The sequence below is a fragment of the Tetrao urogallus genome, assembly GCF_951394365.1.
Source record: "Tetrao urogallus genome assembly, chromosome: 14".
NCBI classification, from domain to species: domain Eukaryota; kingdom Metazoa; phylum Chordata; class Aves; order Galliformes; family Phasianidae; genus Tetrao; species Tetrao urogallus.
In genome coordinates this window covers 17,468,297-17,538,085 of record NC_136827.1, presented here as the reverse complement: position 1 = coordinate 17,538,085, position 69,789 = coordinate 17,468,297, and the positions used below count along the sequence as shown (strand labels likewise).

The 69,789-nt window shown below is 47.5% G+C and overlaps 3 protein-coding genes across 5 annotated transcripts in view; 2 read left to right on the top strand and 1 right to left on the bottom strand.

The window, feature by feature from the left end:
* Nucleotides 1–13,747, top strand: part of JAKMIP2 (janus kinase and microtubule interacting protein 2) — a gene marked incomplete at both ends in the record, with an annotated part of 20,732 nt that extends 6,985 nt beyond the window's left edge. Inside the window, 15 exons of one of the 2 annotated variants that reach the window (XM_079542471.1) lie at nucleotides 791–931; nucleotides 1,874–1,930; nucleotides 2,139–2,258; nucleotides 2,706–2,834; nucleotides 3,646–3,729; nucleotides 4,017–4,079; nucleotides 5,977–6,075; nucleotides 7,278–7,376; nucleotides 7,684–7,737; nucleotides 8,546–8,611; nucleotides 8,970–9,038; nucleotides 10,010–10,087; nucleotides 10,967–11,170; nucleotides 12,141–12,206; nucleotides 13,697–13,747. In XM_079542471.1, the coding sequence (XP_079398597.1) occupies nucleotides 791–931; nucleotides 1,874–1,930; nucleotides 2,139–2,258; nucleotides 2,706–2,834; nucleotides 3,646–3,729; nucleotides 4,017–4,079; nucleotides 5,977–6,075; nucleotides 7,278–7,376; nucleotides 7,684–7,737; nucleotides 8,546–8,611; nucleotides 8,970–9,038; nucleotides 10,010–10,087; nucleotides 10,967–11,170; nucleotides 12,141–12,206; nucleotides 13,697–13,747 (1,380 nt within the window). The remainder of the gene's footprint in view (nucleotides 1–790; nucleotides 932–1,873; nucleotides 1,931–2,138; nucleotides 2,259–2,705; nucleotides 2,835–3,645; nucleotides 3,730–4,016; nucleotides 4,080–5,976; nucleotides 6,076–7,277; nucleotides 7,377–7,683; nucleotides 7,738–8,545; nucleotides 8,612–8,969; nucleotides 9,039–10,009; nucleotides 10,088–10,966; nucleotides 11,171–12,140; nucleotides 12,207–13,696) is intronic. The other variant, XM_079542472.1, reaches the window with a different exon arrangement.
* Nucleotides 13,748–37,725: 23,978 nt separating this feature from the next.
* DPYSL3 (dihydropyrimidinase like 3) lies at nucleotides 37,726–67,044 on the top strand (the record flags this gene model as incomplete). 2 transcript variants are annotated; one of them, XM_079542469.1, is made up of 14 exons in its annotated part: nucleotides 37,726–38,016; nucleotides 53,001–53,089; nucleotides 55,212–55,396; nucleotides 57,449–57,613; nucleotides 57,907–57,968; nucleotides 58,430–58,510; nucleotides 59,976–60,044; nucleotides 62,225–62,345; nucleotides 62,846–63,002; nucleotides 64,729–64,870; nucleotides 65,130–65,300; nucleotides 65,728–65,907; nucleotides 66,518–66,680; nucleotides 66,956–67,044. In XM_079542469.1, 14 exons carry the CDS (start codon nucleotides 37,726–37,728, stop codon nucleotides 67,042–67,044), a joined length of 1,965 nt encoding a protein of 654 aa, XP_079398595.1. The 2 variants fall into 2 exon arrangements, with proteins under 2 accessions (XP_079398595.1, XP_079398596.1); XM_079542470.1 differs by lacking the exon at nucleotides 37,726–38,016 and adding an exon at nucleotides 46,877–46,915.
* A 2,590-nt stretch (nucleotides 67,045–69,634) lies between these two features.
* STK32A (serine/threonine kinase 32A) overlaps nucleotides 69,635–69,789 on the bottom strand; it is a gene marked incomplete at both ends in the record, with an annotated part of 17,234 nt that continues 17,079 nt past the window's right edge. Inside the window, one exon of the mRNA XM_079542159.1 lies at nucleotides 69,635–69,725. Coding sequence (XP_079398285.1) covers nucleotides 69,635–69,725 — 91 coding nt within the window. The remainder of the gene's footprint in view (nucleotides 69,726–69,789) is intronic.

Here is a 69,789-nt window from a genome sequence, read left to right as displayed (position 1 = left end):
TCCATGGCAGTTGTGGATGGCAAATCACAGCCCCTTGGCCTCTCTCATAGCAAGCAGGAGAGACTTTAGTGATCATGCATTAGACATCAGGGGACAGCACCACCAGTGCATATGGGTGCACATGGCAACTTAGCTCCACTATCAAGAGTTGCCATCTGTTTTTAGTAGTGTAGATGCACAAATTATGCAAGTTAGCAGGCTGTGGGTGGCTGGAATAATATTCTTGGGCTATAGGTGTTTCCTCTTCCACACGTGCTCAGATCAGGCAGCACACAGTGTTCTAGTTAAAATAGTTATGGTGCCTCATTATTTCCCCTTCCTCTTCTTTTGGCAGGATACGAGTTTTTCACAAAGCTGAAATGTCCAGTTGCTCACTGTATATGGTCAGTTGAGGGGTATCAGCAAATGCGTGGGGACATGGAGCAGATACTACTGGGATGTCCCCTGGACAGGGGATAAATGTATTTGCCATGCGGTGGGCCTCTGAATGCATGTGACTTTTAAGGGGTAGAAGCTAGATTACCACAAAATAAATAGATGTAAGTCCGTATTGTTCTTCAAGCAGAACTCAGCCCTTCTGTGCTGCTTTGTTGTTAAGAACTGCTTGTGGGTTATAAAACTTGTATAGCTGATACTATGAATTATAAAATTACAAGTTATACAAATTATTTAGCAGAAGCATATTAATATGATGGTACATTCTAAATGAAAAGCTCCACTTAATTTATAACTGAATGTTTGTTTTTCTTGTTTAATTGCTGGATCTTATTTTATCTGTGTCTTACCACAGAGAGAAAAAATGACATCGCATCCTCCACTAAAGAAACTAAAATCTCTCAATGACCTGGATCAGGCTAATGAAGAACAAGAAACAGAATTTTTAAAGCTTCAGGTCATAGAACAACAGAACATAATTGATGAGTTAACAAGGGTATGTCCAGAACACCAGGAAATTAGCAGCAATTCCTGTACAAAGTTAACTGCCACTAGTATTTCATATTATGAATAGAGTTCTGAGGTTTCATATCTTCCTTGCTCTTAACACCTATGTAGCTTTAGATGTCAGAGTATGTTGGTGTGGCTTAGCTGCTTTTTTAATGGGATGTTGTCTCTGCAACTTGAAAATGTGACATTTATGTGTGAACTGAGCTGTAGAAATGAACAGACTGAACAGTGGAGCTCAGGAACATACACACACATTTGCAAGGCAGGGCTGTGACAAGCTGGCGTATGAGGTAACCATGCTGCTATTAAAATCTTCTTGGAGAAGAAAAATGCATGCACACAACGCAGTGCCCTTTTTGTGTTGGGAAAGAGCATGGTGCTAGTGGATCTCTAGTTCTTATGTCTTAACACTGACAATCCCTTTTTCAGATAACTTTGCATTTTGTTGAGGGGAAGGAGAAAGATACTCCAAAACAGGCTGTTTCTTCTCCTAAGGCACCATTGCTAGAAGTGGTGAAACCAACATGTGTATCTCTTAATAACTCTGAGACAGAGGAAGCACCACCTTTGCAGTGAAGGCAGTTTGCTTCCCATTATGAACCCAAATGGGTGCCCTGTGAAAGCCTCCTGGTGACTTTCACAGGAAATTGATCAGTGTCTGTTGTTTGACAGCCGCCTGCCAAGGCGGCAACACAACAGCAGGGGCTGCTTTTCTGCTATTCCCTCTTCATCAAGTGATTTTCAGCTGGCAGACAGATTTAGGTATGAATCTTCCCTTCTACCTGGAATCATATTGCTTCTGAAAAATATAGCAGTCAGTGGAAAAGCAGTGACTTATCTCATCTGTAGGTGTAACGTTCTGGGGCTGCAAACAAAAGATGATAGAGGTAAAAATTGAGTCCAATAACTTTTCAATCTCACTTTCCAGGACAGGGAAAAACTCATTCGTCGCAGAAGGAGTAAAAGGAGTTCAAAGCCAATTAAGGTAAGAGGAAAAATTATGAATTAAAAAAAATATGTAAAAGTTGATTGGCATCTTCTGTTCTCGTGGCTTTTTTTTTTGTTGTTGTTGTTGTTGTTGGATTCAGATTCCTTCTACTGGTAATAGGGCTTGAAACTAATCCTTCTCCAAATTAGAAACCCATACTGGCCATTTCCAGGCAGTTTCAGAAACCATGTTTTTCCTTCTTTAGAGACACGTGATAGACACAGTTTTGGGGTATGATGATGATTCCATGGACTCTGAAACATCCTCAGTGGCCTCATACAGAACAGACAGAACACCAGCAACTCCGGATGATGATCTGGATGAGGTAAGATCTGACTCAATTTCCATAGGCAAGGACAAATCTTCAAATGATTCTGACTTCCAAAGCAAGTGACCTGGGTTTTATTGCTGCATATTGGATGGCAAGTTCTTCATTAAATTCGGCCTCATTTTCATATACTCAAATACTGGGAAGTTCTCTCAAAGTCTAGTCCATGGACTCTACAGCTATGACTTCATTGTAGTCTGAGGTGACTTCTTCCCTCTCATCTCCCAAGAAAATGAACTTGTCACACTTCTTTTTAGCTTAAAGACACATAATTCAATTAATTCTACATCCTTATCACTTCTCATTACAGCAGGATCACCATAAAAGCTGTTCTAAATCAAGATCTGTAAACCAACTAATGTGTTTAATACCTTACACTTGCGTTCTTTGCTTTGGCAGTGCTGTGCTGTCTAGTGCTTAGGCGTGTCCTTTCTCTTTCCTCAGAGTTTAGCTGCAGAAGAATCAGAGCTGCGGTTTCGACAGTTGACAAAGGAATATCAGGCCCTGCAGAGAGCTTACGCACTACTGCAAGAGCAAACAGGAGGCGTCATAGATGCTGAAAGAGAAGCCAAGGTCAGTAAGGGTCTGAGAGGCAAAGCGTTTCATTACTATCAGAATGTTTTGATTTCTCATAGTGGCATGCAAGGAAAAGGAGATAAATATTCATGGACATCTATCTGTTGCATTTCACTCATTGGCAAGTATATTTCAAGAGAGTGATGACTGAAGATGGACACAATTGCTTTGTTTACAAGGGTCTGTTCTCTGGCTGTTTCAAACCCTTGCGTTTAGACAGATGTGTCGAAGCAGCCGCTTCTGTAGTTTGGCACAGAGTCACAGGAATGGTCTCCTGTTTTGCCCAGGTGTGAAGGGGTTGGATTTGTGTGTGTGAATGGAGGCCTATGTTTTTCCATAAAGGCATAAATTGCACCAACTTTAGAAATACCCACCTGAATGCAGCTTTTTTTCCCTTTTCTTCTTTTCTGTATCTGTGGCTGCTGCGTTTGGGCTTGTCCTCACTTGTTGCAGCTGAAGTCTTTGCCATCGTGCTATTGCTGCTATACTTTCCATTGCATTGTAGTGTTACAGGCTCTTACTAGGGTCTTTGAGTAGAGCCTCACGCTGAATATCTGGCCTTCCATTGCTCTACTCCAGTTTAAGACATGTTTATTAACAGACTTGAGTGGAACTGCTGCTCTGTCCCCTTTTGCCATCTGTATGCATATGTAAGGTGACACAAATATTACAGACCTAGGATCTTTGTAGTGATTACTCATTACGTACAAATAATGGTGTAGATCCAGACTATTTTGTTTTTCATTTTTTTTATGTCAGTCACATTGCTGTTTTGGTTGTTGCTGAATGCTGTGGTTGACTTCAACAGGCTCAGGAGCAGCTCCAAGCAGAAGTCCAGAGATACAAAGCCAAAATAGAAGATTTGGAGAAAACTTTAGCACAAAAAGGACAGGTAAGCACCTCTTGTGTATTTTGTTTTTCCTGTTTTGTATCTTCACTCTGTTTAGGATATACCTAGCACAATTTCATTATAGACTTCCCCAAGATGTAATGTCTCTGTGTAATAAGCAGGCAGGTATAGTGTGCTTAGAAGCCTTGCTAAAGCTTGCTAAACTAATATGGTGTTGTTTTGTGATCCATGATTTGTTTATGTAGGATTTTAAAACCTGAGTATTGTGGTTCCAATTTTCAGCCTTGTGAGGTTTTATTATTCTATAACAGAACTGCTTCATTCAACAGGACTCCCATTGGGTGGAAGACAAACAGCTTTTCATTAAGAGGAACCAAGAGCTTTTAGACAAGGTACGTTCCTGAGTTTTGCGTGTCTGGAGAAGAGGAGACTCAGGGGAGGTTATGTTATTGCTCTCTATGGCTACCTGAAGGAAGGTTGCAGTTAGGTTGGGGTCGGCCTCTTCTCCAATGTAGCTAGTGATATAGGTAGAGGGAATGGCCTCAAGCTGTGCCAGGAGAGATTGAGGTTAGGATGTTAGGAAAAGGTACTTCTCCGACAGACTGATCAGGTGCTGCTATGGGCTGTCCAGGGAGTTACTGACTGGGAGTGTTCAAGAAATGTTCAGATGTTGGACTGAGGGACATGGTTTAGTGGGAAATACTGATGATAGGTGGACAGTTGGACTGGATGATCGTGGAGGTCTTATCCAACCTTGGTGATGATTGTGTTCACTCTGTAGGGTAATCTTGATCCTAAAATACCTTTTGGATGTTTACTCTAGTGTTTACAAGAACAGTGTATGGATAGCATAGTGTATTTGAGTATGAACAGGATATACAGATAGAGTGATGTAGATAGATGTGGCCTCTCCAGCACTGATAAGACACTGTTGGTAGTAGTTCTTGATGATCCTAGTCTAAGACTTGGAAGTTTTGCTCAGCATTACAGCTCTGCTGTTAACATTATGCTGTTGCAGCATTGTTTCGAAGAGTTTGCTGATGCTGCCTCAACAGGACAATCAGAGCTGAGCTTCTTGATATGAAATGGCAGCAGAAATGAAGTCATCCTCTAACATCAGGACTCTTGTACTCCTGGTCTCAGTGTAGTCTGTTTGTTTGTTGTTGTTTTGTTTTTTTTTTTTTTTAAGGGCTTGAGTCACCCCTAGGTCCTGTGAACTTGAACTGCTCTTTTACTTGGAGCATTTACGTGTGCATATGTATATCCATATATTTGTATGTGCATTTTTAGTCATGCAATATAAGCCCATGAAGGACCTTAGCATTGCTTGCGTATCACCAACAGTTACAGCAGTGGCTGTACGTATGGCTGCCATCAGCACGAGGCCATTAACACCCAGCAATGGATCTCCTAACTTCTTTCACCTCTCTAGATAGGGCATCCTAGCTGTGTTTCTTCCCTTCCATAAACAAGTCTTATAAGTCTCCAGCCCTGTGTCATACTTCCCCAGCCAGATGAATTGACCCAAGGGGGCTCATTTGGGAGCATGTTGATACAGATCAACTGTCCTGGTATTGGCTCCACTCGGAAAACCTCATTGCAAAATATAGATCCTGGCACACTGGCCAGAGACTTGTGGAAGGGAGCAGGCTATAGGGGATCAGTGGTGGAACTGTCCAGAGCAGTGAAGTTGTATCTAATTGGCCAGTGCATGTTATTCACATCTATTTGCTAATTGACAGAACTGTTCTTGAGGAGTGCTTGAATGAGATAGGATAGCTGCTCAAGTAACTGCATCCAGAGACAGTTGTCCCTGTGTGCCAACTGTGCTACACACTGAGAATCTCTGATCAAGCCCAGGACCTCCTCCAAGGCAGGACCAGGTGTTCCTGATAGGTGCTTATCCAAGCTGTTTGCAGAGTCCTCTAAGTCTGTACAGTTCCCCTCCAAACCATCTATTCCAGTGCTTTACCATGAGAGCAATGCACATTATAGTTAATACAGACTAATCTAATAGCTAGCTTGATGTTTCCATCAGCCTTCCCACTGATGTTCGCTAGGATTGGATTGCTTTAGGAAAACCTTTAATGTGAGCATCTTATGATGTTTAGCAAGGTGAGCAGAAGTTCACCTGTAAATTATAAACTCTTTGAGTTAACGTGGCAGCTAGAGAATCATCTCTAGAGGTTTGGATTTTACACTGCCTATGCTGTCTGAACTGTTACGTGACAAATACTCAGTGTCTCATGTAACAGTCATGCAGATAATGAATTTATGTATATCTATTAGATAGAAAAACTGGAAGCAGAAAACAGCCGTCTGCAACAGGAGCTACAGGATGCCCGGGACCAGAATGAGCTGCTGGAGTTCCGCAACCTGGAGCTGGAGGTAGTGATGTTCTGCTTGCAGTAGAGCTGGTAGCAGATGAAACCAGTTCACTCACACTGGACACCAACTTTGACTGTTTACACCAACACTGTAATGATATGATAGAGAAACTAATCAGTGCAAGCACGTTTATTTGCAGTTTGTGGGAATATGTGGGCTCTAGTGTCCTGGAAACAGTAAGCTCCGTACTTGACTCATTTTGGTCTGAGCCAGATGCCTAGTAAGCAAGGCTAATCTTAGGTGTGGCTGTGCAAAGTTATCACACTTGTAGGTATCTTTTTTCTAATACTTCAGAGCAGTCTGTTGTCAGCATGCTTTGTCCTTATTGCTGGCCTGGAGGATATATGCACAGTGCTGGCCAGAATCTATTAAAATTAACAGAAATGAATTGGATTGAAATGACCCAGTGAACAAGATTTAAACTCCATCCTCATGTACTTTACTTAGGGTTGCATCCTAGTTGGCAGCCAAAATTGCTGCTGATATCCAGTTGTGGTTTTTTGTTTGTGAGCTTATCTGTTTATTTTCTCATGGAAATGAAGAATTGAATTAAATGCTCACAAGCCAGAAGTGTATTTCAAGGTGAAATTTAATCTTGTGTGCTTGCCTGACTAAGAAAAGGAATGTGAAATAACATCTTCAGATTTTTATTTTTCTTTGGCCTTTTAAAATAGGTGTTTGTAGGTTTTAGGCAGTGAAGGTGTATAAACAGCTATGTTTATCAACTTCCTTGAACCTACTGCTTTCCATGAGTAGTAGAACATGTGATGTGAGGATGGGCAAGGATGTAATCCAAGTATCCTTGTAGTCTTAAGTAAAATATTTGCTCGTAAAGGTAGTACTATCAGCAGTGTATAGTTTTTTTTTTTTCAGCACTTTACTGAGCAAATCACTTTAAATGACAGTCTTAGCCGACGACAGACAACTTGCAAACATACATAATTCATCAAATAAATAACGTGCCGTAAAATAATTAATTGGAATTTAGGATCCTATGCTACTCTGCACTCTATTCTTAGCCTAGAGTCCTGCCATTAGATGTTGCCAGCAGTTGTCAAATGCTGATGTAATGCTTTTCTCCTACTGTGAGGAGACGAAGTTTGTGGAGCATGTTATAAACAGTAGCCATGGCATTTGCTGAGTTCTCTACGCATCTCGTTCATGCTAACATGCTCTCTGGTGTCGTCTTCATGAATATTCAGGAAAGAGAGAGACGGTCCCCACCATTTAATCTTCAAATTCACCCATTCTCAGACGGTGTGAGTGCTCTACAGATATACTGCATGAAGGAAGGGGTGAAGGTAAGTCAGTTTCATTGGGCAGGACTCACTACAGGAGTGGCTGATGCTGTCCGTGTAATCGCTTACATTGATCTCTGCAAATAACTCCAGTAAATTTTCAGGTTTAATCAGTCTAATGAAACTTGTTTGACGTATGGAGTTGTAGTTGTAGTTTTCAGTATGATTACAAAACCTGGTGCAAAATCAATTGAAATGAGTGTGTGTTGCATTTCCATGTTTTATCTCAACGTTTTTCATAGGAAGGACAAATAATGCAGACATGATAAAAATGTGCGTGCCTTGCCTTTATCTTATTTTCTGTTTGCAGGATGTCAGCATCCCAGACCTCATAAAACAATTAGACATCCTAGGTGATAATGGGGTAAGTTAAGAGGGAGATATTTTCTCTTTACAAGCTACATTCTGTACAGAGGATAAGTGAAACCTGTAACTGACTGTTTTCTAAGGTATTTGTTAAATCATGTAATATTGGAATTGTTCCTCTAGAGAACATATGCCTTTAACTTTAGCTTTTGTTGGACCTCTATAATCAGAGGATGTGTAACAAAGCAGTAGCTTTAACAGCTGGTTTAGTAGACTGGGAAGAATGCGTGTCCAGAGGCCAAATGACATCTGGAACCAGGCCTGACTGCAATCCAGGCACTCAGCAAAAACTTGTGATGAATTAGTTTGGCAGTATAAGCCCACCACATCTTCATCATGTCTAGGATTTCTCTGAAAAAAGTTTCATAAATAGGCAAGAAATACCAAATGCTGTGTGGCTTTCTAAGCAGACATTGCCCACTTTAATCATCCTTGTGAAAGAGAATATCCTCTATCTGTGATCAACATTAGATATGCCTTAAGAGTGCATAAGAAATAGTAAAAGAAGGATCGTGATTATCTCTGTGTGTACTGAAACAGATGAGCTTTAGCTTAATTGTTTTTCAAGAAGTTATGGAAATTTGGTTTAGAGAAACTAACCCAAAGGCAAATGGGTCTAACTTTAGATTTCTGCTGAGGTGCAGCAGTGTGAAAACATAGTCCATAGCTTGCGAAGAAATAAAGCATTCTTCTTTCTTTTATGTTAGCAGACCCGGGACATTTTGATGTAGACCTAGTGTGTATAGCATGGATAATCTGTATCCATGTAGGAAACTAGGACTAATTTTTATTCCTTCTCTTCACAGAATTTAAGAAATGAGGAGCAAGTGGCTATAATTCAGGCTTCCACTGTGTTGTCTTTGGCAGAAAAGGTAAAATGTGTGCTTGCTTTTCTCAAGTCTTATCTAATGACTCATATAATGCTGTCAATTTTCAGCTCTGTTGTTGGAAATATAATCAAACTTTCTAGTATAGGAGGCAATTTCTTGGAAAAAGAAAACCCTGCTAGCAGTATTTTATATTAGTGTGCATCAACTAGAGATTTTGCAAGGATAGGAATACCTTAATGTAAATGTAATCACAGTCTCAAACACCTTGCTAAAGTGGCAGAGATGTCAGATTTACCAGACACGAGCAATGTGGTCAGAATAGCTGGAAATACAAAGTAAAATAAAACATTACTTGCCTAGAAAACACAGCAGGTTACAGCTCTCATTCTTTTGCCTGCAGTGGATTCAGCAGATTGAGGGAGCTGAGGCTGCTCTGCACCAGAAGATGATGGAACTGGAGAGCGATATGGTAGGCAGACTTTCTTTGAATGACTTCTTAGAAATATGTCACACTTGACGTGCCACAAGCTATTAAAAACTGGTCTTTTGGCAAAACACGTATGGAAGCTTTCTGTGATTATTAGTGAATCCATAAAGTTTCTGTTTCATGTGCAACAGCAGAATAAAGGAAAGAGAAATAGTTGACATTTGAGAACTTTTTTTATTAAGATAACTGTTTATTAAAAAATACAAAGACTCAGATGCTGCTTGGTGATTTTCAGAGATGTAAGTGACCACACTCTTTGCCTTAATGTTAAACTTAAACAATTAAAGTTTAAAAGTTAGTAGTTGTACTGCATTTTATTCTCTATAGATAAGTGGGAAATAATTTTCATGCTGTTTTATTTCATTGTGCTTTAAACCTATATAATCTTTAAGGTAAAACACTCACAGATAAACTTGCTACAGTACTTTTATACTACTCTTATTTTAGTTAGTGGAAGTCTTTTAAAATTAGCCTACCAGCATGAGTTGGCATGTCCATACTTAAGTTGATTAAGCTTAAGTTGAGGACTTAAATGCAGCATCTTTCTCCAAATAACATGGTCATGAAAATGCCTGTTCAGTTCCTGTTCAGTTGATTGCACTCTCACACTTATTCCAAAATAAGAAGATCAACAGAAGGTGTTGTCCATGCCTCCAGAGCTGCTGTCTGCACAAAAACTGAAATGCTACTACTGAAATGCTAAGCAGCACCACTAAGAAAAGAGATTATAGATTTAGCTTTATGTAGGAGATGTATTATCATGAAAAGCAAACACAGCTGTTTTTGTTCCTACTCTTCTATCTGAGATAGCCAAATACCAATAACCCTGCAGTGTCAGCTGTAGATCAGTCTTCTAGTCCTACCTAAGTCAGATATCCGTTGATTTAATAAAACTTCCCAAAGCATTTTGAGTAACTAACTCATTTTTCTGTCCAAATGATCCTTTGTTGTAGGAGCAATTTTGCAAAATAAAAGGTTATTTGGAGGAAGAACTAGACTACAGGAAGCAAGCTCTTGACCAGGCATACATGGTATGTACAAAGGAAGTGCTACAGCATACATTGGTTCGCACTGTAGTGCGACACAGGCTCCATCTGTATCAAGAAGAGAGGTTTTTGCTTTCCTCTTGGTATCTTTTATCTGACATACTACCCATGCATCTGCAACGCTTCAAAAGGGCGCCTAGGATTTGCTGGCACATCATAACAATGCAGAGCTCCTGAAGTCCAAAACTCTTCTGTCATCTGAAGGCAGATGTTGCTCATTAATGTCAACATGTCCAAATGGAGTCAGTGCAATCAACTAGAACTCAGATCTGGAATCTTAGAGGGCCCATTTTGTGTATGCCATAGCAAGAAGATGATGTGCCACAAAGAGCAAGATTTCCTGCTGTAAAACACTGCTGTACCGAATTCTGATACGTAGGTCTGGTAACCAGCCACACAAGTTCAGCATATTTGGTTTGTCAGTTAATGGCAATACTCATGACTAGCAGGGTTAAGAGCAAAATTAGTCTAGCACTGACTTTCAGTCTGTCTTGTTTTGTTTTAAGACTTATTTCTAGTGCAGTGGGTCAGCTTTAGAGTTGGTGAAATATTAATCTTTTTAATTGCAATTATAAAATACATATAAAAGTTTTGTCCAACTCCTGATCATCACTATAATCACTTAAAAAAAAAAGTCACCAAGAGATGTCAGTGACAGTATTAGAATACCATGCAAATAAAAGAGCGCGCTTTCTTGGTTTAAGCACTGGGCCCTTCTGTAAGTTCTGCTTGTCACACTCCTGCACGTTTGAGCACAGGGACCATCATGCAGGTGCCTCAATCTGCCACAACTCCCTGTCCTCCCTTTTTAAAAAAAAAAAAAAAGTTCTGTCTCTAACTGACTTTTGGTATTGCATCGACCAGAGGATCCAGGAGCTTGAGGCCACCTTGTACAATGCTTTGCAGCAAGAAACGGTGATAAAGTTTGGAGAACTGCTCACTGAAAAACAGCAGGAAGAGCTCAGGACAGCAGTAGAAAAGCTAAGACGCCAGATGCTGAGGAAAAGCAGAGAATATGATTGCCAGATTCTTCAGGAGAGGATGGAGCTGCTCCAGCAGGCTCATCAGGTAAAAAGAAAAAAGCACATGTGTATCTATGCAGTTTTGCAGTGTTAAAGTAAAAACTGAGGCCAAATCTGGGCAGGCTCCAGGTCACAGGCATGCCTGACATCTAGTTTCCTGAGTTATTTTATACTTCATGTCTTTACTGTGCACATAAACCCTTAATATTAGCTCGTGGAGTGGTCTTTAGAAGTATTTTGAGTCTTAAAGTTCTAATCCAAGCAGTTTTCATCCTTAAAAGTGGCTGCCCTAGTTATTGGACTTGTCTCAGGAGGAACTGCATGAATTGTTCTGGTGCATGTCGCATAGGAGAAGTATCTTTTTCCTGCCACTTCTGGGTTTCTCCTGGTTACTGGCCATCTGTCATAGGCTCTGGCTAAGTAGAAAAAAGGCACAAAGACTCAAGGTCTTATTTTCGTAGTCTGTAACTCTGTGGGATCATTCTTCCCATTGTGCTAAACTTCTAAGTTGTATTACGCAGTTTTTGTAGAAGTATCTATCTCTGTTAAAACCACATTGAGTATGAGTTTAGCACACCCAGCTAACCACAGAATTAGTGTTAGCCATAAACATTTAACACTTCACATCTGATAACATTTTAGTCCTTTTTTAATACATCATACTGTGAGAAATCTTAATTTTGATATATTTCTAACAGTATAATCACAACTATACACTTTCCATATCTTTACCACAGGATTAGTAAAATCAATACTATCAAGCATCCACTGTTGATGCTAATTCCCAGTGTTTTGAGGATGCAGTAAAATACACACAACATCATGTTTTGATTGGTCATACGTGAAGTAAAGTCACTGTTAGGCAGGGCTAGTGGCTAGAGTCGTGCTGCTCCATAAGTTCATACCTGCCAGAGAAGTGAACTCGTTAATTTCTGGGCTTTCGTCACTTCAGATGTTTGGTTGCTTTCAGCTGAGCAGAGCTACTGAGTCTAGTTGCTTTCTTTTCTAATTTCCAGAGGATCCGAGATTTAGAAGACAAAACTGACATCCAAAAGAGACAAATTAAGGATCTGGAGGAGAAGGTTGGTTTTGTTTTGTTTCTGAAGCAGGCTTGTTTTGAAAGTAATGACCTAATTCTTTTGAACTACATGGATTTCTTTTTATACCTAAATTGGCTGTACATTTTAGTGCTTTTCTACTATGCCTTTTTTCAGTTTTTGCCTTTAATATATTCTGACTTTAATCTTAGAGTCTCTTCCACAAGAGATTGTTTCATTTTAGGAAATAAATTCTGAACACTTTTTAATTATGGTGAATGATACTGGGCCAAATGTTGAAACCTTTATTTGGTGGTGAGAGGCTGTCTTGGTCTCCAAGCAGTACATCCATTAAGGCAGGGTGATGGTAGTGAGCAGGAAGGAGCAAATGAAGCTCAGTGAAGGTACAGAGACTGTCCTTTGGGAACTCAGGTTCTAATGCTGTCTTGTTTACTGAAGTTTGCAATTGATTATGCAATATGAATGCAGTACCAGAATCTTGCTGCTGGCCGACCCGTCAAGTTGCATATCCACATTCTCCCTATATATACAAAGATACACATAAATATATACAGAGCTCTGCTGCTTTTTTCTTTGTCACATTAACTTGTCTTAATTCTTGATAGGTTAGATAGGATTGCTGAAGAAAGATCAGTGTGGGCACATCATAATCTTACCATTGATGTATTTTCTAGGAATGCTGTACTGATGTAAGATGCATCTCCAGTGAGAGCTTTGCCCATGTAGTCGTATTAGTGAATATCAAAGTACATACGTGAGCTATAACCATGGCTTTATCAGTACAGTGACTGTAGTGCCGATGAGCCCTCCCAGTTTGTATTATGTTCCTTAAGTGAAACAAATGAGTTCAGTGTAAAACTTGATATACGTAATTCCTTCCACTTTTCTGTCAGTATTTTCATGACACAAGAACTCGGTGTCTGTCTTTCTTGAGTATACAACATGGAAATATTTCATAATCTGTAATGAAAATCAAAACAAAAATAAAATCTATGCAGTGGTCATATGGAGACCTTGAGTACGAGACTCTTTAGTGTCAATATTCCACAGAATTTTTTTATTCATAAAAATTCACATTCCAGGAGATCATTCATGATTAAAATGACACATCCAATTTTTTCAAAATATAATGGTTAGGTTTTGATATTGTATAACACTGTGTATACTTACAGTTGCAGGTTATTTCCAGCATAAATGACAGGCACTGTTTTTTTTTAACCTGCTTTAAAATACTACTCATGCTAGTTTTGACGTCCAGCTTTGTGTCTTCCATCATTCCACAGTGGCTTACAGTGACAGCTGTATCTCAGGCTTTCAATATGGTGCAAATTCTAGTTTGCCACCAAAATAAATCACATCTGTTTGTAATGTGGCACTTTGAGATGTAACTAGGGAAATACGGTGTATTCTGAACATAGAATTACTTTACTTGTCCTTCAGAATGCAAAAAGAACTAATCCTGGTGCTTACAATGCCATGACTTCTTATTTTTATGCTGTCTTTTTCTTCTGCAGTTTCTATTTCTATTCTTGTTCTTCTCTCTTGCCTTTATTCTTTGGCCTTGATGTCAATGTGCCTCTTGAAAAGGTAAGACTGTTATTTTTCTCCTCAAATCTGGTACTTCTTGCGCTGTGCTGAGGATCAGACTTCGTGTGTTCTGTGCACGTCCAGAGTCAGGAATCTGGGAAGTCGTTGTCAATTTGTAATAGTTCATTGTGGAGAGTGATCACTGCTGATCTAACAGATGGCGTTGCAGCCAGACCTGTCCAACATTCTTGTAAATGAACTGACAAAGCTTGCTAATTATACTACGCCATTTGTAATTGCAAAAACTAAAGCCAACAGGAATTTCATAATATCAAATAATTAAGAGAACAGCAGGTAAAATTCACTGTGCCGTCGAAGTTTCTGGTTCTTAGAATTACCAAGATGAATACCATTAGGGTGATCTTTGCAAAACTGCTTGACTTCCACTGGATGTATGTTGACTTTATTAACCTTACAAGAGACTTCAAACAGATCTATAATAAAACAACAACAAAAACTTACAGCACCTCCTTGAAATAGACATAAGGAACAATCTGATAATGAGAAAACTTTGGTTTTGTTGGAGCGCTGCTCCAGTTTGTCCTTTAACAGTCTCTCAACTCTTAGAGCAAACTGATACAATTGCAGATGATTCCTTCTGGATTCTTTTTCTGACAGCTCATTGCTGTTCTTTTGAGATTAGGATGGACAAGCATTTGAAACAAGTTCAGAATGTAATGCGTGTGAATGAAGCCGTATGCAGCATATTTAGCATCCAGACCAGAATTCTCTCACTCCTTCTGGGAGTTTACTATCTGCATTTTTTTGGTGCTTGTGTATGTACATTTTCACTTGCGATTGCATAAAGAAGTCTGGTCTGCCTCAGTCTCACACTCAGTGAGTTTTACCATGTGGATTTTAACGCTGAGGAAGCAAAGAAAAACTAAGCTGTTTTCTCCCACACTTAAATCTGAAACCCAGAATTCTTTTCCATATTACAGGAAAGATTTCCTTGAACCAGAAGTAGTCTGCATTTGACTCATTACTGAATCAGCCAAAGTCCTAGATTTGGGGTAAAACCACAAATGTATCACCTGCTGTCATATCTGGTAAATTTTAGGCAACTTTGGTACAAGAGTTACTGACACTGACAGTTTTCCATGGACTGATGTGTAACTATTTGCCTGAGGATACCTGTGGGAACTTCTGTTGACCAGAAGGCTGTACTCTGTAGTGTCCAATAGATGGGGAGCAGAAACAGTCTGCCAAGTTAGCTGGTAATATAAGAAAAAAATCCTTTCACCTTTCTGATAGATTGTTTGTCAGCTGGATAGGTAGACAGCGAACTTATCACTTATCTGATACAGATGTTCTTTTTCTTATACTTTTAGAGCACCCGGCCACACAGATTTGTCCCTAGAAAAGCAAATGCTTCCAACCCCCCAATGAAGAGAACCTTGTTTACATCTGTTTAAGAAAAACAAAAAAAAAAACAAATGAACAACCTGTAGCCAAGACCACAACCACCTTGTATTTTAAAGCCATCACTCAAGATTTATTAACGGACAGTTCCTGTCTAAAGCTATGATATATGCTGCATCTAATGAAGTTCTATATGTTGAAATTACAAAAGGGGAAGAAATATAAACTGTCAACCTACTTTGCTAAAGAAAAACTTAAATGGAATCAGCAAGGATCCGCTTCCAGCTGATTGAGTCAGAGTGTGTCTTGGGCATGGAACCAAAGTTACAACAGAAAAATCTATCCCTGCTGTGCAGGGCAGTTGTTTAAATCTGATATCCCACAAACAGATAAAAAATAAGAGGAAAGAGCAGGAGAAACGCTTAGGCTGTGCAGAGAGATGCTGACCATAAGGTGTTCTGTTCGAACTGTTGGACTTTCTCACTGCAGGGAGACTCTTTCTCTCTCCCTTTGGTGTTCACCTCAGGAACAATGACAGCTGCAATGTGGGGGCAAAAAAAAAAAAGGAGAAATGTATTCTGGCTTATTGCACTGTGGGCAGGACAAACCACCATGTTTTGTATTTGAGGTCATTATAAGGCACCATTGTACATGGCAGAGGAAGGGAAGAATCAGATGTGGGGCATAAGGAATATTTCTGGCGGAGTTGTCTTATCTCTTCATACTCCATGCATGAAGAAAAGCCTGTCCTTTGTCAGATACTTCTCAGACTTCCATATTTGGTTTCATTAAAAGAATAATATGCTGAGGAGCACTGGATTGAACTTACAGTGTGGCTTCTGAGAAGATGTGTTCAAGGGGAAAGGAAAGAAAGCAGTCCCCAGTGTCTATGTTGTATGATCCTCAGAGCATCAGCTTTCAGATATTTTGTTCCAGCCTTGATCCTACTGAGCATAAGAAGCCCTTATAAATATTTTGGTTTGGCTTGTCAAATGGATTTTGTTAGCTGGCTTCTTGACCAAGAATGCGTTTACCAAATAGTGGGGAAAGCCATGTGAAGGCATCTTTACTAGATATGAGAAGTAGTGTCATTAGTCCATTTAGATATTACCATAATAACTAGAAGTCCTTTCCATTTCAAAGCATTATGTATCTCTTTCACGACCAAGTCTGGAACCCAGTCCTGCTGTCTCCCTAAGGCAAGCAGTGCCCTCGCAGCTGCATGTCCCTTTAGTCGGTAAAAAGCAAACCCCAAGGAGAGCTGGCACCTGCAACAAACCCTGCCAAGCTTCTGTGTCTGTTGGATGCACCTTTGCTTCCACCTTTCCTTTCTTCATGGTGTGCTGTATGAGCTAGGCACAGCAGTGCACTTCTCTGCCTCTGTTTTTATTTCCCTGGAAACAGGGTCTTGCCTGTGCAGACTTCAGGTTCCTGTGGCAAAGCTTATTTAGCTGTGTCTTCCACAGCGGCGCCTTAATTTCAGCTGGGGAAAAAAAAAAAATGGATTTCCATGTAACAGTGTAGAAGACAGTCTGTGCGTTACTTAAACCTTCAAAAGAGGGCTCACATGCTCCAAATTTTATGCACACAGACTCTGCATACTAGAAGCTTTAAAAGTGCTTTACAAGGAATCTTGCCTTTGCTTGCTTGTTCATTTTCACAGATGAAGCAACTGAGGCACAAAGCAGTGAAGTAACTTGCACAGCAACTCAGTAGGGCAGAAGCTATTCCTCGGCCGTAGCAGGAATGAAGTTCATCTAGTGCAGAGGATGCCTGCCCCTCAAATGTTTTGGAGCTGGAATAGATTTTACTCATTAATGTCCAACACTGGGTTCTGTTTGTCAGAGACTGAGAAGATCCTCATTTCATGCATGTCTGGAAGTTCTGTTGAGCCCTCCATTAAAGGTTAGCAGCTACCAGCAACTTTCTGCTCCTTAAAATTAATTTAAATTGTGAAATGAATGGAGCTGCGTGAAGCAGTCCGTTTTAGTCAAGGGGTTTACTGAATTCTGCACTAGCTATATGTTGTTTGGCCCCATTTTACTTTATTTTTTTGTAACAGGCTTGTAGGCAGGTATGTTACATGAATGCTGGTATGTTTGCATGCTCTCTGTTGCAGAAGAATCTATGGATAAGGTTGGCCCAAACCTATCACCTGTGCTTTCCAAGGGTGCTGCTGCCAATTCATCATGCAACTTTGGAGTCAGGCCCTTTGAGAGCCTCCTCCCACACTTGTGACACATTGGGATCACTTCACAATTTCTTAAGTGCAAAAAGTTGTTTTTTCCTGTCTGGTTATTCCTTCTTCCCCTTTCCACCATTCTTTCTCCCTTGCTGGAGCGCAAGTTTGTTTCGTACTTGGCTGCAGTAGTATGTGGGAAGTAAATGCAGCCTGGAAACTTTTCCTCAGACGTTATAATGCCAGGCTCATCTTCAAGAAGCAGGAGTACAGCATGTGTTTTCCATGGTGGTACAATAACTTCCATCTCTGCTTTAGTTTAAAAAAAAAATAAATAAAAACTGGAAATGTTTGTTACAGACAATCACAGGGCAGAAGCATAGCAGATAACACTGTCTGGTTTTAGAACATACCTTGCTGAGTTTGTGACAGGCTTCATTATTTAGGTCCTATGACCTGCGCTGCGCACATCTTGTGCTCATTTCTCTTGCCTGATTTCCCCTCCCTTACTCTTTCTTGTTATATGCATGTAGGTGCTGTATTTCCAAGGGCTGAGGGAGGGGTGGGAGGTGGCAGAGCATCCGCAGGGTACTGTGGTGTGACACGTAAAAGGTTGCAAACTTCAGAAAGATTGCTAGAGTCCCTCCAGAGAACTGAACAACAGCTGCTTTATTCTCCTTGCAGCATTACATGAGCCATGCCTAAAACACACTTGCTGGTAAAATACAAGTTTCCTCCTCTCTGCCTGACAAAAATGAGTTTGATACAAAATGTTTGGCTATATATACATATGTATCTATATTATATAGATACATACATATAAGTATATATGCACATCTATCTGTCTGGTCACTATTGTATATAGGAAATCATTGCTATAGGTTATGAAAATGTATTTCCAACCTAGGTATGGGGAATTCAATCTAGACTTGTTTAGCTACAGCAGCTGGTGCGCTCACGGTTTAGTTTTACATCTTATGTGGTACTTCTTTGTGGTTCTGTTTTTCCTTACTTTGCTTTCTCTTTTTTTTCTTTTTCTCTCCACCATTCTTTATCCTGAAGCTGTCATCCAAGGCTTTCTGTTTTTCCCGATATTCTCTGAGACGAGGTGTTGAGAGTCCTCTCAAACGAGTCTCTGCAGCCCCACCCTCAAATCAGCCAGCAAACCCACAGCAATTTATTCAGTCCTTCAGGATGGTAAACATAGCCCTGATTCCTCCTGTTTGTACTAGAGCAGGACCACAGCACTCCACTACTTCCACACCATCACAGCAGAAGATGAGGCACATGATGGAAGTCAGCTGAACAAAAATCAAACTTGCCACTTTTTCTCCCCTTTCTCCACTAAATCAGGAGAGTTCAAAGACACTTCAATTCAAGCACTTCAGACAAAGACATAATTGGTGAGACGAATTTAGGCAGTTTGGTTTGAGAAAGAAATAGGGCTTCTTGCCGTATTACCAGCCTGGCTCACAGCTCTATTCTCACTGGCGTGCCTGCAGACCCATGTAAATTTTATTTTTTGGTTTTTCTTTTTTTTTTTTTTTTTTTTTGGCACACATTCTTCATTTTCCAACTCCTTGCTGCCATCTCAGTGGGGAATACCCTCTGAAACTCCAAAGCTTTCAGTTTCCTGGCATTCCATGAGAACTGGATAGGCCAGGCTTCTTCTCATTAGGGCGAGGTTCAATGAACAGCCGTACAGTGGCTGGTGACTGAAAGTTTTTTTTTGTTTCTGTTTGTTTTTCCCTGCCCTTTTTCACATCAGCACCTGTTTTTAGATATAATTTTGTTCCTTTTTTTTTTTTTTTTTTTTTTTGGTGTTTACTCCAGAACAGAAGTGTTAATGATTTGGCAGAAAGACCCTTTGATAAACCACTGGACACGTATCTGTATTATATGTATTAATGTGTAGAAGAGAATCCTTACTGTATGTAAAGTTTTATGAATGGTTATTTTTTAATTTATGTATTTAATATAGGATTCAATGACCTCTGGTGTTTTAGTTTGTATAAAGAAAAAATAAAACAGCAGCATTTTTTAAAAAAATCTCACTTTACATTCACAGAGATGTTTAGTGTCTGTCCGGAATCTGTTTGGTGGTGCGGGTGGCAGAGCCCCAGCCCAGCTGCTGAGAGGTGGGGAGTCTCCTTCTCTGGAGGAATCCAGACCCTCCCGGACGTGTTCCTGTGCAGCCTGCTGTGTGGGGTTGGGCCAGGGGAGCCCTGGAGGTCCCTTCCAACCGCCGTGGCTCTGTGACTGTGTCGAGGCTGAACAACTAAGACATATGGAACGCACCTTCCTGGCCTGCTCTGCTCTGATTGCTTACAGCCTCCAGGGAGAGTGGAAAGGCCCGGGGGGCCATAGCGCAGCACAGTCGGAGCGCAGGCGCAGGGAGAGCTGCAGAGGCTGTGCTGAGCGGGTTGGTTGGCGGGAGGAGGGCAGGCAGCTCTCCCAGCGTGGGCCCATCTTTGCATTACTGACTTTGTGCTACACCTGTGTACCGAGGGGAAAAAATAAAGAGAAGATGCTGCCTGTTTCGTGTGGCTCAGGTAGATGGGGAGCCCTTATCGGGCTCTGCCTCACTTTGAGAAAAAGACATCAGAATTCATTTTACAAACTCTTCGCACACCAATGCTCTGAGCTGCTGAGAGCTGACTTCCTACAGCAGCCTGTAAAAAAGAATGGGGCTCAGTTAACTGCTGCGGAGAGGCCGCGCGGTACGCAGGTGATGCACAGCCCTGTCGGTCAGCGCGGCAGAGCGCCCTGCGCCGAACGCCGTTCCGTCCTCCGCGTTACCACGGGCTCCCCAGCACCGCGCGAGCGCTGCGCGCGACTCCGCGGGACGCAGAGAGAGCCGCCGGCCGGCAGGTGGCGCTGCCGCCCTCTGCGCCGCCGGCCGCGGCCGCTCCCCGGGCCCGCGATGCGCGCGCCGTGCCGCTTTGGGCGGGACGGGCAGCGCCGCGGCTGTTGGGGCGGGAATGGCGCGAGGTGCGTTTGTACGCGGAGAACTTCGGCACTGAAGTCAGAGAACTGGGGGGGCTCCGTGCAGGTGGACGCAAATAGCGCTGGAAAGCAAGCTGCGATACCGTGCGAACAAACCGCGTGGGAAGAGGACTGAGCTGATTGCGGGTTGAAAAAAATAAAGATGCAACGAAAGTGACGGAGAACAAGTTGTCATTTTGCCAGGCTTCATCTTCCTGAGGTGCCAATGTTCTCCACTGCCATCCTGGTGCACCACATACATTTAACTTTTCAGGTCATGCTTCTTACGAGGCTTTAGCTTGTTCAGAAAGACGCCCAAGTGGCCGCACAGAGCTCAGTGTGACTCCTGCGCGCAGAAGGAAGTTTGTTCCAGTTGTGCCACTCAGCCGAGCCGCGCGTGTTGTGCAGCCTTTATGTAAAACAGCCTTTGGTGAGTGAGGAACCGCGCTGTGCCGCAGCTGCAACTTTGGGCAGCACGGCCGACGCTCACCGCTTCTCTGAGTGCGACTGCGTGCGCATCGAAGGGTCTGTCTTCTCTCTGCACCATTTGGAGAGCAGCGGTTTCCGATTGCGTGGCACTGTCCGAACGTACCGAAACCCTCACGGCTGGAACCGTGTCGTGTGCTCTGCTGAGGGGGGCTCAGTTTCTGAGCATGGCAGAAAAATAGGCTGCAAAGCCCCATCCGTGCTTGGACAGAGGAGCCCGCAGCCTGACGCGAGGTGCCGTGCAGTGCCTGCCGCAGTGTGCGGCCACCGAGTGTCGGACACAAATGGGCCGCTTTGCACAACAAAGAAAATCCTGCAAAAAAACGTTCAAGCCTGAAGCAGGTCTGAGACCAGACATACAGTGATTCCGGTGTGCACAACAGATGGAGACTTCGGAGTATGGAGCCACTAATCTATGGATTACAGAGTCCCTAATTACAGACTGACACTTACCATTTCTGAGTGGAATTGCCAGCCCAGGGAGGAATCTTGCAAATCAGCATTTGACACAGAATGCAGTGTTAGGGATAACTGGGGACGGAATCAGATGTTGTCACCACGTCAACCTTTTACACGTTTGTGCTTCTGAATGCTGCATGGAGTTCTGTGCCACTGCAGATGTTGAAAACAAGGATAGCAGAGCTGGGAAGGGCCCAGAAAAATCTGCATGTGTAATCAAAGGCATGGCCTACAGCTGTACCCAGCCCTCTGTGACAGATACCTCCTCAAGAGTTAGACATAAATCATGCACACATTTCTCAGTATAAACAGGTCAGCGTGTAAGAACAGATAACAAACTGAGTTCTTCATCATCTTCAATTTCTTAACCACCTGATAGTAGCAGGGATTACAAAAAGTTTTAGCACATATGAAATTGAGCAGTGCTTTAAGTCCAGAAGTCCTAACTGAGATGCAGCCACGCATCCTGCCTCTCATTGTATTGAGGTTAACAAAAATTTAGTTGTTTACTTCTGGCCTTATACTACAGCAATCTACATAATAGAATGGAGAAATTACCTGAACATCATAGCCATGACTAAACTGAACTCCTACCCTAGCCTGCACCCTAATGTTATGTGTGTCCTGAATTCCTTGACTGCCTCAGAAAAACACTCACCAGTCAAGTTCTCATCAGTATTCAAGCCACGAGAGCATATGAGGAGCAGGAAATTCAAGCGATTCAACTTTCTGGTACACTGTACTCATACATTTCTATACTCATGGCTTCAGGACATCTGCTATCCACAGGCATAAATGCAAGGCAATTGCAGAGATTAATAATACAAACCTGGGATGTGGAGAGATGCAGTCATCAAATTAGCTTTTCAATGTTTCCAGTCAGAAATGCTGATTTAACAATAAGCCTGACATGATTGCCTATACTGTCTCTAGGCTGGTGGGATGCCAGTCATTGCACTCCAGCCACGTGCTGCGAATCCTGTTCCTGGGTCCTTGCAAAGCTGAACCCTGCCTGTGTTGCATCCCTTGCTCACACAAGCTAAGAGCAGGGCAAGGCCTGCAGTTTCTGTTTGGCCACAGGCACACCTCCAGCACCTCTGGGCTTCCTGCCTCTGTCACAGAGGTCCTTCCGCACCGCAGCTCAGCCCCAGCCATGCTGGCAGTGCTGTGCCTATGGGCACAGGAAGGTTGTGCTCTGATTTGTGTTCTCCACTGCCATTCTGCTTCCCATAGGGTATAACTGTCTTAGCGATATTCTTTCTGGTGTTGGTTCAGCTAAACCTGCACTGAAAAGTTTTCATGGGGTCTGGCCCTCAACACAGAAATGTTTTGGAGCGTGCACTGTCCAGTAAACTTACACTGTGTGGGTAGTGGAACTCTACAGGGGTCCCCCACCACATCCTTATCTCCAAATTGGAGGGATGTGGATTTGATGGGTGAACCACTCGATGAATAAGAAACTGGTTGAAAGGCCACAGACAGAGGGTGGTCATCAATGGCTCTGTGTCCAGGTGGACGCCGTTAAGGAGTGGCATCCCCCAGGTCTCTGTCTTGGGACCGGTGCTATTTAACATCTTCATCAATGGCAGCGATGACGGAATCGAGTGCACCCTCAGCAATTTGCTGATGACACCAAGCTGAGTGGTGCGGTCGACACAGTAGAAGGCAGGGATGCCATTCACAGGGACCTCGAGAGGCTGGAAAGGTGGGCAGGGTGAACCTGATGAGGTTCAACACAGCAAAGTGCAGAGTTTTGCACTTGGGCCGGAGGAATCCCAGGCATCCGTACAGACTGGAAGGAGCGGTGCTTGAGAGCAGCCCTGCGGAGAAGGACCTGGGGGGTCTTGATAGATGAAAAGCTTAACATGAGCCAGCAGTGTGCCCTTGCAACTCGGAAGGCAAATGGTGTCCTGGGCTCCATCAGCAGAGGGGTGGCCAGCAGGGACAGGGAGGTGATTGTCCCCCTCTACTCTGCTCTTGTGAGGCCCCATCTGCAGTACTGTGTCCAGGTCTGGAGCCCCCAGTACAAGACAGGGAGCTGTTGGAGGGGGTGCAGAGGAGCCACAAAGATGAGCAGGGGACTGGAGCACCTCCCCTATGAAGACAGGCTGAGGGAGCTGGGCTTGTTCAGCCTGGAGAAGAGAAGCTGCGGGGTGACCTCATTGCAGCCTTCAGTACCTAAAGGGAGCCTACAGACAGGAGAGGAATCAACTCTTTGAAAGGGCAGATAACAGCAGGACAAGGGGAAATGGTTTTAAGTTGAGGAAGGGGAGATTGAGGTTGGATGTCAGTGGGAAATTCTTTACAGAGAGAGTGGTGAGGTGCTGGAACAGCTGCCCAGAGAGGCCGTGGATGCCCCGTCCCTGGAGGTGCTCAAGGCCAGGCTGGATGGGGCCCTGGGCAGCCTGGGATGGTACTAAGTGGGAAGGTTGGCGGCCCTGCATGTGGCAGGGGGGTGGAGATTCATGATCCTTGAGCTCCCTTCCAACCCTAGCCATTCTGTGATCCTATGAGGGGGTTAAGGTATTTGCTGGAATGCCATAATGAATTTAACAGCAATAATATTGTCAGTAGTTAGCATAATAATTATTATTTTGGAGCAAAAGTGATTCTGAATTGGAAAGAAAATGAACCATTTTCTTTATGGAAAAGAGGTGATTCCTACAAATAAAATTCATTAATGGTTTACTAGGAAAACTATGAACAGTAAAATATTTGGTTTAGATTTAAGGTTAGGAATAATTAAATTGTAATCTTGTTGCTTACATTAATGCAGATCTCATCCTGACTGATAATACACAGAGTTACCATCTGGCCATTGTATGTAGGTACCATCTTCTCCCCTTACTACAGAGGGCAGAATGATTTATAAACATCAGTTCAACTGACAAACACCACTGCATTTCCTGGATGCGTTTCCTGCAGGTGGATGTCTGTGTTGCTCAGTACATCTGTGAGCATCTTCATCAAATAATCCTAACCTGGAACTTGCTTGTTAAACATCTACAGATAATTGAAATTGGACCTGCATAGTAATTACAAATTCTACTACATCTATATCTGTTTGTCTGTGTGTTCCTCTAGATGGGAATGTGCATAGCAAACCACAAGAAGGTTTGTATTTCAAACTGCGTATGCAACTGTTTTGTTTTACTTCACAGTTCACAGATGACAATTCAAGTAGATGTTTTCTCTAAAATGAAAAATAGTTTTAGGTGAAAGTCTTAGGCAATTCAGTATAATTTTCTGGTGTATAATTTTCTGTACTAATACATATCAGTATTAATTAGTTAATATTAATACACATTCTCCTCAATATTTGAGAACGGCAAACACAAAAGAACATGTATGTAAAAAGCAAGACATGAAGTAGGAGGTATATTTAAGTATTAACTTGAATGTATTACAGCACTTGCTTGGCTGTATGAAATGAGCATTTGAGGTCCACTAACTCATCTGCTGAAGTGAAGGTCAGCAGTCATGAGTTCTCTAAGAGTGCAGCTGTAACAGAAATGCTAAGTCAGAGCTTGAAGCAGTGATGGAGCACCTGGTGGGAAGACAGGGCCAACCCAGGGGAGCTCAGCTGTGTGCAATGTTCTGTGTGATGGAAGGGCTGCAGCCAGGATCCATTCCTGCCCAGACCTCATTTAAGGGTTGGCAGTGGAGGAAAGGGTATCTTGCTGGAGGTCCCTGCATATCTGAAGCTTTCTAAAGGTAAGCAGAGTTTCTTCTTATGCTGTTGTGATTGTGGCTGCTGTATTTGGGCTTGTCCTCCTTTGCTGTAGCTGGAGACTTTGTCACCCTGCTATTATTGCTGTGCATTCCATCACATTATAGCATTACAGCAGTATTTGTGGCTTCTGTGGCCCTGTGCCACTGAATAACTGACTGTAGGTTATTGCATGCTGTAACTACTGAAGATGTATCTTGGCAAGCTGGATTAAGCTGGGGCTTTGTAAGTGAATCTCACCCTGCTCCTAAGATGGTGTTTTCTCTCTCTGTAAATGGTACCTGGAGCTCTTGTGAGAAGTCTAAAACAAAAAACCAAGCAAGTATGTGTACTTAATAAATTCTCATCTGCAGAGGACTCGGGGAGAATGAATACTTACAAAATGAGGTGACTTGCAAAAGGAATCTGGAGATTCAAAAGAATTGTGTAGCTTCATCTGGTTTCCTTTAGATGCATAAAACAGAGTTGCTGAATTACTGCATTCTTGCTTGATGCGTAACACGAAATCATATTACTAAGCCCCCAAACACAGCTGTCTGTTCACCACACCCTGAGCAGCGCTTCACCACTGTCCTGGGCAGGAGGACAGACGGCTCACCCAGGGCAGCGGACCTGCAGGCTGTGCACTGAGAGGTCCAGGAGGGTAAGAGAGGGTGGAACGTGGCAGCGAGCAGCAGGCAGAGCGAGGAAGGCTTTCAGCAGGAACTCGAGCAGGAGATAACTGTATTGGCACTTACCAACAGGCGTATGCTGAAATGCTTCCCAGGACAAGTGTATTATCTGGTGATTGAACTCCCCTTAGGCCCATCTGAAGCCAAAAGTGAAATGCCAGCTTGAGTGCTTTGATATTGGGCTTCTGGAAGTGTGCAGACGAGTTATCAATGAGATGGCATTTCAGTCTCGTCTTGGAATTGGTTTCCTAACAATTCTCTATACATAGAGCTCAATTTGTACCATAAAGAAATGTGGCACAGTGAATACTGAAAGTAGTTAAATAAAAGCCTTTCCTGAGCATATAAAGAGTAACTAAAGGGAGCAGTCTCACCATTGAATGGGATGGGCCATGCCTCCAGTTAGGGACACTGGGAGCTCTCCTCGTTTTCACACTCCCCCAGTCTATATGCGTTAGCTTCCATCTGCTACACAGCTGACACTTTGGTCAGACAGCAGTGAAGAGAGTGAGTTCATGGTGGACACAACTCTCCTTCCTGCAGTCAGCCACACACACGATCTAACTGCCACAGAACACCTTTAAACTGCAAACGTGCAGATTGATGTGCACCCACAAAGGACATCTGTTCCAAAGTTGCCTTGTGTGGAGGACTTCAAGTGCTTTGCAGGAGCCAGTGTAGCTCTAATATGATTCAGTTCTGTATCCAGGATCTATTCCCAGCAGAGTGGCTGAGGCCACCCACAATTACTTCTTGCAGGGAAGGATGCTGCTCTCCATTGCTAAAAAGCACAGCAGACTCTGTGTGTTCTGTTGTTACAGTCTTGATTCAGGCACCACAGAAACTGTGCTTGTGTGTCAGCATCTCTTTGGCTGAACTACATCTGCTCCTTCATGGCTCCAGTCTGGGGCAGGCTATTTCCTGTATGAACAAACTGCAGCATACATTCAGCACTAACATTAAAGAAGTGACTCGTTAGTTTTCGGTTTCCTATAATAGCCCTGATTATGTTCTGTGCATTCAGAGATCTGAATGGAGAAGCTTCTGGAGCATAAAGTCTTTTGTACATTCTCTGTGTTTTCCCTGTCCCAGAAGTTGAGTAATGTTAACCTGACACAAAACATACTTTACCAAACAAGATTATTATTATTCTGCTTTGCGAAGTCCAGGGGAAACATAATGAGCTTTGCTTCCTAGAGGCGGATAGGGGAGGTCTGAAAGCAGTGCCTTTCCCTTTCAGTGGGGAATTCCCTGCCCTTCCAGAAGTTCAGCTGGCACTATGCAATGTTTTTCAACAGCAGTTTCCAAGTTAAGGATCTGAACTTTTGTCCAGGCATGATTAAAATACAACTGGATGGGTTTTTTGAATTAAGGGAGAGTATGCACTGAAAAAGGAAAAGGGAAGTTGGCAGATTTGGAAATATTCCATGCGTAGGAATGTGATTGCTTTCATGAGGTATCTAGAAATATATGTATTTTTATGAATGAAACCTGAGGAAATCTTCCATGAGCATTCAGGCAGGTAGCATAGGCTACAGCCTCTGGGACATCTTGCTGCTAAGAACAACAGTATCTACCAAGCATAATAAAAAGACAAGCTACAATAATTTAGATTATTTTGTATATGAAACAGTGACCAGTTTGCCAAGCTTTATTCTTTGTCCTGGGTAAACCAGCCAGAACAGTTAAGGTAGCTTAACTGATGTGGGCTGTAAAAAGAATTTGAGCATTCCAGCTTAGCAAGAAACACAAGCCTTTATTTTTACCTTCACAACAAAGCATGTGGAAACTTTCAGAGTTCACCATGGTAAGTGCTGCTTGGGTTTTTAGCAGTTATCTTAGGCACTGAATGAAGGATTTGAATATTCTGATGTTGACAGCCACTGTGCAAGAACACACCATAGACATAAGCTGCTCAGGCATCTTGCACACACTCAAATAATCACTTCTATGTCAGAGCACACACATCAGAAATAGTAGAAAGGTAGAAGGAAAAAACAGTGAAGTAGAAAGACCATGTGCCAAAGGTGACCTGCCATATTATCCATGTCTTCGACTCAGAAATCTGTAGTAAGAGGAGAAAATAGAGGGGAAAAAGGAAAGAATTTTAACTTCTTGGTTTGCAAGCTCTGAAGCATGGTGTGTTTGGCAGTAACAGAGCTGAAATCCCTAAAATATTTTTGGGATGTTTTGTGGGATGTAAGAAAGCTATGGATGTGGCTCTGGGCAATCTGGTCTGGTGGTTGGCAACCCTGCACATGGCAGGGGATGAAATTAGATGATCGTCGTCCTTTTTAACCCAGGACATCCTGTGATATATTGCAACCAAGGCATTAGTGTGTCTGGGGTGCAGACTGATTGCAAACTCAGACATTCAAAGCTTATCATGAGTGGGTACAATACTCATATGCTTTCCTAGGGAAATAACCAGAATGCTGCTTTCTACAACTTTCCATTTCAAAGCACTTCACTTTATTCATAAAGCTCACAGCCATTTGACATTCATAACTTGTCGGTGCTCTGTAAAGTGCCCCCATCAAAATGCTTCAATCTGGGCCTTGGGCTCTAGCCTCTCAGGCAAGGAAGCATGTGTCTTATCTGATCATCTCTCTCTGCTCTGTATTTTTCATGTTTGCTAAAATTCTTAGAGTGGTGATGCTCAGCACAGTGGTATGCTGTGGAGCACAGGAATGAGCCTGTGGTGTGATGAGTCTGTCTGATTCTTTTCACTGCTGTCTGCCTCTGGTATGTGAAGACGAGACACTGGCTTAGAAGTCGTGGCAACTGAGATGAATGAACCACGCTGGAAATGAGGAAAAGCCCCTTCAGACCTTACAAAAGAGGATTTAAACATATAATATAAAGACAAAACTTTAATATTAATATAGTGTCTGTAATCCTGTAAGGGCATGTAGCACTTTACCTCTATCTAAACTATTCTTCCAGAAGTGTTAGAGGTTTAGTAGCATGACTTTTACTGCCTCACCCTTTCAGGGAGCAGTTATGCTCAGCAGAGGGTGGAATGGAGCACAGTCCTCCACTGCCTGCTCTGCACATCTTTCTGCAGAGGAAAGCAGTGCAGAACCAGGCAGACATTACAGTCTCCTGATTTACCTGCAGCTTCCTCTTCCAGCTTCTGAGACAGGGTCCTGAAATTAAATCCGGATGGCATTCAGGGACAGTTTAGTACTTGAAGTCTCTACTGTCTTCACAGAGAAGGAAAATAGAAGGAAAAAACAGAAGTTACAGCACTCTGGGAGCTTAACCCTGCAAGTACGTCTTGCATGTTTGAAGGTTTGCTGCAGAGCAACCTCCTATCACGGCCCAGCAGAGCAGACCCTTAGCAGCTGTGCACATCACACTTCAGTCAGGAAGAAAATCTATTCGGATAAGAATTTCGCTGGGAAACAGGACTAGTCCACGTGGTCTGAAATTGGACCAACTTGCTCAACTCCCCTCTCTCTGGATGCACCATAAGCCTAAGGCTGAGTGAACGTGGTGGGATTTACTTTGGCCAAGGTCTGCCTTTTTAATTCACTTCTTCCAGGTGCATCCAGTGCAGCTGAGTTTGGGTTCTGGCCTTCTTAAAGAGATGTGGGCTTGATGTGAGGAACTAGAAGTGAGCTCAGGGAACAGCTCATTCCAGGGCCATGTGCAAAGAACTGAAGGTCAGGATATGTGCTGGTGATAGATTTTGGCAATACAGATGAGTTGATTTTGTCATAAGCTGTGCTTACTTTTGTCTTCAGTATAATTAGCAAGCTCCATAAATGGTCATTATCTGTTTTGATCTATTTTAACATTTCTCTTGAAGGGATAGCCTACTAGTCCTTAACAGCTGTAGGATAATTTGGCAGTACTTTCAAAGGGAAATTATGTAGGGCAGTGAAAACAGACTGAGCAAAACTACTCGTAAAATGGAGAGAGGGGAGTGACTTGCTGGTCCCGGATCTGCTGAAAGATTCCTCTTTTTACTGTCTTGCTTTCCTCCTTTATCCATAGGAAAATTTTGCTGCACAGCAATGAGTAGTATCAGCATCAAGGACTTTGTTGAACTGCCTTGAGCATATTTATTTCTTGCCTGCCTCTTCTCAGCGCACCTCAGAGACGTAATTGCTTTGCCTGACCAATGGAGTCAGACATCGTTTGTTTGCCAGCACCATGAAAAAAGAGGAAATGTTTACCTCTGTTACAAAACATAGCAAGCCTGATTGTGATTTCAACTGCACTGGGTTTGCACAAATCTATCTCTATGGAGCCACATTTCTGTTAATCCAGCTTTACTTTTACTTTATTATATATTTTAGTTTCAGCTGGGACGATGTTTTTAAATAAGGATGTGATAAAACCAACTCTCCTAGCCAAGATGAACACAGCAAGATGAAACCATCATCGCTATTTTGGATACATTTAACAGGAACCACTATGAAGTAGAAATGCAAGTAAAGTTTGGATGGGTAAATTTTTCATGCGAATGACATTTGCAAGTCAGTCCCTAAGAGAAATGTCAGCATCCCCTTCCGTCTTGGCTGCACCACAAGAAAAACAGACAACTGCCTAGTGTGGGTCCAGTCACCAACTCGTTTTGTAATGGTGGTGGGGGAAGAATGCTGCAACTATTGGGCTGGATCAGACCTGGTAATTCTCTGGTGTGTATGTCAGGCTGCGATAACAGCTACCTTCACAAGGCTGAGCTTGGATGGCTGCAGTGTCCCTGTGAGCTGGGGCAATCTTGGTGTTTAGGCTCTTTTTCTCTGTTCTTTGCATAAAACCTTCAAGGGGACTGTTTTAGCTTAAATAAAATCTCTAGAACTTATCTTTTCATTTGAATGCTTCTCTCCTGAAGCGACTTCCTTCAACAGAGAGGGATTTCAGCCAGGATTTACTTTGATTCTCAGGCCAACAGGAATAAATCTCTATCTCATGATTTCTCTCCCCGCCTCTGCCTGCAAACAGATGGAAGACAAAACTTCAGTGGTTACCACATGGCTCTGTGGTATGGAGTGGAAAGCAGAAATACTTCCAGACTTCCTCTGGACTGGTGGTATTCTGACCTCTGTGGCTCTGTCCTTGCTCAGCATCTGTCACCTTGGTACAAATCTCTGTAGTAATCTGCTACGACAAGACCTGGATCTCGCTTTTCATTTGCCATGTATTTTGCACTGCTGAGAGGGGGGGTAAACAAAAGGTTATAACACAAACTGTGTGAGCAGAGACCATGGCAAGGATATAGAAAGATGTAAAAGCAGCTGCTATCAACCATCCTGAGCGGGCCAGAGCCCTGGTGAGAGGCAAGCATCTGTACAGGAGAGCTGGAGGCAGAATGGACTTTCCTGCCTCTTGGAAAGCAACAGCAGGGATCTGCCTGTAGGAACAATTGTCTCTGTGTTTCATTGCAGGTGGTTTCAGTGTCTCCCTAGCCTCTCCTCTCCTGTGCTGGGTTTATGAGCCCACTGTGCTGTCTGAGGTGATAAACCAGGCAATGTAACACATTTGCTCTGTGAGGCAACAGTGGTGCTGACAATGCTGGAAACCAAATGCATCGCAAGCTGAGTGGACAACAGTTTTGCCTGCAACTTCCAATGAACCTGAATTTAGCCTCTGGGAGCCCCACACCCCATTCTGAGCATCCAGAACCCACTCCTGTGCTCCACACAGAGCAATGACATTGCTACTGTCAAGCCCTCCTGGGCCAGGGCCTCTTTCTGCTCCTTGCAGGCTGGTTCCTGTCACGCTGACATCAGCAGCCTGCTCAGCCTGCCTGCTGCTCATGCACTGTGTCACTGGCCTGTCATTTCTGTTTCCAGTTACAGTTCATCCCAATAAAGTCATGACTCACTGGGGGAAAAGCAGAGTCTGCAAGCAGTGCTGGAGCCAAGGCTTTGCTCAGCTGTTGCTAATGCTTCACTGGCGGCTGATGCTGAGCCAAGACTGATGCAGGACAGCTGGCAGTGGAATCACCTCTCTTGTCACATTAAGCATCGTGAAATGAGGTTAGCACAATTTTACATGTCCTGAGATAATGATGCTTTCCCAGCCCACTTATTTTCATCTGTATTTGTGAAAATCAGCAAGTAGTCAGGACCACAGCAAGCACAGGTTCCAGATCCTGTGAGGTGGTGCTCACTGCTGTTTAGGGAAGAGGTTTTTGCTTCATTGTGATGGCAAATGCTCTGTGTGGCTGGATGGACAGCCAAGCAGTCTGTGATCTCTCAGTTACAGTCTGGTTCCTGCAGTGTTTATGCAGTTAAGGTGCTTATGTCCTGGGCTGTACCAGTAGGTGTAGGGCAGTGACAGAAAATGTGCACGGGGAAAGTCCTGCCTACTTCTCCAGCCAGGTCAAAATATATTTCCCTGCTTGCATTTTTGCAATCACAAGAAACCATATAAACAAACATTGTACCTTTAAATCCACTGTAATTCTACTCTGTAAACATCTAATTACTAATTATACGCATGTAATCACTGGCATATAATCACTAATTATCTCTAGATACACCACCTGTTTTTGCTGTAGAGCATCAGTATCCTCTCCTGAGGCTAGGAACAAGGCTGTGTGCAGGGAGATTGAAGGGGAGACCACTTCAGGTCTGGAGAAAGAAGCAGAGGCCAGGCTTCCCAAAGGGAAATTTTCTGAACTCCTGTTCCACAATTGTTATTTGCTAACATTTTGACTATCAGCTCATTTCAGGACAAAAATCCAACGTGTAGAGAATTTCCTATAGATTTTGTTCAGCACTGAGCAAATCTGGAAGCAAAAGGCATTGCTCCATTTCAGAAGTATTCTTGGAATAACCCAGCACAGAAGATTATAGATCTGTTCTAACATTAGGTAAGTGTTCTCAGTTAGTGTGGAGACTGAGAGCATGCTGAAGTCAATCTGTATGTGTTGTTAGAAGGAATACACTCTAGGAGTAGAACAGAATTCTGAAACAGATATGAACATTCTATGAACCTGCTTTCCCTTGTGGCTTTAACATGAAATGATGAATAGGCTTTTGACAATCAAATGTTTTTTCTTTGACTTCGCTGAAATATTTCATTAAAATTGCCATCCTACTTTATAGCAGCTTGTCAGATGCTGCCTGTGCCTGTGATGAAATCTTTCACCAGTACCTGATGTAAAGGCTTATTTCCCACCTCGTATCTCTTCCATATTAGATACCCATCCTGCCTTCTTTGCCAGGTTCCAGCAGCACAAAGTATGCCCTTCTAGTCTCACCCATTTACTTATCTCATCCACTGTAGCATATCCAACACAAAGCAGAGCTGACAGGGTCTGTATTGCCTTGTTTAACTACAGGTGTGCAGGGCAGCACAACTGCCAAATCAGATGTGCCCAGATTGGACCCAGTCAAATAAATGGCACGTTCATAGGCTCCCACATAAACTCATATTCTTGGGAACAAAGACATTCCTATGAGTAAACTCTGTTCTGGAAAACTGATTTTAAATCAGCTGAACATCAGCTCCCAGCATGACTCTGTGGCGAAGACAATTATCACCAGTTCTTTGATGTCTCAACAGACATATCAAACGTGACTACATATGGATGTATTTAACATTGCTGTACTATTGCCATGCTGTCATCAATTCTAGCTGCCTGCGTTTCCAAAAACTGCCATCCCTCCAGACACAATCATAGCAGAAAGACTGGAAAACTGTCTGTGGTTTCTTCTCAAGGACAACAACACGACCTTTGTCACGTCAAAGAAAAGGTTACATACAGTTTGATCACAATCTGTAAATGTCAGTATGAACTGGCAGATAAAGCATGATCCACTTGCCTTCCCTGACTGATGATGGTAACAGCCTGCTCTCAACAAGTGTGCCATTTCTTGGGAAATGGGAGAAGCCACTCATCTCTGACCTCTGCCTCTAAATCTAAACAGGACAGCAGACTTTTCTTGTCAAGTTTGGCTCCTCCACTAATTCTGTGCTCAGCCTCAGTTTTCCTGAGGCACAGGAAACGCAGTGCTGGAAGTTGCCCTGACATTGCTGCAAGAATGAATTAGCAAAGAAATCCTGTTTATCTGGCAGTCTTCTGAAACTTGAATAAATAAATAAGGACTGCAGAGTAGCACGAAACAAGATAACTCAGTTAATTCAGATAATCTCATTGTTACTTGTCATGTGTGTAGCAAAGGAATGCAACCTGTAAAATCCTGTGGGAAGCATGTGAGATAGAGAGATTGGTGTTATCTTGCTGAAGGAAGGAAATGTCTTCACTCACGACATGGCTCTCCTTTGCCTGAGCTTGTGAGCATTGGCAACAGAGGGGGCAATTGTCAGCAGAAGTCAACAGTCTATTTTCTTCCAGTAACACAACGTTCCCTGAGTCAAATGAGCATTGTGGTCATATCTACAAAGCCCAAAATGCGCCCCCACCACCAGCAGTTCTTTCTTTAAACAGGCTGAGTAATTCCAGAAAAAAGAAACAAGAATAAAGAGCAAAGCACTAAATATTGTGAAGTTCTATTACTTAGCTCTTGACTCTGCTCCCCTAGCAGTCTAACGCAAAAGTGAGGGCCAATGACCTCCATCATATTAGTGAGACAAGGGAGGCATGAGCCTCTGTGGGCCTCGCCTTCGCCGCATGACCTGAACCTCCCAGTGCATTGAGCAGCTCCCAGGGGCACAGGAATTATGTGAGCAAGAAACCACAACATGGGACATTCCTCACTTCTTTTTAATTCCTTTCTGGTTTTGCTACACACAGAATCACATCATGTAGTGCATCTGGAAACCAGGAATCAGGTGTTCAAATGATTCAGTGGACAATTTAAACTCCCTTTTAAATACTTAGCAGGTAACTCTTGCTATATGGGCAGCCTCACTGAGAAAATGCTGGTGAAAGTTGCATCATGTGTGGTGCCTCTCCCTGGCTGTTCAGCGACTGGGCAGTTGTTATTGAAGCCTGTGATCCCCTGCCCAGGTGCTAGCAGGAAACCCAGCTGGTGCTCTTGCAGCACATGAGTAACAACAAAGGAAATCTGTAAGGAGGCTGGGTGTACAAGGCACACCCCAGGCAGGGCGATTATGTCCCATCGCATTAACTAATCCTTCTGGAGAAGGATTTGGCTAAAGGACGTTTCCAAGAAGGCTGCACTGCTCCCCCATTCATAACTAGTAAGGTTCACCCTGTGCTGTGACTCATTTCCATTTCTGAGCGCTGCTTAACAGAAACAGTTCATCTTCAGCTAGAAAGGGACAGTGTAATTGAACATAAATTTAGAAGTTTGAGCACAAAACATAATTCCCCATAAAATACATGCTGTTCCCCAAATCAGATTATCCTATTTCTTTTATTTCAAGATATGATCATCAACAACCATCAGGAAGGCTCAGTCAGACTCCTGGGAATCTCGTTCTATGTCAGGAAACGAATGCAGTCATGAAGCCAGAGAGATGCGCTGTGGGGCTGATGTCGTGGTTCTGGCAGGTCCTGTGGCAGCACCCAAGGACATGCGTTCAGATGCTGCCATCTGCATCCTCCTGCGCTGGGCGGGGACGGCAGCCTTGTCATGGAATCCCCTCCTTGATCTGTATCTCCTGTCCACTTTGCATAGACAAACAATGGGAGATCAGGTTTGCCAGCAGGATTTGAAGACACTCCACTCATGACTACGTGAAAAGCACTTTGCCAGCTGGCATATAAACATATGATTTGAAGAAATCACGCTTAATTACAGAGGACAAACATTCTGTCATTGTGCAGTTAAGCTTCAAATCTGATCTGCAGACATACAAATAAAGAAATACGCATTCTTCCGGGCTCAAAAGCAACGCCATTGCATTGATACTGAACCCAAGCCTCAGTTTTCATAGTAGTTTTGCACAAATGGTCTTATAACACCTAACAAAAAGATCCTTAATAGTGAATGGCAACTTGATCTAAAGATTCTGCTGTAGAAGGCAGAGAAATAAAAGCAAGAATTGGCTTTTATACAGTGAATAATTTCCATTAACGGTTGGATTTTAAGGCCTCCATTATTTCAAACAGCCTCCATACTCCTTTTCCAGCAAACAAATTCAATGCAGTAATTTCTGCTGCAAAGTACTAGGAAGAATAAACATAAGAACCAAGATTTAAATAAATATTTCTGTTAAAGCACAGTGCAGAAACTTTTGCACATTTCTAGAATCAGACAAAGGCCAGGCCCCGTTCCAAGGAATTTTCCTTCTCCGTACACAGCCATAGGAGGGGTCCCTGCCCAAACAAGGGCTTACACTTCCACTCCTGAGCACGGGGCTGAGAACACACATTCTGTCCCAAGGAAGGGTCATTTCCTCAAGAGCTCTGACCTGGCAGGGGTCTGCCTGCTGTCTGGAGCTGCTCTGCAAGGAGAGAGCAGCAGTTGTGTCACATCCCCCGCTGCTGGGGCAGAAGCTGGCCCAGTTTTCAGCGTGTGCTCAGCAGACCTTGCTTGCAGCACAAAGAAGATAAATTCATGCAGAAACCCACTGAGCAGCCGCTTCCCATGCAGTGGTTTGAGCAGTGCCAGCAGTCTCCCCAGTAAGCAGCTGGCTACGAATGGAAAGCCTGTGCTGTAGTCGAGGAAACTGCAGCAAACTCATTCAGATGTCTGACGGGTGCTTCCTTCTTCTGCTACTCGTTAAAAGTAACTCGTGCAAGTTTACTGACACACAATGGTTATAAATATTTATATCTAGTGGGCCCTTTGTTTTCCTAGCCCTCTGAACCTGAATAATTAGTTAAAAATTTAAGGTCCTGAAAATTGTTCTGCTTAGGTGGGGGAAAAAGGGACAGTCAGTTATTGTGGTATATACCCAGAAACAAATGCAGGCTACTTCCCAGGGCGCAAAAGGAAGGAAACAATCCCAAATCATTTCCCTTCACTTCAGGCCTGTGTCAGCCAGCAGCCACAAACTGCCTCTCCTACCATCACGCGGGGTCATTGTTCTCTGTGATGGGGTCAGGTTCCATGGACACTTTGCTGTGTGAGAACCACCAACCCTTGGAGGACCGGCAGACAACGGTACTGCTTTCTTTCTTGAAAATGTTGGAAAACGACATCTCTTAGTCAACAACAGAACACAAATAGGGGGTGTGAGAAATTACTTTGAACGATATTAAGCCCAGGTATGATGTACAAATGTTCTGTATAACAAAAAATAAGTACTTGGAAAAACAATTTTAAGTCAGAACTCCGGTTTTGCTGCCGTGTAATGAATTTGATAGGCTCAGTTAAACATCAGTTTGCATATTTAAAACTCAGCCTTGCCCCTCTGTCTTTCAGATCTCCCGTGCTTTTGAAATGAAGTTGCAATGGAAATCTCAAAGCTTAAATTAGCCAAAACATGCAGCTTATATGCTGGCTGTGTTTGCACGACAGTTTTTGCAGCAGATATCACTTCGTCTATCTGTAAGGTATGAACGACAACGTGCTCCTGCAGTGACTGCGGACGTGAGCGCAATGCCACACTGCCTCGCGCCTGTGACAGCCCGCCTGCAGGCAGCACCCACTTTTCGTAAAGTCAGAAGCTCACCAAAGCGCCATCTGTGATAGTCGCGCACTCACGCTCGAGCCTATTCGTTGGCAGCGAGCCCTAGCGAACACTGCCAGCAAAACCACAGCGGGATGGGCACCGAACTTCCACCTCGGATTCCCTGTTCCATCGCTGCGCAGAGGCCGGAGATGCGCCCGCGCGCGGACACATCGCAGCGCCGCTCAGCCCCCTGACCGGCGCGGCAGCAGCGGGACCGGACGGTCGGGACGAATCGCCGGGCAGCGCGCCTGCACGCGCCCCGTCAGCCGCCCGCCGCAACGCGGCTTCAGCTTAGCGCCCGCCGCTCGGCAAACGCTCTCTAGGAAAGCCGCACCGGGGCCGCCCGCACCTCCAGCGCGCCGACGGCCTCGACGGCCCCGCTCTCCGCTCCCGTCCCCGCGGGCGGCGGCACCGCGGCCCCGACACGCCGACAGCCGGCCCGCCCAGTCGAGCGGCCCCCGCGCCTGCCCCTGGGGCCGCCCCGCTCCCGCCCGTTCCCCGCCCCGCGGGGAAGCCCCCGCCCCGGTCGCGGCCCAGTCCCCGGCCCCTTCCCCGGCGGCGAGGCGGGCGGGCATGGCGGCTGGCGGGCGGCGCGGCAGCGACGAGCTGCCGGTCTACCTGGCGCGGCCGGGCACGGCGGCCGTACCCCGGCAGAAGCGCGGCGGCCTTTTCTGCAGCGTCGAGGGCGCCTTCGAGAGCAAGACTCTGGACTTCGGCGCGCTGCGCGTCGGGCAGCGCCGTGCCACGCCGTCCGCCGCCCGCCCCGAACCGGACCCCGCCGCCGTCCCGGACCCCGACCCCGGGGAGGTCCGCGCCGCCGCGGACAAGGAGCGGCTGCAGAACCTGTCCCCCGACGACGATAAGGTACGGGCCGGTCGGCGGACGCTTGTCCCGGTGCGGGGCGGGAGCTCTTTTCGGCGGCGGGGCGGCAGAAGGCGCCGCTGCTTTTCTCCGTCCTGGCGGCGGTAACTCGAGGCAAAGTTTGTTACTCAGCTGCTGCTGCGGCTCGGGCTGTTGCTTTCTCTGGTTTACCAGGAGGAGGATCTGCAGTTCCTCCCGGTCTTCCTTAAGGGAAGGAAAGAAGGCTTTGCTGTTATCTTCCAACGTGCAGCGCTCCTCTCTGCGAATTGGGATGTCAGTGATTTTTGGAAATATAATGAAAAGATCCACACCCCGTTACCAAGAATGGTAAAGCTGAGCGTTAGATTTGCTGACTCTTTCTATTACGTTGCTCTTTTTATGCTTTAATGAATGGACATCCTCTTCTCCCACCTCCAAAAAAGACGCTTTAGAGTTACCCTTTGGAGTAACTGCAGCCCAGCCCTGATCTCACTGTGACACAGAAGCCAGAGACCTCACGCTGACCTGGAAGTGGCACCTCTGAAGGGCAGCATTAGGCACAACATTTCTAAACTCGTACTAAATTCATATGAACAAATAAATACGCTTCTATCTTAGCAGCATGGATTCTTCAGATAGAGGTTGCTTTTTTGGCTCTTATTGCGTATACATCAGTGTGAGTTTAGCAGGAGGATTTTTAAGTTAATGGTGTTGAGTAAGCATGTCATTTAGGATTTCAGTGAATCTGGTGCTCACATACAGATGTGAAGCAGTAAGGCTGCAGGCCGGCCTGCTGCTCAGTGAGTTAGGGGGTGAAATTTGTAGTAAACAGTGGTCCTAAGGGCATTGTTTTTCAAGGGTTAACAGGGCAAATAAATAAAGCCCGTTTTTAAAACTGGAAACAAAAATCACTAAACTCAGCAGCAGGAGGGCAGCTTAGCCTGAAGAAGTGATGTGGTGATGCTGGGGTTCTGCAGAAACACCATCTTGTGTCCAGAGCACAACCACTGGTAAAGATCCCTGCTCATCTGGAGTACTGAGCTCAGCTGGAGCCCGGTGGGTGCAGAAGCAGTGGTGTGAATGATTTGGCCTGTATTGGTGTTCGGGAGAAACATCAAGCTGTTCTCAAGGTCCGCTGTGTTCTGTACGAGCTTCTAGCTTGGCAGCTGGATGCTATGAGCTTTCTTCATTGTGCTTTCATTTCTTCAGTCTCTGCTTTCAGGTTTCTTACTGGCATACTGGGTGTTCCTGCTCTTGCAGTTTGCTCCTTGTACAGAGTCAGGAGCGAACTTGATGCTGCTCCTATCAGTGCAAGCCTTGTCGGTATGGTTTGATTAGCAGACCACTGAAATAACATTAAGCTGATGCTTGCTGAAAAAGAAGCAGAAATTTGCTGTAGCCTGTTTGCGGGCTTGTCTCCAAGCTTTTCATTAATTAGCTGTACCAGTATTTGGAGCAGTCTCGTTCCCTTTTAAGGTCTTGTTTAGACCATTCTACCAGAATTTTGTAGTTGATACTTCCCTTCAACAACTCTTTCTGGTGTTTTCTGCTCCCACATTTCTTCTTCTGAAGGCTTCCATTTGATAAGCATCAGAAACCAGGCCCTTTTTATCTACACTTCTTGTCTGAGAGGGTGGGAAGCTTCACATATAAATGTTCTTGTTACTGCATGGCCAGAAAGAATCATATGACTTTTTCCTACAACTTCCAAGTTCAGGAGTGCCCCAGAGCACAGCAGCCCCAGTGGGAAGGGCCTCTCTGGCACACTGACCCCCCGCTATGGCAGGTTAGTGTGTCTGTGCAGTCACAAAGAGTTTGCTTATGTTGAACTCTTTGCAGATTCAGAGCACACAAAGACTCCTTTGTTGAGATAAATTAAACTTTTTTTGAATAATTTCAAGATTAAGAAACAGAAAGAAAGGTTAAGTGATCTACCCTTGACCAAGTAACTGTTTGTTAGAAAAGCTGAGAGTGAAGGACTCGCTTGTGCAGTGGGCAGCAGATGGGGTGTATCAGATAATTTTTCGGTGAACATATTCTTGGAGAAGGAGGGAAGGCGGCAGTGAAATCATTCCACTGATTTACTGCCTGACTGCTTTATCAGTGGGAATCTGAGCTCTGCTAGTTGATGTGGGGACTGTGAGGGTGAGCACTCCTCCAAGCTGGAGATGGCTGAGCCAGGGCAGTGGTGCAGAGGCTGCTGAGCACCTGCATGGCTTTCTGGGCTCGCCTGCTCCCAGTGCAGATGGGTGAGAGCTGTGCCTGGGGCTTTCTCTGCTACGTCAGGAGACCTCCCCCAGATCTGGGACCTGCTGCATCAGGGGTTGTTGTTGCAGAATGCTCAAGTTTTGGAGGAACGGTACATTGTTCTGGAGCATTGGAGGGACCTTAGTTAAGAAGTGGAATTGAGCTCAGTGCAGGTTTCCATCAGTAATACTCTGTGTGGACTCTACCCTTGTGAAGTTCCATGCAGTTTTTCTCAAGTATTGCCACGCTTTTTATCTACGTGTGTGGATTGCGTCATGTATTTTACTATAATGAAGTCAGAGAAAGTTTCTCTGGAACTCATAGACAGCATCCTCTGAATTCCTGTGGTGAGGGCATTCCCTGGGCATGACAGATGACAGATAAATGCACCCTGCACGTCTCTGCTGGGCACCTGCAGGGCAGCACGGCTGTGAGGGATGGTGAACTGAACTTCACAGGCATGGCATCTCCTCAGTGCCTGGTGCCTGGGATGGTAAAGAGCAGCCTGTGGCAGCGCCCTGCATGAGCTGCCCTTCCTGCTGCTCGGCGTACAGGGCTTTTACTCTTCCACCCTTTTGCTCAGTAACATGGGCGGGGAGCATTTGGCTTGTTATGCTTACCCCAGACTTCTCATCCCATCCTGCTGTGTGGTTCTGCAGTGAAGTTGTCATTTCCAAGGCAACTGGCTGTGGGCCCACAAACTGGGGATTACAGCTTCCCCACAGGCTGAGGCTGCTCTGGCCAGCACGAGGAAGGGTCCGGCTTCTTCCTGGCTGAGCTGGAGCTGACAGGCCCTGCCCTGCAGTTGTGTGGCACCGCTCGGACTGTAGGTGACAGAACACAGAGTGAGGCGGAGGGCTGCTTCTGATGCAGAACAAAGCTGAAGCTAACTCTGTTCTCTGTTATTCTTTTTCTGACACTCTTAACATTTGCTATGACTTCAGCATCCAGAATTTGTTTCCACTGCCAGTAATTTATAGCAGAGACACCGATCCAGGAGTAATCTTTTCCTTACCGGCAAATTGAGTGGGATCAAGAAATTGCGGTTGTGCACAGCCATTCAGAACAGTTTAAAATCTTGCATTTATGCTGAGGATCATAAAGCGCTTCTATGGCATTGATTCATAACCTCTGTATCACCCCCCTCAGGATTGCAGAGAAGAGATTTTTGTTTTGGTATTCCGTTTTTTTTTTTTTTTTTTTTTTTTTTAATTTTTGTGGTTCTATGAGAATCCAGCTCAGCCTGACTGTCCAAGGCTGCTGGGCCAGCCAGGCCTGCGGTGGCTCAGTTATGTGTGAGACCCACAGGGTTCACCGTGATCCCTCTGAATGTGAGCTTCTCCCTTCCTCGCACTGCTCATTCCTGCCCTTCTGTCCTTGGCTTCCTAGGCAAACTTGCCTTGCCATTGCAAACGGCATCAAAGCAAGCAGCTTTTAGAGTCATGGAATAGAGTTGTAGAATGATTTGGGCTGGAAGGGACCTAAAGATGACCTATTGCCAACTTGTTCTAGATGAAGTTGCCCAAAGCCCCATCTAAGCTGGCCTTGAACAATTCCAGGCCTGTGGCAGCTGACAAGCCCCCTTTCTAGCAGAAACAGTGTGAGATCTGGAAGAGCATCTCATCAGTGCGGCCTACTCTGCAGAAGTGGTCTGAGCGAGTGCAGAGCTGGTTGCTGGCAGCCCTAATCCCGAGGAGAACCACCATGCAGACCACTTAGATCCGTACTTCTTCTGATGTTTAGCTTCAAGCACAAGTTTTCCCTATGTGTACTCCTCCATCGTTACCTATGCAGAGAGATGGGGAATGCTGCTTTTTCTGCTCACAAGCAGTTGCTATGATGACTGGAGGAAACAGGAGGAAGAAACAAAAATCAAACATGCCGGCATTCTTCCTGGAGATGAGGCAGAGGAGCTGGAAAATACAGCAGTACTTTGGCTCGCTCTGCTGGGCTGACTCCTGGCTGTGGGTTCAGTCCAGCAGCTCTCATTGCTCTGCTGGGAATGGTCGAATGCCATTTTACAGCAAGCAGGTTTGGATCCAGCGGTGGATCTTCCCGTTTAGCTGAGGGCGAGCAGGAGCGAGGCTGAGCTGAGCACCCGGGCCTTCCTTCTGTTCCGTGCCCTGCGCAGGACTTTGATGGCGACCCGCAACCTGGGCCAGCGCCCGGTGCCCCCTGGTGCCCTCCACATCCCGGCTCAGTGCCGAATGAAACGTGCCCGTGTGCGGCTGCCGTGCGGGTACCGCAGTGCCCTCCGGGTGGCGCTGCGCTCTCCAAGCTGCAGGAGGGGCCCGCGGGTTGCAGCCTACGGGGAGCGGAGCTCCGAGGGGACGGCCCCGCTCTCTGGTGACATCCAGCGGCAGCAGCGCCGGGCATCTCTGCAGTCGGGGGGCCGGGAGAAGAGCAATTCTTCTGGCCGAGAGCCAAGTCTCAGCCTGGGCGACCCGCACTGTTCCCCTGCAAACGTGGCTGTATGCTGAATTCTTTGCTGTATCGCTGCTTCTGTCCGGAATGAACTCCTGCAGTCAGGTTTCAAGCACTTGTGTCCCTCCAGGCCATTTACAGGCAGGCGTTGCGCCGTGTGCGCCTGTGTCTGCAAACCCGGTGCCACCTGCTTGCTCCTGTGCTCCTGTCCCGTCCCTTTTTACCTCTTGTCATTCTGCTCCTCGCCGGGTCCCAGCAGTCCGCCCCATGTGAAGGTATGGGAGGGGACATGGGGACAGCTCTGGCCACTAAGCCCTGGGAGGCCACGGCTGTGTCAGAGCTGTTATGTTTGTGATCTGTCATAAACCCAAGGCACGCGTGCCGCTCTGCTGCACTCTCCTCGTTTCTATCGTGTTTCTGAAGCGAGGTGCTGCTGGCAGTGGCACTGGGCAGCACAGTGGGGATGGTGCCTCGGCACACAGCTGCTGGGCCAGCCCGGGGCTGCTAGCTCCTTCCCAGCCCTGCCCTCGCCTTGAGTGCACCACGAAAGGGAGGGCATTCGCTGAGTCACCCAGCTCATTGCTCTGCAGGTTCAGGCTGTAATTGCGTTGTAGCTGGCTATAAAGCATCAGTCACTCATGTACAGATTGGAGTATATTCTATTTGACATGTTTAATTTCAACCTCATTTGTTTCTGGCAAAGAGAAGAAATAATTTTCCCATCCCTTGATGCCTTCCCTGCATGCTGTTTGCTCAGGGGTGTGTGGTCCTGCTGATGTGAAGCAGGGCTGGGTCTGTCTTCTGCAGCCTGGGGTCTGCTCATTTCTCAGAGGCCTGACATGCCTGTTGGGGTTGGGGGGTCCTGGGAGATGTTTGTGAAAGCAGTGGCATCCCATTGGGTTAGCAAGTGTCCGAGCTGGCAGCTGACAGCAGGCTCACTAACAGGGCAGCAGGGCTCCTAGGGGGATTCACCATTTGTTTTCCACAGGCAGTCCCGTAAGTAAGTTCATGCACTTGCAACTTTTGAAGACAGCAGTTAGATTCCACCATCATTAAATATTTTTGAAATGTAATTTTGCCAGTATCTAATAGAAATTCAAAGTGCTTTTATATTAGTTTCCCTTCTTCCCTCTGTTCCTGACCCTGCTGTACTTCAGCTCAGCTGGAGGTTCAGAAGTCTTGTCTGGTTGGCTGAAGCCAAATGGCATCGAGGCTGTTCTTAATGGCTCTCTGTGAGGAGTGTAAGGTAGTTCACAAACCTCTGGGTGTCCACAGCCAGTGTTTTAACAGGGATGGTGTCTTGGTGTGTGCTATGGGCATGCTGGAATCCCTGTGTTCTGGTGATCAGGGGCAGACCCTCCAGACCTTCTGCTTTTCCAGAGCCTTGATTGCATTCTGCAAAGAATCATCTCCAACAGGCGTGAAGTTGGCTCTCGAGGTTTTTGTGAATGGCACCACTGGTAACCTCAGTCCAAAGGAAAAAGAACAGTTTTGCAATTACTCATCCTCGACAGGACTACAGAGAACTTAATGTCAGTTTGGACAGGTGATTGCAATCATATGGTAATCGAGCTGGGGTGCAGTGGCAGTAATACCTGGTGGTTTTAATATGGTAATTCCTTGAAAACATCAGTTCCTGACCTGGAAATGTAGCTTGTCTCAGGCCATAACATTGGTTAAATTCTCTCCTTCTTTCCATTGCCAAAAACCCAGTGTATAATCCAGCCAGGAGAAAACTAAGCTGAGTTGCTCCACTGTGGAAAAAATGTCATGGTCCCCCCATGCCTTGTACAGCATGGAGGCTCTTCTGCTGCCTCCTGGCAGACCTTGCAAGTCCAGAGCAAGCATCTGAGTTTCAGATTCCATCCCATTCGTATCTGCTTCTGAGTGAGAGTTTGAAAGTCTGTAGAGTTCCATGTTGCCTCTGGGAGATGATGTGAATGGTGGGAACGATGGGCAAGCTAGCATGATGGGGATAGCTAGTGAGTATTTTCCAGTAACAGAGCCAGTAGGCTCTTTTCCCACTTTCCCCTGGCTGTAAAGTTGAGCATCAGAGTTTGCGAAGGCTGGAACCAGCAGCACTGACAGCACAGTCATCAAACACTGAGGAGAGCTCATGGCTGGGAGCTCAATCCCCCCCAGAGGTGGCCAGCTGTGCTCAGAGGTACCCCAAGGTAGTTCAGATCCTGAGAAATTGACCGTTACGAGAGAAGAAGGGATGGTTTTATGTAAAGAACAAATGTGGGAGGGAGGAGATGATGTGTGTGGGGATGGGCTGTCCTGTCGTGCCTGCTGAACACTGCAGTGCTGGAGTCTGATTTGCTCCATGAGTGGTTATATTCACTGAACCTCCGTGAGAGCGTCACTGACCAAAGACACGTAGGGCTGCTGAACCTATTTTCATCCTTTGCACAAGGGTTAGATCAGCAGCTTCCTGTCTTCGTGACACTCTTTGAGCCTGGCAGCTGAGCACTGACAGGCCACAGTCCGATGGAGTCTGTTTTGCTGGCAAAGTCCTTGCAGTAGCGTATGGCCGCTGCTCTGCTCACACTGCCGCTGCTCCTCGCTGCGCTCCTTTCACCCACCTCAGTGGGACACTGACATGTAACTGCGGTTGTCTCTCCCTGCAGGTGTTTTGGGGAGGTTGAGAGCTGTAAGGGTGTTGCCACTTTGAGGTGCCTTACCAGTGGGCTGTGCTTCTTGTCGGGAATGCTTTGAAGCCTGAGAGTAACATTTCTCTGACTGCACCTGAAAAAGGCCCTATGAAATCTTTTCCCATGCGCAATGTCTGGGGCCTGCTGAGGTGTGTTTGGCTGTGTATTTATGCAAGTGTCACATAGCAACCAGGAGCAGCCACATAGCACATCTCCTCAGAGGAAGGCTGTGAGGTCACTGTGGTTGGCCAACATCCAGGGGGCTGAAACTGCCTGAGTGCTGAAGGCAGCGGTGCGTGTCTGTGTCTCATCTGTCTGTAAGTGACTGATGAACTGCTGCTCTTTTTGTCCCTGACAGCACACCATGTCCCACGGTACCACATGGTGGGGGGACAGCTCTTCAACTTCCTAGAAAATAGATGTGTGGAGTTTCAGGAGGTTTGATGAGAAGGATTGGGTGTCCTCGTACCGCAGGCCCAGCCAATCTTATCTCACCAAAATCCACGACTGACTCTTGGAGCATTGCAGCACCGTAGCAGGAATGGTGCGGTCTGCTGCCACGTCCCTTCCCTGCTCTCTCCTCTGTCACAGAGGCTCCAGCCCAGCCCTGCTCCGACTCCCTTTCTGGCACCTGAAGACTCCTGCAGTAGATGGGTGCAGCAGGGAGTTGGGGAAGCTTTCAGCCCTCCCTGTGCTCCCTGGGCTGCTCTGGCATGGGCAGTGAGTGGCCAGCTGTGGGTCTGCTGAGCCGGGCAGCTTGGGGAACGTTGCAGATGGTGGTAGTGATGGTAAGTTGTGGAGAAGCTGCTGACTCACTTTAAGCAGGCGAATGTTTGTCAGATTTAGAAGAAATACATATCCAGTCTGACTTTGTAAGAGCCTCACAATGATGGCAGTTTTCGTAACGCAGAGGTCCATAGTACTGCCAGCACTGGCAGTGTTTACAGTGGGCACCTGGTTCTTTGAGTCGTGTGTGTAATGCATCATAGGGTTTGCTGTTGTTTTTGTTTTAATGCTTTTGATTCTCGAGCTTTTGGAAAAAAAAAATAAGGTGATTTTTGGTGCCCCATTTGTACCAACTAGGCTATTCTTTAGAAATCTCTTCACTATTATTACAAAGGGAATGTTTAGCTCGTAAGGAACCCCATTCGTGGCCACCTTTGTTGGTTGCCGTCTACTGCAGGCAGGACCCGGGCACGAAGTTAGCATTGAGCAGAGTGGCCGCGCCGCCCAACCTCAGCGACCCGAACCTCGGGACCTCCTCAGGAGGGGGGACCGCGCTGAGCCCAGCGCGTTGCCCTGTGCCGGCCGAGTGGCGTCGGGCGTGCGGAGCCCGGTTTGGTGCGCGGCTCCAGGCGGGCGGTGCCCGGCGAGCGCCTCTGGGTGCCCGGTGAGCGGTGCCGGTACGGGGGCGCCCCCTGGCGGCGCTGCGGGCGGCACGGGGCGGGGCGGGGCGGGCCGGTCTCCCGTCCCCGGTGGCGGCGGGCACGGTGGGCGCGGCGCGGTGCTGCCTTTGTGCGGAGCGGAGAGCAGCGCTCGGCGGCGGGCAGCGCGGCGCCATGTCCTACCAGGGCAAGAAGAACATCCCGCGTATCACGGTGGGGCTGAGCGCCTCGGCGCCTCCGGTGCCGTCGTCCCTTTGTGCTGTCGGGGACGCGGGCGGCGGGGGCGATGCGGGGAAGGGGGAGCCCCGCGCCTCGGGCCGGGGAGGCGGCGCGCAGACAAAGAGCCGCCGCCCGCGCAGGTGTCCGCGCCTGGCAGGGCCGCGCCAAGCGCAGCTCTGGTGGAGCCTCCGCGGCGGACGGTGGCGATGACCGCTCCCCGGGCAGCGCCCGCGGGTCCGGCCCGGCAGCAGCCCGGGAGCTGCCTCCGTCCTCTGCTCGAATCGCGGCACCGGGCGGGAGCGGCCAGAAGTCCGGGCGCAGCCGTCGCGTTCGGCGCGGTTCCCTCTCGAGCGGGGATGCGGACGCGGGAGCTGCCGGCCGGGCGCGGGCTCTGCGGGCGGCCGCTCCCCGTGGGCAGCGCGGTGGGGTCCCGCCTGGCAGCGGCAGCGCCGCCGGGCCGTGAGCGCGGACCCTCTGCGCCGGTTCCTATTGTCCCCGGCAGTGCGCGGCCGGAGCGCAGGTGGAGCGGGCGAGCAGAGACCGGGCGGGGCCGCAGCACGGCTGGTGCGTTCGTGTCCGTGGTCTGCGGGATGCTCGCTGTGCTGGCGGGCGGTGCGCTGGATTCTGAGCCCATCTCCTTTCTCGCCGCGTCAGGTGCGGCGTCCGCACTGCTAGTGCAGTAGAGTAGGGGACCGCACCTATTATGAACGCAGCACGTTTGTGCCACCACCCAGCGAGAAGAGGCGGCTGACATGTTTCCTTCGAAGCTGCGGGCAGTCCAGCTGCACCAGTGTCGCTGTGGTGCCTCTCTGTGCTCATTTCTCTGTCAGGTTTTCATGCTCTGATCCATCTCATGCTTTCCTCCGTGGGGTGCAGCTGCTTTCCCCCCTGCCCTCCTTAGAGGAGCCATGTGGGGATTTCTTTTTGGGAAGCGAAAAGGTCTTTCATCTTTTATTTGTGGCTTTCTGCTGACTTTGTATTGCCCGTTTTTCCTCCTGAGGAGAGCTTTGGCCTCTTGAAGAAAAAGGATAGAGAGAGCAGAGCTTCATTCTTTTTTATGTACAGGTGTGAACAAATTGCTCCCAAAGAAGCACAGCTACTATGAAGAGAAATTCTTTTGTCAGTGCAGGTTCTCCACCCAATTGCTTTAACAAGCAACATTGCCTTTTCACAAATCTCTGCACAAATCTTTTTTTCTGTATCCCAGACCGCAGTGACCAGAACTTTGCTGTTGCAGGTGGGATTTCCTGCATTCTCTGGGGTTCATTCCACAAGGAAAGTGCAGTCCACCTTACAGGTGTCAATATGTGGGTATGTGGGGCTGGTTCCTGATCCCTTGGAATCCAGCAAGGACTTTCTCACTGCAGTGGTGACAAAGCCTCACAATTTGCTTTATTTCTCTCTGTTAAATCCTTCCCTCAGCCTATTGAAGCTTGAATTGCTATGAGCGAATGGCATCTTTGAAGCTGACATCACAGGTAGTTCTTTCCTGTGTCCCATGCATCTTGGTGATGGCCCCCTGGCACTTGCCCTGAAATTTGGGTCATGTGGCCCTACGTCGTGAACACATGCTTTGAGGTGCAGGGTAGGCAATGAAGTAGTCATGGACGGGGTGGTCTTCTCTCTTTCAGTAGTGTGGCGTAAAGAAAGTCTCAGCTATGGTGGCTTCTCTAGAAGAAAGGCACTGCAGTTGCTTTATGCAGATTGTGCCTCCCCTGGGCATGGTTTCACTTGTTTGTTCTTCTTCCCTATGCTTCCATCTCAGGGGCTGTTATTGCCTGTCAGGACACATAGCGTCAGCTAAGCTGTGCTTGTTAGAAGAGGCTGTGTTGTGCCATTAGGATGGGGGATAGCTCAGGGACCTTTCCACAGCTGAAAGCTCTTAGAAGTGCCTTGTGCTGGCAGTAGCCCACCTGTATGTCTCAAACTGATAGCACTGCTGAGCCTGCAGAGTAGTGCCTTCACTGCCTGTCACCCCTGGAACAGGCAGACTTGACTTTTTTGCAGGTATTGGAGATCAGAGTGGTTTTACTTCCTGGCAGCTATTGTTTAAACTGTCCTGGGCAATTCTGGAGGTGCACAGATGCTCCCATCCTATTTCTTCTTATACTCAACACTGTTGCTGTCACAACTGAAGGCTGTTTTCTGACAGTGATCTGTGAAAAAACAGTGTTTGTCTGATGGATCAGTTTGAAAAAGTGAGGGGTGCATTTGTTTGCGTGGGGTGAATTGGTGTGAAATTATTCCCAACCTGAACTGGAAGAGCCTGATCAAAGTGACACGTGACAGCGTTACAAGCGAACAGTGGCCACTGAAAGGAGGTTTGGAAGTCTGGGCATGTGTGTTGGTGGTGGTGTGGATTTAAAAATGGAGAGGAGGGGGGAGGATAATGAAATATTTTGGCTTTCTCGGTGCCTGCTTCATCAGCTCAAGAGCTCTTCACTGCAGCTCACGCTGCGCACAGTGCATCAGACTCCAGTACATGTAGTGCTACTGTCCAGATGCGTGCCAATGCTGTGGCACTGAGCTCAGGAGTCACCCCAAACCTTCTGCATGTTTGCTAGCTCCCCCCACCCTGGCATAATCAAAATATTTCCTTTCCTTCTGTTGACAGTATGTTTTCCTATCCCTGCAGAAAGAGAAGTAGAGGTTCAAAGAAGGGAAATGCCTTACCACAGTTTCACAGAATAGCTATCTGTGGAACTGTTGGTTGGAACAAAATATTCTGGTCTTTTTGTTTTGGTCACAAAAGCCTTTTCTATCCCAGATGGTCTGGAGCTCCCACATCTCCTCATGATATGGGCTGTGCTCACTCCTTTCAGCCATCTCATCGGAGCCCACAGGCAACATCTCTGTGACATCTGTAGCCTCTCTGGAAATCAAGAGGTTTGCATGGGGCTGGTTGGCGTCTTGTGTGGGGAGAAAAGCCTCAGTTACCAACTGGGCAGTTCTGTTCCACACCTGGCCATAAGTGTTGAGGAAAAAGGAGTTAGTTCATGGCTCTGCTGTCACTGCCATTCCAGCCTGAGGCTTTTCAACACTCATGTAGTCCCTTAATAAGAACACATTTAGCTGCTGATGTCACACCTTTGCAATTAGTGTCTATTCTTTTTCAAGGTAAAGAGCAGTAAGCCATGCACCTGCTTCTGTGCTGCCCTAACGATGCCCTTGTGCTTAGTTAGTGAGGTGAGCAGTGCTCTTGGCTGGATCCAGCATCCCTCTGGAAGCAGCTGCCTCCCTCCCTGCTACACATCACACCAAGAGATTTTAAGAAGTCTCCTGATACTTCAGGATCTCAAATAGCCAGATGATGCTTAAGAGCATCAAGAGCAGAGTGTGGGCATGAGGAGACGGGTAATGGTTTTGAAAGCTTCTTAACACTGATCCCAAATGCAAGCAGGCATTGCAACAGAGTGTCCAGCACACAGATGGAGCTGCCCAGCAGGACAGAGGTGTGGGGTGGCAGAGATCCCAGTGAGGGCCTGGCAGTGTGCCCTGGGGCACCTCTCAGCCCTGTGCTGCAGCCACACGCAGCCCTTGTAAGAGCCAGGCTGCTGCCCGCTGCCTGCTGCCCTGCTGGCCCTGGCACACATGGCAGTGCTGCTGGTGGGTCGGGAGGAGAGGGGCTGCCTCCCATCTGCTGGCAGTGCCAGTGACGTGGCCTGCGGTGGGTGTGGAGAGGCACAGCCTAGCTCTGGTGGGAGAACAGTGGGCTTATTGTGATCTGGGCCACTCTGGATGCATGTGCTGCAGAAGCTGCCTATTAATTCAGATTCATTTCCTCCAAACTGTTTCATCCTCTTCCTTTCTGCTTTCCTGTCTTCTCAATGTCTGGGAGCTCCCCTGAGTAATGCAGAGCCTGGAGATGGGGTGTCAGGATGTTCCTTGTTTTACTTTGTTGCATTCTTCCTCCTTGTTATCAGGCGGTACCAGCACAGCCCTTCTCCTGCTGCGCGCAGGGGTGCTGTGGTGGGCAGGCATGGGGCAGGCCCCATGGCAGAGCCTGACCCCTGAGTAAAGGCCCTGTTTGTGCTGCAGCTGTAGTGAGTATAGCAACCTTATTTATTTAGCAACTAGCTGAGTACTGAGCAGCCCTTCATGTCTGTCACAAAGTGACTGTTTGCATTTGTGTGTGGGTGTATTTTTTGACTTTATATTAGCAGTTTATTCAGCAATTGTCAAGTGTTCCATTCTGCTTCCCACACCACCAGAGCCCGTGTGCCCTTTGTCTGATGAGCAGTAAGAGGTGGTCAGCGTCAGTGTGTGCTGCTGCTTCTGCGTGCTGGCAAGACTGGACTCCCGGGACTTCAGAAGGGGAAGTCAGGAGGTGTGAAGGCTATGGGTGTGACATACCGGAGTCTGGTTTTGGATTTGGGCAGGTTGGCTCTTTTCTCTTCCAGCAGGCTAGCTAAAACAAACAAGGGTCTGCCATGGCATATGGGGGAAATGGGAGAAACTGTATGTAGAGTTAACTGGAGTGTTGTGTTTCTGATCATAGCCCTGATTTACAGCCTGTGCCTGATACTGCTGCATGGTAATTGCTATCTGCCTTTCTCATAGTGATACTTAAATACCAGTCCTTTGCATCCCTAGGAGCCACAGCTCAGCTGTTTTCCCTTGTGACTGACAGGCTATAGTGATATGTCTGTGGTCCCACGCTTTTAGTGTTTTCTGAATTTAAAATTGCAGTATTGTTAGTGAGATGACATTTGTATAGAAGCAGAAGGAAGGACAAGTGCCCTGTGCTGAGGAGGATCAGTGGTCTGTTAGCAGTATTGTCTGTGTTTGAGCTCCATGGCCCCAAGCCTGGGCATCGCCTGAGGTGTGCAGCTGGGTGGGCCCAGACCTGGTGCTCCTGGTCAGCATGCCTGGCTGGGCTGCAGCAGAGACAGATGGAAGTGAGAGGTGCCCGTGACCTTGATGCCACCAGCCAATGTAGCAACTCCGTGTGCAGGCAGTGACCTGCTGGCTGTCTCCATGCAAACCTCAGTTAGACCTCAGTGTTCCACCTGCAGTCAGGAGAGAGGAGAACTGAGCTGGGTCTTCTGCTCAGAGAGGACTGTGGGTGTGAGGGGTAAGGCATGGCTCCAGCCTGCGCTGCTGAGGGTCCCAGTCCTGTGCTGCTGATGGCCTTATCTCAGCTGTGGAGCCCGGGCTGCTGAAGGCTGTCAGTGCTGCCAGGGAGAAGCCCAGGGAAGCTGAGCTGCAGCGGCTGAAAGCACCGTGCTGCGTGCTGCCTTCCCCACCCAGTTTCTTTGTCTGAGCCACACGAGTGAGATTGCCTTGCAGTGCGCACCAGCCTTTGCTCTTTGGCGGCTGTGCGCTGCGGGGTGTGAGGGGATTCTGTGCTGTGAATGACCGTGCAGTAGTGATTTTTTTTTTCTTTTTTTTTTCCCCCCTCCCGCAGAGCAGCAAGCCCAGCTCCCTTAGAGGAATTAATGGTGCAAGCTCCTCAAGATGCTTCTGCATGTGAAACTGCAGAGGCTGTCAGCAGCTGGGTGTGGGCTTGTGCTGTGGTGGTGGTGGGGAGAGAAGGGGGTTCGCACCCTGAAGCTGGGGCTGCAGGCATCTGCAGGAGCAAAGGGGGAAGTAAGGGCTGGCTGAAAGCTGGGAATGGTGCTGGGTGTGTTTCAAGCAATCAAGAAGTCTGCATGTCCTCTAGAAAAGCAGGAGCAGATAATGTCACCTGAACACGTGGAACCCATGTATGAGGCCAGGGTGTTAGCCCCGGTACCACATGCAGCCAGCACTCAGACTTGTGCAGAGGGAGGTAGAAGATGGAGCTCATATTCCTCAGGATATGGTGTTCCCTGCAGCACAGTCTCTGTTCTCTCAGTTGCCCAGGTCCAAAAGTGTGAATGCGGGAGGGAACATAAGAGCGTTTCTGGTCTGGGTGACATTCAGTCCTTGTGCTCGTTCTGTTTTCCAAATGTTATTGCAGATGCAAACTTCCTGAAGTATCTGCTGTTGCAGTGAGCTGTGTGATGCAGGAGGAGAGCACCCAGGAGAAGCACTCCATTGGTATCTGAGAAATGTGTGTTGCCTGCTGCTGACTTCTGCTGTGTTTTTCTCTTCACAGAGTGATCGTCTCCTTATTAAAGGAGGGAGAATAGTCAATGATGATCAGTCATTCTATGCTGACATTTACATGGAAGATGGTCTCATAAAGTAAGTATGGGACTTCCACAGTTCCACTCTGTCTCCCCTTAAATTAGCTTCCGGTTAGATGGTTATTGGCTTTTTGTGGATGCAGTCTGCATCCTGCTTGCCAGCTGTTGAAATGTCACAGGTCACTTTGGTTGGAGGCTCAGCTCTCCACCTATAAGTGGACGTGGTTATGTAGTGACTCCAATGACTGAATTGCAGCTGGACTGGTGACCTGGTGACTCAGTGTCCACTGTACAACTAAGCTGTATCTAATTGCATCAGGAACAAAGTTTTTCTCTGCCTCCTGTGTCCCCCTGTGTCACCAGTGTTAGCATGAGGGACCCCGCCCAAGATCCCATTCATTAGCACTAATGAGGAGTTCAGGAGGTTATCTTCCTCCCTGAGGTTTTCAGGAACTGCATGCCAAACCTCTGGGTCCCTCTGGCTTCTTCATTTGTTACAGAGGAGCAATGATAACTGCTGTCTAAAAGCTGCAGTTCAAAATTAGCAAATTTTTCATGGGGACCAGCTCCAAACTGGGTGAGCGGAAAGAACCGCGACAGTTTGCATCAGAGGGACTTGAAAAGCCATTTTTTGCTGTATGCTAAGAGGAAAATACTGATCTTTTAAAAATCTAGCAGTAGATACATAATTTTCAGGAAGTGGGACTGTATTTCTGTGAGGCTGTTTTTAGCTCAAGGAGGAGAGCAGTCTTGACTGACTGCTGCACATACCTAGGCATGTACCAGCGTCAGGTCCTGCAGTTGAACAGATCTTCTGGATATTCCTGGGCAAATCCCTTGCCTCGTCCGCAGCCTGAAGGCTGCAGAATTCCATTGCCTCGGAACTGGAACTCTCCAAAATGAATTCTGTTAAAAATACAGTGAGCAGTTTAAATCCTTTGCTGAGGGATTCATCTTAAAAAATGGTGGGAAGAGCTGCTGATGTATTGCCGCGAGGACACTGGAGTAAGCAGTTCTGTCTGCAGAACTTGCGGGATTCTAAAGAAAAAAACTGTAAAGTGGATATGTTGAATGAAATGCAAAAGTAGAATTTGCTGCTCAATTGCCTCCCCAGCATGTCAAGGAAATCAGAAGTCTTCCAGTAAAACTGGTGTTTCTTTTATCTTGATTTATCTGGAAAGACTGTGGAAGGCTTGTTGAAAATAGGATTTCTGAAAGAAGAGATTTGAAGGCTGAGTGCTACATATGGGCAGATAAAGGGATTGAGGGGGTGGGGGCTGAGTGAAGGGAGTCCCCGCATTCAGGTGCTCTGGCAGAAGAACTGATGTGTCCAGGGAGGAGAATATCGGTTGTTCTCCTGAGGGCCCTCAGTATGAGCTCTGAGTGGATGTATAGTGGAGGTTTAAGCTTGTTCTTTTCAGGTGTTTTGGTGTACCTCGGGTCTTGCCTTCACTACCGTGTGGGCCTGCTGGTAGCATCCTTTGGGGTGAGCGAGGGCAGCAGGCGAGAAGGAAGGTCCTGGGAGAGGGTCTGTCCTTTTTCCACCGGGTTTTGTGCTTGGAGCAGTGTTGCCAGACCCTGCCGAGCCCTGAGCTGGCCTAGCAGCTGTGGCATTACAGTGGGAAATCATCTTTCTCTGTAAGTAAGCCTCAGACTTGAGCCTTACTTAAGGTGGGCAGAAGGACGGGGGTGAGGGGAGATTAGGGGTGCAGCTTACTGGAGGCAGGGCTGGTGTCGGGGCTTGGGGAGCACTAGTCCCAGCTGAGCAGGTGGGACTGCTGCTCTGGGAATGCTTGCAGGTGCCTGGCTCCTGGTCAGTGGGGCATGAGGTGACCTGGGCAGCTTCTCACCAACAGTGCAGAGATCTGAGTATTCATCAGACCATGCTCCTGGCCACCCTGAGCCGGGGCTGCCCCAGACAGCTGGTGTCACAATAGGCACTGCTAAAGCAGGTGGACAGATGGCAGCCCTCCCAGGACTATGCAGATTGCAATTTTGGGCAGGCCGGACAACCTCACAGTTGGCTGCTCAGTGAGGTGGTCTCACCTCTGGTTCCTGGGAAGGAGCAAGGCACTGCTGCTGGGCTGGGGTTGGCCTGCCCCCTCCTGACCTGTTGATCCATTATATGGTGTCTGGTTTTCCTCTGTGTGTGGCTCACCATCTTGATGTGGTCTCATCAGGCAGATTGGAGACAATCTCATTGTCCCTGGAGGGGTCAAAACCATAGAAGCCAATGGGAAGATGGTGATCCCTGGAGGAATTGACGTCCACACTCACCTGCAGATGCCGTACAAGGGGATGACAGCAGTGGATGATTTCTTCCAAGGGACGAAAGCAGCTCTGGCTGGTGGGACTACAATGATCAGTGAGTGCAGCAGGCAGGTCCCCTGTGAGACAACACCCAGCAGGCTCTGTGCTTGTGAGAGGAGTTAAAGCACTGCTGTGTTAGTTCTGTAACTGCATGGGATCTGTTTGATATTGACTTCCATGACTTCTGAAGATTTGTTTGTTGTTGTTGTTCAGAGGGTGTACAAAGAGGGCTGTGCTGAAGTTCCTGTGTAGGGCAGCAAAGATGGACAGAGATGGCAGCTGACAGGGAAGATTTAGGGGCAATTTTGGAGAAAGAGAAAGATGAGCAACACTGTCATTGTTGCCCTCTGGAAGAGGCAGTTAGGAGAGTAAACACATCTGATGCTTGGGAAAATACGGGAGAGGACTGGGAAGGGAAGTCCCTCTGGGAGCTCAGAAACTTGCAGGCAAAGTGGCAGAGACCAGAGAGCCATCTTGGCATCGATGGTTTTTCAGAGACTCAGTCGAGGATGTTTGTTGTCCTTGCCAGGCCAGCCCACATTTCTCCCTGCCTTGCTGGCGTCTCTAATGGAAAAGCGAGTGGAACAGTAACTGCAGCCAAGTGTGCAGCTCTAGCTTTTGCTACCAGCAACTTGTGGCAGGGCAGGTCTGAGTAGAGCAGAGTTCTGGGATCTTTTTGTTTAAGAGGGCCTTGGAAATTACTTTTTCTGACCAGTGGGTGAAAGGTCTCTTCGGGTATTACAGTGTGAAACCTCTCAGAGCATCAGCTCTCCTGCGTGAGTGCAGGGTAGCAGTAAAGCACAGGGTATGGCACAGCTCACCTTCTGGGCTGCCTTGGGGAGGCAGAGCAGTGAGAGGCCAAAGTGAGAGGCAAGTTCACCAGAGTGCAGCCCCTGAGGGTGAAGGGGGTGTATATCAGGATAGCTGTGCGAATGTGAACCAGTTCTCGTTAGTTCCCTCCCATGTCCCCAGTCAAGCATTTTTTTGCAGTGCATTTTGGACGTGGTCCTGTTCTGAGCTGGGGAAGGCATTTGCAATAAAACCTCAATCCAAGTGAAGCTCCTTAGTCTTTTTTTGTTTTGTTTTGTTTTTCCTTCGCTTTTGGAATGTTGCCCAGTTATTTCTTTTCCTGCTTGCTTTTCATGATCTTCTTTGTTTTAAAGATCCATGATTATGTGCTCATCTTTTCTGCGTTGTCTGTTAATGCAGGCTGTGAAGTGCAGGATGAATTTGTGGGACCTTTAGTGCTGGGAATAAAAGTGTGCACAGGGCCCTTTGCACAGCTTCAGATCCTGTGTTCTGCAGTGCTCCAACATCTGCAGCTGCTGGTGCCCACAAGAACCTCGAAAAGGAACAAAAAAAAAAAAAAGAACCCTTTTTTTTTCTGCCTGGTTAAATAAAAATAGGGCAGTGTGATGCTCAGATGATGCTGAGCAGAGAAACAGAGCAATGTCCTGGCATCCTGCACTGCTCAGAAATAAACAGTGCTAATGAAAAAGGAAAGGACATTCTGAGATCCTTTAGAGGAAAAGACCGTGAGCATGCAGTGCTTGCAGATCCAAGCTTTACTGCTGTGCAGTGGCCACAGCAGTGTGCACTGCAGGTTTTCATGGGATGCAGGAAATGGGATACATGGGATGCAATTATTGATCCTTCCAGTAAAGGAGTGGGCTTCTTGCCCTCTCCCTGCCAGTTCTCCTTCTCCCTTGGGCCAAAAAAATCATGGTGTGGCAGGCTCAAAGTTATGTGGTGGGCTGTAATAGGTGCATTAGTGTTGCAGTGTGGGAGGAGACCGTGTTAATGAGGTGGAAGTGGGGGTGAGGAGGAATGAGGCCCTGAAGCTCTCAGCTCATTTCTCAGCAGAAGCCTGTAAAAGCCCATGGTCCTTTGCCAGAAGCTCTTAAGTAAAAGCTGTGTGCATTTCCCCCCAGTAACTGCAATTGAAGGGGACGATGGAAGTCATAGAGATGCTGAGGGCTGTCCGGAAGCAGCTGGGAGACAAGTGTGGGGTGGTAGAGATGCCTTGTGGCAAGCAGGGGTACGGAGGGGTGCACATCAGGACGTCTGGCGGAGGAGCCTTTGTTGATGACTCCTTGTCACCCTGCAGTGGACCACGTGGTGCCTGACCCCGAGTCCAGTCTGGTGGAGGCATTTGAGAAGTGGCGGGAGTGGGCAGATGGGAAGGCCTGCTGTGACTATGCGCTGCACGTGGACATCCCCCGCTGGAGCCAGCGCGTCCGGCAGGAGCTGCATGCCATGGTCCAGGAGAAAGGTTTGCTGCCCTTTCTTCCTTGCCCTGGCTGGGTGCGGGGGACCTGGCAGAAAGGGGAAGGTGGCGGATGCTCTACCCCTGCTCCTCTGGCTGTGAGCGTGATGGGATCCTGCTTGGCCTTGAGCTGAGAGTTGGCATTCTGTGGATGAATGGCAGGACCTCCAGTTGAAGCAGAGATTCTCCTGCCAGCCCACTCCTGTGCCCTTTCCCCAGGTCTCAGTGCTTCCCCTGTGTCTGGGGATGGGAAACTGTTGGCTCGCTCTCCTTCAATTTCCTCTCTGCTCTTCCCCTAGGAGTCAACTCATTCATGGTTTACATGGCCTACAAGGACTTGTACCAGATGTCAAACACTGAGGTAGGAACTCCTTTATGGCTTTGGTTGTGTGTGGTTGCAGTGCTAGCAGCAGTGCTGTGTGGTCATAGCTCCGCAGCCTGACGTGAGGTGCTTTGCAGGGGTTTCCATGCTGCTCACTGCTCATCCTTGCTGCCTTGAGCGGTGCGACCCTCAGGCAGCCCCGCACTGCTCGCTCACAAGCCCTGAGGTGCTTCTCAGTGGCCAGGCTCTCCGTTAGAGAGTGGCAGGCAGAGGGGGTGGGCAGGAGAGGACAGAGAGCGCCTCAGGGAGCAGGCAGCATGCTGAAGGCACGGCCAGTACGACCACAGAGGCCGTTCTCTGTGCAGCTGATAGTGGGTCCTGCCTGCCCCTGTTCCTGCACAGCTCTCCTGGGGGCACAGCGCGGGAGACTTACGGTCGTGTGCAAGCCAGGGCAGTGTGTCTGTCTGCGTGGTAATCTCTTCTTCTTGTCTCTGTTTCAGCTGTATGAGATATTCAGCTGCCTGGGAGAGCTGGGTGCCATAGCTCAAGTTCATGCTGAAAACGGGGATATAATTGCACAGGTAGCTACTCCTCAGGTGTGCAGGGACTGGAAATCTATCCTGGGCTGATTGGACGTGGGATGTTTGTAATGTGACACTAAAGCTGCGTGGGCATCTTTTGCAAGGTGATCTCTTTGCTGCTCAGCAGCAGTATCAGATTTACCGAGATTTTCTGCTGTGAAGTATCTGGTGGGAGCTGCAATAAAGAGTTTGTGAAACCCTTCAGCATTGTCCTTTGGGATGCATAGAAGAACTGCCTCGTGGTATTTCTATGTTTTGAGGAACAATAGTAGGTAAAACTCCATTTCAAATGGGCGTGACAGATAAACCAAGGAATCAGAAGGACGATTGTTTTGAAGTGTATGATTCTCTTATTACAGGAAGCATTGTCATCTTCTAGAGATAATAAAAACCCAGATAATTTAAAGGGATATCAGATACTGCGAAATTATTATTTTTTTAAAACAAAATCAGTGAAAATATTTGTGACATTAAAGCAAAAAAAAAAAACAACACAAAAAACCCACGCTGGCCGAAGTTTTGTTAAGTAGATGGTTTCCTGCTGGATTACAAAGACAGGCTGATAGATGAAAGAAAGCAGATCCCAGCTGCTCTTTTTCTTCCTAAAATAAAAAGAAATTTGGAATGGGTGGAACTTTCCAGGAACACATCAGGATTTTAAAGGACCACCAGATAACTGGGGAATTTATTACTGCAAAGCTTTTGTCAGTGGCGTGAGTGAGGTCTGAACCCACAGTCCTGGTAAGGAGATGTCTCATCCCAGCTGCTGCTTTGCCCTTCCCAGAGCAGTGGGAGAGCTCTGGGACCGGTGTGCCCTGTCTGAGTGTCAGAGCTGTCAGCAGCAGCCTGTCACTGCCATTCCCTTGCCATCACTCCCTTCTGGCTGCCCTTTGGAAACTGCTGCAGTTTTCCTCTTCCAAGGCTTTGGGTTGGTGAGTGCTGGGTGTCAGTCCCACATGGCAGTGAGTGCCAGTGCTGCTCTGCAGGTGCCAGCGGTGCTGAGAACCAGCTGAGCTGCTCTCTGGTTTGGTGCCCTTGGCTGCGTCCTGCTGAGAGGCCGGTGTGGTTTCTGTCTTTGAGCTCTTTGTTGCTGGGAGGGGAGCCAGGGCACTGGGGGGCTCTGGGAGAGGAAGTGTGGGGGGGTGCTGCAGCCATGGGGACCTCGTGTCAGCAAGGAGGTGGCTCCTTGGTACCACAGGGCTGTCCTGAGGCTGTTCGCTTCTTTTTGCCTGGTATGCTGTCACCAACAATGGCCACTTTTTCTCCCGTCAGGAGAAGATTAGCACTTCTCATCTGGTTGAATTTCTCATGTTCTCATACTAGCCTCTGTGAGGTTCGAAGAGAGACCCTTTGTTTATCTGCCTGTCCTAAGTACAGAGTGTGGTGACAGCTCTGTTGGGCCATGAGGAGGGGTGGGGGCAGGTTCAAAGCCTGATAACACTCCTTTGTCCTTTCTGTGTCCTAGGAGCAGGCCAGGATGTTGGAGATGGGAATCACCGGCCCAGAGGGCCATGTGCTGAGCAGACCTGAGGAGGTAAGGCAAAGAGCAGTGTGCATGGCAGAGCTTTTCTGAGCTGTGGTAGGGTGTACTGCACACGGCTAAACGTGCGTATAATACTGTCTTGTTCATTATCAGCTCAAGAAAGAGTGAGATGCTCTTTTGTGACCAGTGTTTTTCCACCTAACTGGAGTCTCCTAGGAGAAATGAAGGCTTCTGAGTTGTTCAGAGATTAAGTAATCAACAAAAAATTCTGTACAGCTGTAGCAGCACTTGGGGCAGGTTTGGCAGCATTCATTTTCTATGGGATTCCAGAGCGTAAGAGGCCCGAGGAGAATAGAAAGGCAAGTTTTAGTCCCTCTGAAAGGTCACTGTTCATGTGTCTGAGAGCAGACAGATTCCAGCCTCTTCCTGCTTAATCTCTGCTTAGGGTCTAATGTGGGTTTCAAAGTCAGACAGACAAAACCATTGGTGGAAGGAGTGGGAGGGGAGGAAAGGGGGAATTTCCTGGTTACAAGTCATTGTGAAGACACTAATTAGATTATTTCTAATTTTAGCTTGCAGGGTATTTTTCTGTTTGGTCTGTTAATCTGAGTTGTGTCTAATTTTAGATAGGTTTTCTTGAGATAGCTCCCTGCAGAGAGCTGCTTTTAACTTTCTGTGGCATGTGAAAGATGAAAACAACAGCAGAACCGAGTAGGGAGCAGTGACAGATACATACTTCGGGGTCTGCAGAAATAAAATCAATTGGCTTAAATTAACAGTGTAAGAAGTTGACTGTGTGGTAGCTGGTAATGACAGAGCCTAGCGTAATGCAGTGCTTACTGTTTTTGAGGTGTGAGACAATAAAGAGAAAAGACTCAGTGTAAAAAAACAGATCATAGTTCCTCTATGTGTAAATGTACACTTATTTTTTTTTTATGGCCTTAGACCTGATGCCACTAGCTGGCAGGCTAACCTGCAGTTACAGGATATTGTGCCAGGATTTGAGAACTCTCCTGTTATCATAATTCAACGCTGCAGTTCTTCTTGTCCAAAGCCAATAAAGCATTATGGAGTGTTTGATCCTGAAATGCCATTAGAGCTTAAGGCAACTGAGAGCAGTGCAAGAAAGCTCTAGATTCAGTCTGTCCAGCCAATCTCAGATATCATTATCTTTGAAAAGAAAGTGTTGTTCTTCCAGCACATCTTCAACCTGGGAAAACATTCAGTGGTGTGCAAGTGATGTGCTACCCTCCTGAAGACTTGCAGGTGGTTGGCAAGGCACTGGGAGGGTGGCCCAGGGTCCAAGGATCTGCTGTGTCCTGGAAGGACCTCTGTGGGCATTGAAGACATGCTCTTCTAGCAGGTGGTGGTGGGATTCGGTAGTGCCGGATGGTGCTCCAGACTGGATCAATTTTGAAGGGTGTTCAGTGATGGCTGTTTGCCCCCGGCCATGTATTAAAGCCCACTCAAGTCTGTAAGTGTGGCTGCTATGTTTTCAAAAGAGTTCTTAAGCAGAAGAAGAAAACTGTTTTCACTCTGCTGATGGATGGTGCTCAGAACTGTGTGAGGTGCACTCGTGTGTTTGTCTGAGCGCAGTGGCCCGCTGCTGCTGGGAGCACGGAGCAGCTGCCAGCTGCAGGCAGCAATGGCACGGTGCCTGCCTTTCCTGGCTGGTTTGCGCGTTGTCTTTTTAAGGCTTCTGTTTTGAACTGTCTCAGGCCAAGGGTTGAAGCCAAGCTGCAGAGCTAACACTTAGAGAACGTCTGGAGCTGAGCTCAGGCTGAGCAAGGGCTGATGTCATAGTTCAAAGATAACCGTGTGGTGGAAATGGGCCCTGCTGCAGCGGCAGGCTGGCCGGGACACTCAGCAGCTGGTTCATGGAACAGCTGGACCCCAGCAGCCCACCAGGGCACAGCCTGCAGCACCCCAGGCATCAGCAGGGCAATGTCCGATTAAACTAGCTTAGAGAGGCAGAGCTGTGTCTGCCTCTGCTGGCTGCGGCCGTGCTGCCAGGTGTGGGCGGCTGGCCCTGAGCTCCTCTTGCTGCTGACAGAACTGGAGCCAGGCAGGGGAACAAGTGGCTGCCCAGCTCCATGCTGCAGCCCTGCAGAGTTGCCACTTGCAGGCTGGGCCCTGGAGCCTCCCCAGGTACCAGAGGGAGCACAGCCAGCAGTGAGCCCTCCTTACCTGCTGTGCTTGCTCCTCTGCAGCTACACTGTTCTCTCTTCCAGCTGGAAGCAGAAGCCGTCTTCCGAGCCATCATCATTGCCAGCCAGACCAACTGCCCTCTCTATGTGACTAAAGTGATGAGCAGAAGTGCTGCAGACCTCATCTCACAAGCCAGGAAAAAGGGTGAGCTGATGCTGTATGCATCCGCACTGTTGCCACTGAAGTCCTGGGTTTGGTGTTGCCCTGGCTGTTGGGTTCAGACCCCTTCTTTAAGCAGCCCAGAGCTACCCCTTCTTCTGGGGGGGTTGAGGTTTTACCTGATTTGCGAAGGGCTGCGGGGATCAGGTAGCATCAAGGTGTGGGCATGGGTCAGAGAGGGTCTTGGAGACTAAAGCTTTCCGTGAAGGGCTTTCTCTGGGGAAACTCACACCATCCACATGCAGGTGGTTGAAGCTGCTGGGTACATCCCCAGCCTCTATGGCCGATGTGCCTCTAGGTCTGCACCACTGTCATGCTCCCGTCATGCTCTGTGACTGGAGCTGAAGGACTGGGACAGTTCCTGTGATAGCAGAGAGGTCTCTGGCCCAGCAGTCCCTCCCCTCTGCTCTAGAGGCCACAACAGGTAGACAAGGATCAGACTGCTGTAATCACCAAACCTGTGTCCTCTCTGCTCTTTTTTCCAGGCAATGTGGTGTTCGGTGAGCCCATCACAGCCAGCCTGGGGACTGATGGAACACACTACTGGAGCAAGAACTGGGCCAAGGCTGCAGCGTTTGTGGTTTCACCCCCCCTAAGCCCAGATCCCACAACCCCTGACTACATTAACACCCTGCTGGCCAGGTGAGCAGTAGCAGCCAGGCAGGCTGTGCCTGGTCTTGTGGCTCTGCCAGTGACTGCGAGTGGGAGGCAGCACCTTTGGCCTGGAGTAGTCAGAGAGGAGGCCAGGGAGTATTCAGGTAGCCTAGACACTATTCCAGTATGAACCATTTCACCCCAGGGATTTAATGAGCTGCCTGATGAAATGGCTGTCAAGGGAGGCACTGAAGGCATAGCGCCAATAATGAGAAAAATACTATGGCACGCAGTCACAAACAGCTTTAAATGCCCTGAAGAAGGGAAAGAAATGAGGGCCAGATGACACAGAATTTGTCAGTGACAGCATTGACTAAGCTGTAGAAGTTGTGTGATTGTGGGAGGAGCAGAAGGTGAGGTTTGGGATGTGGCTGTGCATGAGGAGGTCTGGGGGCACAGGTGGCATAGCTGGTGGGGACCCACATGCCAAATAGCTTTCTGGCTTTTTGTCCACAGGTGAACAGTAGAACAATCTGCAAGGAGTATGAGGCCCTTAGGGACAGCTTGTGCTCGTCTGGCAGGATTAGTAGATGATTTTTACCCTAAAGGCAGGGACTGGGGGAAGGAATCTGTTGAAAGTGGAGAGCAAACAATAGAAGCACTTCAGCAATTTGAGGTGACCTTTCCCTCAAAGCTGTCCTCCATCCCCTCACTGGAAAGGCATGCACCACAGCCAGGGATGCAGTGCCTGCTTGCTGGCTGTGCTTACATGTGAGCTGCGAGCCTCACTGCTCTGCATCTGCAGCTGAACGCTGTGTGTGGTGCTGCTCTGTGCTAGCTGGGCACGGCTGCCTGGGGACAAATGGAAACAACCTTTGAGGTAATGTTGGAAACATCTCTGAGATGAGCATGGGATGCCAGGTCAGAAATAGGTGTGACAGCAGAGCGATAAGCTGGGATTGTGCCCCAGTGAGGGGCAGTGCTGAGTGTGTGTGGAGTTGCTTTGGCTGGCAGGAGAGGTGCCCATGCATATGGGGTCTGAATGTGCACCTCGCCTGGGATTTTGCTGTGGGCAGTGAGCAGTGTGTGCTTCTGCTTGATCTGAACATATGAGATAGATGCAGGTCTTAATGAAACAGCAAAACGTGAGCCCAACTCCTGAACTTGATTTTTGATGTTTTCCTGCTGTTTCAATACCAAATTTACCCCAGACCTCAGAGGAGAGGCAGAAGCACCTCTGAGCCCTGCAGCCAATACAGTTCTGTCCTAGTGCCTTTCCCAGTTGTTTTCTTGAGGCTTTGGCAGGAGAAGCAGCTGCAGGGCTGGTTTGTTTTCTTTCACCAGAGCAAAGGTGGTGGAGATTAGGAAGCATGTTTTGTCATCAGGCTGGATCTCTGGCTCTGCAGTCAGTCAGACATATGGCAGAAATTATCGGAGGAAGATGGAGATTACCAATGGATTATGAATGATTCGTGGCCCTGTGCAGAGCTGCTGCATCTGTGCCATCAGAGGTCTGGGGCCAGGAGTCCAGCACTTGCAGGCCCTTCCCTCCCAGCTGCTGCAGGAGCCGGCCTGGGCCCTGTTCCCTTCCACCTGGTGGCAGCTGTGTCCCCAGCTCCCCTCAAACCCAGCTGATTTTCAGCTCCTTGTCCTGTCCTCCTGGCAGAGAGCTGGGTGGGGGCTGCCCATACGCAGAGCATTTCCTAGTCCCTCGTGTCTCTGCCTCTGTCTGACTATGAAATGGCTCAGGATGCTCTTATTATCACCATGCCAGTGGTGACCTGCAGGTGTCAGGAAGTGCCCACTGCACGTTCAGCACTGCGCAGAAAGCAATTGGAAAAGACAACTTCACAGCGATCCCAGAGGGGACCAATGGCATCGAGGAACGGATGTCTGTCATCTGGGACAAAGCAGTGGTAAGAGCCAGCCCAGCAGCGAGTGGGCAGACTTGACGGGCAGCACTGTGTCCTTGCCCCAGCAGGGCTGAGTGCCCAGTGGCACGTCTGCTTTCTGCTTGTGAGCTGAACCAAGCTGGAGCAGGAGAAACAGCTGCCACAGGGCGAATAGCCATGATATGTGAGCATCGCTCCAGCTTTTGGTCTGTCTAATGCCAGACCTGGGCTTTTCCTCTTCCCTTCCCCAAATGGGTGCTTTGTTCTCTCTGTGTCTGAGCAGGCCACAGGAAAGATGGATGAAAACCAGTTTGTGGCAGTGACGAGCACTAATGCTGCAAAAATCTTCAACCTGTACCCACGGAAAGGGAGAATAGCTGTGGGCTCAGACAGTGATCTGGTCATTTGGGATCCTGATGCAGTGAAGATCGTCACGGCAAAAACCCACCAGTCTGTAAGCCCTCTGCTCAAGCTGGGAATGGGTGTGGGAAGTGCTACACACAGTGATCTTGCTGCAAGGAGCTTGGTGCTGCCCTGCTGGTAGATGCAGGCTCTGGGCAATGCAGGTGTGACTGCAGGATAGGGTGCCTTTGAGCCTTGGGCTCTGCTTGCAGCATGTTTCTCACCGAGCTGCCTTGCGCTCTCCTTATGCCAAGCCTGCAATGGGCTTTTCTCCTCCTCTGAGTCCAAATTTTTCCCAGCTAAGCTGGGTTCTTGGTGTGATGGACTTGTGAAGGGCAGGAGGCCTTTGAGGCAGCAAGGCTATACAGGTGTGCTCTCTCTGCCCTGGAGGCTTTGTCAATGAGGTGAGGGGACTGAGCAGCCCTCACTGGGCAGACAGTGCTTGTGTTTCTCCTGACTGTCACCCCTGGTTGCTGCAGGCAGCTGAATACAACATCTTTGAAGGGATGGAGCTGCGTGGGGCCCCACTGGTTGTCATATGCCAGGGAAAGATCATGCTGGAGGATGGCAACCTGCACGTGACCCAGGGGACTGGGCGCTTCCTGCCCTGCAGCCCTTTCCCTGACTATGTCTACAAGCGGATCAAAGCCAGGAGAAAGGTAAGGAGATGGGGATGCCGGCAGAAAGAGCTGTGAAGCTGTTAACCCAAATTGCCCCTTTCCCAGCTAGCTGATTGTTTTCCCTCCAGTGTATCTGATAAGATGGAAAAAGTGCTGTAAACCTGCATGTGCTGAACCTACTGGGGATTGCTGAGTGCTGGGCAGAGCTGTGACCTCTGTGCTGGTAGTGTGCTATAGTGAGGGGAAGGACATGGGGCTGAGTCAGCAGTGGGTGCTGCAGGTCCAACTGCTCCCTTGTTGCCTTCCTGCTGCAGCAGGAACCTGAAGGGAAAAGTTGAGTTAAAAAAAAGGACAGTGAGCAAAAAGGGCCTTCATCTGCACAAAATAAACCCATGTCAGGGGGTCCTGTTGCATAGTCCCTCAGCACGCAGTGGGAGGCTGTTGTGCAGGAGGTGGGGCTGAGACCTCCATGCTTCAGAGAGGTCTCGGGCATGCAGGACAGGTGAGCACGGGGTTGGCAGTGTGAGTGGCCTCTGCAGTGGGACTAGGGAGCCTGGAATCCATGTGCCAGGATGCTGGCGGTGTTGGTGAGCTCACAGGCGTTGCGGAAGCATTGCAGTGTCACTGTGCCATTCCTCTCTGGTAACAGATGGCGGAGATGCACGCTGTGCCCCGGGGCATGTATGATGGACCTGTGTTTGACCTGACTGCCACCCCCAAGGGTGGCACCCCTGTGGGATCCACCCGGGGGTCCCCCACACGGCAGACGCCCCCTGTCAGGAACCTCCACCAGTCGGGGTTCAGCCTGTCAGGTAAGCATGGCACTGGCAGAGCATGGTGCCTTGGGCCGGGGGGCTGGGCTGCAGCCATAGTGCAGCACTGGACTTCTGCTTGTGCTGTGTGGGTCCACACGTGGAGGACCATCTGCTCTGGGAGTGGCCACTTCTCTCCTTGGGGTCCTTCCTCAGTCAGAGGCAGAGAGGTTGCCATCGGTGGCCCAGAGCCTTTCATCAAGACCCCAGCCTTCCCGGTGGCTGAGTGGGAAAAATCCTCTTGGTGTCACTTTCCCTTTCCCTTCGTGCTCCAGGTACCCAGATTGATGAAGGCATTCGTTCTGCCAGCAAGCGCATTGTGGCACCGCCGGGAGGCCGCTCCAACATAACCTCCCTCAGCTAAAGCCCCACACAGAGAGGGCAGTGATCCCTGTGCAAGCAAAGGAAGAAAAAGGGGTGCATTGGTGTTTAAGAAGGAAAAGCAAATAAACCTGTTCTGAAGAATCAGTAAGCCTCAAGCCTTACTTTTCACAAAAGCTACTTGCTACCTAGCTTTAAAGATGTTGCTTCGTTTTATTTTATGCATAGCCTTAAAATTCTGTTGTTGTTGTTGTGGGTTGGGTGGGTTGTGTTTTTCCTCTTCCTTTTGTATGCATGCCGCTCAGACAGGTCACTTGGTTCAGGTCGTTGTTGGTGTTGAATGCTTATGGGCAGATGGGGGTGCAGTGTGAGCCCGGGCAGCTCGTGTTCCTTTGTCTTGGCTCTCAGCAGTGTTTCACCACGATGCCCATTAAGGAGCCCAGAACATCTCTGTAACAGCTGTCACAGCACCTCATGTAAGGAAATTTACGACTTTGTACACTTTATTAAAAAAGAAAGGAAAAAAAAAAACAACTGTTCCTCAAATAACTTGTTGTCATGGCTGCTTTTTTCCACTCTGAGCTGTGGCTGCCTGCCTGGCCCTGGGGGCAGCAGGGGCAGAGAGGCTGTGTCCCAGGGGCAGGATGTGTGCAGGGCTCCTGGAGCAACTTGGGGCTGTTTGAGCTGAGGGAGATGTACAGCCAAAGGGAGTCTGTGTGCAGCACTGGGGGACCAGTATGGATGCTGGGACAGTGTTGCTTCTTGGGCAAAAGCAAAAGTATTAACAAAACAGCTTGGAGCTGGTGCTAGTGAGACTGTTCGCGTTGGCCATGCTGTCTCTGGCCGCTGCCTGTTGTGGCCGTTGTGGGCTGTGCCTGTCAGCTGTGTGGTGACGTGGCCCAGGCCTTCCCAGCTGAGGCTGATTTTGAGGTTGTGGACACCTGTGAGTTAATTGCTCTCCCTGTGTCAGGTGGTGTCCAACTGTGGGTCACTGCCTTCTCCAGGTTGCAAAGCATCCAAAAAAATGAGATTGTTTTTTACATATTAGAAAAAATTGAGTGTCAATCTAAGCAGTGCTAAATAAATCCTTTTTTTTTTTTTTTTCCTGAAGTATTTGACCCTGAAATATTTATTTTTGCATGCCTGTAGCTCAGACAGGATGAGTCGTCTGTGCAGCAGTCCTCAAAGGGGCTGAGCCAGAATAGTTGTGCCGGGGTCGGGATAACTGCTCATACTTGGAAGTTTTGTGAACTTCTGCTATGAAGTAATTAGAGATTTTTTGCTGCTGCCTGTTAGTGATTAAGCTGAGACTGTGCCTCAGAGATTGTTTTGGAGATCTTTTGGGGAATTTTTAAAGGTGCAGCGTTCTCATATAACTTCTTCAGGGTTTTGGGTTTTTTTGTGTATGTGTCAGCTAGTACAACAGCACCGATCTTTGTCCTAGCCAGGAGCAGGGCCAGTTCCCTTGTCTGGGTTTATGGTGTGTGAACCTCTCCTAGGTGGCTGTAGCCCAGTGCTTTGCAGGTGACAGGTATGGCTGTTGTCACAGCCTGGCTTTACTCAGCCCTCCCAGACCTATTCTGCCTTGCACTGCAAGTGACCTCAGAAGAAACAGTGGCTTTTGGTTACCTGGGAAGGAGTCTTTCATTTGCTGTCTGTTTTATTTGGATTTTTTTTAATTAATCAGATTCAGCCAGAGGAGAGAGACAGGAAGGCACAGGAGATACAAGAACCTTTGGGCAAATGGGAGACAGACAGTTCATCACATGTTTATTATATTGCTGAGATTAGGAAGAATGTCAAATAAAGAGGTGAAAGGTTTGGTCTGCAAAAACATTTGAATAATAGCATAATACCTAGCATTTACCATAATAGAGATGCTTTGGTCAATCTCACTCTTGGCAAAGCCTGCACCAGGAGCACAGCTGTTGCTGCTTAAATCAAGTGTGAAGACAACAGCAGAGAGATGAAAAGTACGCATTCAAATTTACCTCTGATGTTGGAAGCCACGACCCATCAGACTCAGAAATTTGCAGCGGTTTAACATGTTTGTGAATGGCTTTTCAGGATGGCCTGGAGAAGCTCTGGGATGCTGCTCATGGGCTGTCACTGTATCACTTCCCTGTCCAGCTGTGTGCCTGCCTGGCTCTGCACCAGGTGGCTCTGCAAGCAGTGAGGAGTGGGAGCATGAATGGAACCTCACTGCCCTTGCCCAGCTGGGGAAGAGGCTTGCTGCCAGCACCAGCCCTTCTGAGGATGTTTGCAGATCTCTGCAAGTTGAGGCTACTGCTGCGTGCCACTGAAGGCGCCACAAGTCAGAGCAGTGTTTTCCACCTGGAAAAATCAGCTCCATGTAGGGATCATGCAGGAATCCTGGCCCAAAGAGCCAGGGCTCACAGCTGCAGATCCCACCATGACAAGGGCTGGTGGTGACGTTCTGCGGGTGGGTGCCTGGTACTCACTAGGCTGTGATACCAACCGGCCAACCCCAGTGGAAGAGTGCTGAGCAGCTCACCCTTCTCACGCAGTCACCTTGCTGCTGTCATGGAAGGCAAAATCATGGGCTGCTTCTAGTGAATGGTGGCAAGCTACAGGGGCAGTCCCAGAGCTTCCTGCTGCCAGGGCTGTGGTTCTCAGAGGTTGTTGTTCTGGCTGTCCTTGTGCATGCCTCTGCACTTGGCCAGCGCTGCTTGCTGCTGGATCTCGTTGTGCTGGTGTCTCACCCTAGGGCAGAGCAGGAGGCAGAGCTGTTGGTGGGCCTGGGGATGCCTGCAGGCTGCCCATTCGC